This window comes from Drosophila ananassae, chromosome 2L (genome assembly GCF_017639315.1).
Source record: "Drosophila ananassae strain 14024-0371.13 chromosome 2L, ASM1763931v2, whole genome shotgun sequence".
NCBI classification, from domain to species: Eukaryota; Metazoa; Arthropoda; class Insecta; order Diptera; family Drosophilidae; genus Drosophila; species Drosophila ananassae.
Window position 1 is genome coordinate 4,490,411 of NC_057927.1, and position 60,948 is coordinate 4,551,358.

Consider the following 60,948-nt stretch of genomic DNA (forward strand, 5'->3'; position numbering starts at 1 on the left):
TAAAAATTTAAAATTTTTCCAGCCTAACTGGATTATTCCTTTAACAAACAAGTTTTTTGTTTATTAATTGGGATTGGTATTTTCCTAAATTTTTACAAAAATTTTTACAAAAATACAAAAGTTTTGTCTGGAAATTGCTGGAATTGCCATATTCAATAATATATTATCCCACAGCTAGGATCAATTTTTATATACATAATTCCGAATATTAAATATCATTTCTTGGCACCGATCTGAGGCCCGAAGCCACTGCGATTGCAGTTCTTCGGGTCGCTTCGGGGCCCGTCGCGAAGTCCAAGAAATGGGTCAGGCTATAAAAGCACAAGTTCAAGGCGATCGCCGTTTCAGACAACTTCAGCAGCAGTCGCAGCAACATCAAACTATCTGCTAACCAGCCTAAGAAACCAGCCCTGCCTGAGTGCCAAGTGAAATCCGAAGTCTCTCGAATTCCGATCCAAGTAAACGAAAGTTGCCATCGATCGACCATCAAAAAAAAGAGAGAGCAATTTTCCGGTGCAATTTTTGGGTGAATTTTTAAGTGATTTGTGTGCTTGACAATCGCGTGCTGAAATTTGCAATTTTTTCTAGTGCGACGAGCCAATCTAACTGAGCTGAGGGTGTAATTAAACTTCAGCTTAATTGCTTCGAACTCACCGAACTGAAAGACTGCGGATAAATAGACAGGTGAGAGAAATTGTTGAATTGAAAATGTCCAACAAGGGACATTAGATGGCTTTGATATGGGATTATAGGATAGAGTACTGAAAAGTGTTGCAGATCTGATAAAGTTTAATTCGAAAAGGTAGATTTAGTCACCCATTTGAAGTAAAAGTTGAAGATGACTAAAGGGTTTTTGGTGACTAAACGAAGGTTTCGTAATAATGTCATTAACAAATCTCTTCAGATAAAGATTATATGTAAGATATACGCAGTAGTATCCAACTACTGCTTTTAAATTTTAAATAGTAACACAGTTCTAAATATTGGAACTAGCCCGCAACACTAACTTGAGGCAATGCGTTCAGCTAGAATCGGGCATTAGAAAGTTATTGACAATTGATCGAATGCCACTATTTGGCCTCCCCCCATCTCACGTTTGTTTGTCCATCAAATTGGGGCTATATGGCAACAGCCAAATATTTGGGTCAGGCCAAAAGAAATAACAGAACTCGAGGCATAAATCCAGCAATAAAAACAACAAGCATAGCAGCAGCAGCAGCAACAGCAAAGCAAGCAACGGAAGAGGGGAGAATTTCTGTTAAACGAGTTAGCAACTTTGCATGAAAAAGCAAACAGAAACCCATCGACTGGACGTGAAGAGTGGAACATGTCAAAGCACCTGGAGCGGGGTAGGGATGGCGTGGCGTGGTGTGGCGTGGGGAGGCGTGGCTGACAAGGTGCGATGAGGTGTAAGGTGTGGCGGGACGACAGGCACGCACATATGGATGTGTGCATTGAGCCAAGTTCTTTTCAGGCCGAATGTGCAGCGATGATGGCCGCCCACTGACCCAAATGGGCGCCAAAGAATTTCGTTTTCAAGTGGGCTCACTCTTTGACATCCCCCACGGCCACCCCCCCTTGCTGGCGGAGGCCTTGTGGCTGTTTTGTCTGTGGCCTTGATTCGAAGTGGGTCTCTTTCTCTTCCTGCGTCTCGGAATCTCGTTCGCTTGGCCAATTAACGCCTGCCTTTTTGGCCAGGTCTTTTGGCCAAATTCCCGGAGCGAGTTTATTTATTTGATTGCCTGCCCAAAGGTCACGATTGCCAGCTATTTGTTTACCTAGTTGAGTTCCAGTCTTTTGCCCGCCTCGAAGCAAGTAGTTTTTTGTAACTTTCATTCATTGGTTGCTTTTGGCATTTTGCGGTTGACGTTGTTGCCGCCAGTGTAAGCGAGGTGAAAGTTTTTCTCTGTAGCTGTTAAGTCGTGTTTAATACATTTTATGTTTGGGCCGAGTTGCTCTGAATTTGTTTTTCTCGATTGTAGCCGAGAGAATGTAAATCATTTTCGCAAAACAACCAGCAGGCACTTGTAGATTAACCAAAGCGAATCTCGACTTTCGGCTCGGCTGCAGTGACAGTTGCATTTCGGCCAACAGGCTGCCTAATAACAATAATGGCTCTGGAAATTGCAAGTGCAATTTGTTCTGCTTTCTATGGCTTGTCTTCTGGCGACTGCATTTCGGGGTCAGTAAAAGTTTTCGGTAGGCTCATCTTTGTCAAAACAATAAGTGGATCACAGCCCTCAGATTGCATCACAGGCCATGCTGTTACCAAATAATCGATAAACCTATCCTCACTCTAGGCAAAGAGGCAGACATTAAAATGCAGCTCATTCGACGGCCGTTTTGGCCAAGTGACAGTTCGCCAGCGCTTTTTTTCTGCAGAGGTTGCTGACCACATGCCCAAACGAAAGACTTAAGAAACGAACTCGCCAGCTATCTAGAAAGCGGCCGTGCATTTCAATTGAGGCTAAGCACTTACCAAAACACTTCTATTAATTAAATTTTTTTTCAATTCATCTCGGGTTAAGTTCGAGTCAATAAACCTCGGCTTGATTCTGGCCAAAAAGAAAGTGAAACGTAAGTTTCTCTCGGCCTGGGCCCGGAAACCAGTCCGTGACTGTCCAGAAACCCGGCCCGGCCAAAGCTCTGACTCACGCCCTCGAAAATATTCCGCTCCCAGAAAGCCAAAACGAAGAATGGAGAAGTGGAGAAGCATCAGCACCAGCTGGCCTGCTCACTTACCGCAAATCACGAACATTTTACCGCTTTCCCATCTTTGACTTTGACCAGGGAGCGAACCAGTGGAGCGTGCTGCGGCACGAGACCGCAAACGAAACTGAAAATAAATATCATGATATGAGGGACCATCGCATAAATTACTGAAATGATATTTCTCGTTTACTGCCAAAGAACTCGGTTATTGTTACACCCCCGCCTTCGCGTCTCAAAAATTGTTATTATGTTTCTCTTTCGAGGCTGTGCGGTTTCTACACTTTCTAATTTGCGACTTTTGACCAACGGCAAGTGTAATTGCTGCTCACTTTATTGAAATACTTATATTGCCGTTGTTTGGTCCGAGATTTTTTTCTTAATTGCCATGAAAGTAAGAGTTGCGTGCAAAGTTTTCAGCTTTAGTTGCGTGTTTTCATTAAAACATAAACGGCGATCTCCTCAATGGCGCCTCACTACGGAGAACATAACGAGCCTCATTAACTAGCATGCCAAGGGAATTATGTCATTTCGATCTTGGGCATTATAGGAGAGGGCTTGTGCATCGCAGGCTTCTGGCTATTTCCCACTTTATTGGCTAGAAATCAATAAAATTTCTCTGCCATAGATTTCAGCTATTAGTTACCATTATCTTAACCACTAATAGCTGGATCACGCTTAACACGGCGCTTTCTAAATTTACATGCCAGCCGTAATTTCCCCGGGGAACTGGGTCAAATTGTGTCACAAACAATCAAAGCCCCATTGGCATAACCGTGTGGGGAGATGGGGACTCGCGCGGTAATGATTAATGACCCCACGATTTACACATCAATGCGTTGACCCATTCTGGAAAGCCTGTTCTGGAGCCGGCAATTATATGGGGATCGATGCAATCTCAGCCATTGGCATTCCACGATCGCCGCTCGACTCGTTGGCTTTATTAATTGTAACGGGAACCTGTTGCATGACATCTGAGCGAAAGAACCGCTAGCCACGGAACTGGTTCTGGGGCAGAATGATATTGTAGAACATAAAAAGACGAGATAAAACAGATATGAAGAGCCTCACCTAGAGCATTCACATTCCCATTCTAATTTTACCCAATTGAGAATGGTTGGCGATGCTAATATCGCAAATCCAGCAAAGCTCCGATGATCGCCGGGAGGAAGTTAGCGGCTAATTGCCGTACTTGCCACCTAACCGCCGCGGCGGCTGCTTTCTAACAATAACACACATCCAATGTGTGTGTGAGTTTCCCAACCTGCCACTGCCACTCGGTTAATTTCCCTGCTGCAAGTGCTCCTCTTCACCCAGGAACAGGTTATCGCTGACCGACACCTTAATTGGGAGCAGTTAGACTCGTTTCTGGATGTTTCGGAAGCGACAGCGCCTCGAATTTAATTACACGCCGCAACTTTCTTATCTGGTTTTCATGGAAATTGTAACATATTTAAAGCACCGCCAATGGGAAAAATTTGACAATTGTATTTTGGGAAATTCCACCCAGAAGAGTTTGTTATTCACGAAGAAAGTTAGAAAATGTTGAATCAATTACACTCGTTCATAAAAATTATTAAAAGGAATAATGGGAAATCTTCACATCTTTTTTATTTTATTAAACAATGAAAAGTTCATAAAACTATTGCCTATATATACCTACGTAATGACCCTAAATAGTCTCAACTTACGAATGGTAAAAGCATTACAAATATTGATATAATGGGTCTCAGCGTGTGCCCCACAAATGGGTCAAGCTGATTTCAATTCCCCACCTGTGTCGCAGTTCAGGAGCCTCGCTCGCACTCAGTTGGGCAATGTGAAAGTGTTGTTATGCGGAAGGCAGTGTCCGAATAGTTGGCCCTTGTTGAATTTCAAACAGCTTAACCGACTGCCATCTTCGCCTTCGTTTTGCAGAAGTCATGTGGAATCAACGGAAAGTGCACGCCTGCCTGCTGCTCTCCATCGTGGCGAGCAACTGCCTGCTGATGACCTTTGCCTTCCCCCAGCAGGAGGTCTATCAGCGACAGCACCAGGTGACCCAGTCACCTGTCTTCCGGGACGAGAGCAGTGCCAGGAAATTCGCTGTGAAGCCGAATGCCTCGAAGAAGGTGGCTTTGGACGACATCGAGGATGATCTGGAGACCAATCAGATCCAGGAGAGCGTGGGCGGACCCGGAGGATTCACCTGGTCCAACATGCTGTCCACGGTGATGACCATGTTCTTCAATAACGCCGTTAACGCACCCACCAAGTCCGACGACGTGGACAACTCCATCGGTCTGGGCGGCAGCCCCTGGGCTAATGTCATCTCCATGGGTGAGTTTATACTGTGGAATAGACCACTACTGCTGATCACTACTGATCAGCCTTTTCCGTAAAGTTAATTTCCCATGGTCATAACCCCGTAATTCGCATCTCCACAGGTCTTCGCATCATCAACACCTTGCTGGGCGGAGGAGCTCCGAGCGATGGCATCGATAAGGTCGACAACGGCGGATCTCCCATGCAGGTAATCGATCGATCCATTAGCCCATAACATGGTGTACACTCACTGATTGCTTTTGTGCCACTTTTGTTTTGTTTCGCTTTATCGTAATTCTGTATCGCTGCTGTTTGATTGTTACCGTTTTCGTTTTATGTCTATATTTTATATCCAATACTCGTACTGATACTCTGATACTGATACTCTGATACCGATTACTGAATACCGAATACTGATTACTGATTCTGGTGCCTGGCTCTTCTTATTCTCTTGATTATGTTGTTTCCCGCCTACCTCCTACTCTACCTCTACCTCGCTAATAATCGCACAGGGCATATTGGTGGCTGTGATGTCTGCCGTTTTAGGCACCAGAGACCCCGATCAAGTCAACTCGATGGCCAAGCAAGCTGGCGAGGTAAAACATCTTTATTGCTTTCACAACATTAAGAAAACCAAAGACACGAAGCAGCATCAGGCAGCAAGATGTGGTATTACATTTTTTAGAAGAAATAAATTAAATTATCTTATCTTGGTAAAATAAATAATATCTTAATACTACTAATCGCAGACATGATCCACATCTTGCTGTCCAATGCCTATGTAATTAGACAACCACACACACACACCGAACACACAGATACACACACGGACATACACCTCTAGAATTGGCACAAGCAATTGCAACTAATTGACTAATGCTTCCTCTACCTTGCACACACACACTCGCGCACACACACACACACACACACACTTTCCACTGAACAACGCTCCCCCTTCCGCATCCACAGTTCATACAGATCGTGATGAACCTGCTGGACGCCCTGAAGACCTCCTTCTCCCACCGCTCCCTGACCGCCCGCTCCCTGGGCAAGCGCGACTCCGTCAGCGACGCCGTCGTGGCGAGCATCTCCCTGATGAAGGGCTACGTCCGCACCTACCGCAACTCGGAGGACCGCTGCACCCAGAAGTACATGTGCGACGCCAACACGGAGTGCGTTCGCGAGATCGGCGGCAGCAGCATCTTCTGCCAACTAGGATCGTAAGTGAAACCATTTTTAATCCATAATATAACTATTCTAAATATTTAATGTTTTTATCTCTCCAGTTATGCCACCAGCTACGTCCTTGGACGCACCAGCGGCAGCAGCTTCGAGGATCTCTACGATGCTGGACGCAGGGGCCGATCGGGCTTCGACTGTCGCCAGATGTATCTGGAGTGCAACGAGGTCTAGACCCTCCCGACACCCACGACTGGACACTTTCTCTTTAAACTAATTTAAATTAATTTATGTACTTCCACCTAGGCATTAGCTATTTATATTATTTATTTAAAAAATGCTGTATTTATGTAGACGAGTTGCTTCTTTTAAGCGGACAAACAAAAGGAAATCTTTAAAAATAAAATGCATTCAATGAAAACATAATTTTTGGGAAAATTTCATTCCTTTCCACAAGTTTTTAAAGTTTATAAGTACTAGATGGGCTAATTGGATTAATTATAAAAAACTTCTTAAGAAAAACTAAAAAAAAGAGTATTTACCACGTTTCAACCAGCTTCTACCAGCTAGCAAACGACTGCCAAAAGCTGAAATCTACAGAACTAGCGCCATCTTGCGGCAAATATACTAACTTCACCACTAGATGGCGGCATGAAAAAACATGGCTTCCACAGTTATTTACATGACGGCCATGTTTAAAATTTTCAAAAAGAATGGCGGACAATTTTTCGAAATGGACATACGTTTTGTTTTTGCTATTGTTAAAGTAAAATAAAAAGGAAAAACATTTTGATTTTAGCATATTTTGTTTTATTTCAACATTGTCCATCCCCCAAATACTAAATACTTACCTCAAATAATATGCAATGCAATATGCTTTCGAGTTGAACCGTCCGGGTATTGCATGTATATATTCATTGGTATGAAAAGTATTTAATGATTTATATAAATAAATAATACTTGTTGAGAAAACGTAAAAGTAAACACCAATCAAAACAAATTCTTATCAAATCTTTAAAAAAGTTCAAACTTTAAAAGCATTGTCCACCAACACATAATTTCATGACGAGTTGAATACCTTTTCCTTTTTCTGTGTCCTAGATCCTAAACTAATCCAACAACTACGACAAAGCTGAAAGGTGTGTCCACCCAACTGTGCCGGCGCCGCCCCTGAAGCCCTGCTCCTTGGAGAATGCCTGTCAGCCGCCTGCCAGAAAAGTTGCCGCCTCTTCAGAGTTGCTTTGATTTTGATGCAACTACAGTCGCCTCGGTCGTTGTCTCCCCGATTCCAATTGCTTATCAACATTCAGCAGCAGGCTTTAGAGGACTTTGAGGCGCAGCCACCAAGGGTGGCCACGTGAGCAAGTCGTGAGTCTGTATAAGCTGGTGCAGTATGGGCTTGAGGACACCAAGGGTCCAAGGAGGCACGGCACGCTCGCAGGACTGGGGCTGGGAAACTTTCTGGCAGCCAATTTGGGCGAAAACAAACAGGAAAACTTGGCAGATCGGTGCCAGAGGCAGGGACTTGTCTCTTGTCTGCTCGTGCCACTGCGCAGCTGCAGCCGTTCGCAAAGTTTTTGCCATTTTGATAAATGCCACGACACAGCTGAAATTTATTGGACAGCCGGCAACGCCGACGCACAGAAAATTGCAGCATGCAAATGCAATGCTGCAGGGGAAACTTGACTCAACTCGGAGTGCATATCTGGGCAAGTGTGTGTACGGGAACCTAACCCACATTTAATGGGCGGAGATGGCAACATTTTGTCCAAGATGAAGGCAATGCTGCTGGTTCTGGTGCTGGTGCTGCATCTACAACTACAACTACTACTGCAGTGGATGCCTCCAAAGTTATGATTAATTTGTGCGGCCAAGTTTTTGCAACCGCCACCCTCCCGAAAAAAGTTTCTCTATCCACTGCCACAACCAGTGAGCTGTTTGTTTCCACTATCTGTAGGAGCCTCCTGCCAGTAATTAAAGGAGCTTTGGACCAACTGGCAGCCAGAAACTGGCGATGCATCGCTTAAAATTCCATTTAATTACGTTGAGTGTTGAATATCTTTAGTGCGCTAATTAGAACTGTGCGCAAAACTTTTCTCGGACACCCAATGCACTCGCAGGAAAGTGCAGGAGCGGCACGGAACAGAACACACCAGGACGGAAGCAGGCGAGAATTTCCTCTCCAAATGAAACAATCGAATTTGGACAACGATCTAATTTGCGCCAAAAGTTCCGCCCAGCAGATGCTGCCGGCTGTCTGGGCTTGACATTTTTGTCAGACTGCTTAAATTGTTTAACGCAGATTATAATTTACTTCTGGCTTGTTTGTGGGAATTAGATCAGCTTGTTGAAATCTTGAATGGATTCGATGAAAGTTTGAATTGCCAAATGAATTGTTGTTGAAAACTCAAATATAAGTGCTGCTTCGGGTGACTTTTAATTAAATTTAATGTATCTGTGAAGCTCATAAGCCTGCATCCTGGAATCAATAAAATGTACACATTTAATTAGTGCCATCGGCTGTTTATATTGGGAAATCATATTTTCACCCTTAATTGCAAAATTTACAAAAGCACACATGTGGTGAATCGATGACAGGATATTTCTTATTAAAATGCTATTTGAACCGATTAAATGTGTGTTTTTATACCCTTGCAGAGGGTATTATAATTTTGGTCAAAAGTGTGCAACGCAGTGAAGGAGACATCTCCGACCCTATAAAGTATATATATTCTTGATCAGGATCACCTCCTGAGTCGATATGAGCATGTCCGTCTGTCCGTCTGTCCGTCTGTCCGTCTGTCTGTCTGTCTGTCTGTCTGTCTGTTTCTACGCAAACTAGTCTCTCAGTTTTAAAGCTATCGAGTTGAAACTTTGCACACACCCTTCTTTCTGTTGCAGGCAGTACATAAGTCGGAACGGTCGGGATCGGTCGACTATATCATATAGCTGCCATATAACTGATTGATCGGAAATGCCATAACTTCGTTGTTTTTTAAGATAGAGGGTTGGGACTTTCCACACATGTTATATTTGATCAACATATCTTATGTACAAAATTTCATAAGGATCGGCCGACTATATCCTATAGCTGTCATACAACGATCGGAATTGGCATAACTTTGGTGTTTTTTAAGTTAGAAAGATGGGACTTGGTACAGATTCTATTTTGGATAAAATAATCTGATTTGCCAAATTTCATAAGGATCGGCCGCCTATATACGATCCGCTATATATCTAATAAAATAAAATGGGTGGCGCCACCTAGCGGACTGCGACTGAACTGCAAGGGTATATAAACTTCGGCTCCGCCCGAAGTTAGCTTTCCTTTCTTGTTATTAAATCCAATTGCAAACAGTCTAGCGCACTTTTACATGCTTCACTCATTCTAGAAATAAAGTGAAGAGAAAATATCTTCGAGCTGAATGAACTTCATTTAGCACTCGAATAAATCATGCTTAAATGATGACTTTTGGCCCACATTTTTTCTCTGGCATAAGCCGAAAACTATTTACGCAAATCCCAAAGGAAAACAAACCGCAAATCAACACGCACACTCTCTTTTCGCGCCAGGCTCACGTGTGGCCAGGTACATAAATGTCCATCAAAGTCACAGGCAATTATTTTGATATTTTCACAAGTATTTTTTGATTTGATTTCCTTTCTGGGTTTGCCCGAATCAATTTATTCGAATGGCCGAAAGTGGGAAAATCTGTTGGATAACCTGAATTTAAGGTCAAAAAAGGAAAAAAATAAAAAAAACAAAGCGACAAACTGTGAAATGGCTAACGAAAAAATGAAAAGGGAAAATATTGAATATGTTTTGCAAAAATATTTTCGCTATAGGCGCTGAACCAAAATTGACCTATTGAAAATTTTATGTTTGCATACAACAATTTCCTGCACAACAGAAATAACAACAACGGCACCAGCTACCACGTCAGCGACAACTACAATGACAACACGAAAGGGTACGTGAATGTTCTGCTGATGCTGACAACTACAACGAGCTGCGGGCTGAACATAAAATTAAAAAAAAAAAATACCTCCAAAAATAAGGGAGAACTGGAAAATGAAACCCAAAACAAACCACAGCGCCAGGACGACCGTAGGATCCGCCGGAGGAGGTCGCTCGACGGGAAGCCACGCGGGCAGTTAAATCGATACACTGAGCGTATAAACGAAACAAAACCAATACCAAGAGGCGACACACTGCCGAAATTTGCATTCGGCTTTCACCTTGCCCCCGTCATTGCCCCCGACATTGCCTCCACCCATACCAGTCGACGGATTCAGAACCGCTCCACCACCCACCAGAGCCTCCCCTCGGATGTCCTGTGGCAATGTGTGGGGCATGTCAGTGGGTGTCACCATCAGCATCACCATCAGAATCACCAAGCGCCGTCAGCCTCACGATATTGGCTTTTTTTTGTTTTGTTTTTTCTGTGGGAGGGGCGGAAGTCCTAGCTGGGTAGGGGCGTCACTCTGGAAAAATCAGAAGGCGCCCTGGCATCCAGTGAACGCATCCCGCCCCAGAGAAGGGTGCCCCCCGCCGACCTATTCCAATTTTTGAGTTGGCCTGGCAGCTCCTAAAGCTGGCGGCACTGTGTCTTGTGTTCTAAGAAAAAATTTGCTTTTTCGCAAAACATGTTTATGGTTTGTTTTATTATTTTATATGGCTTTAATGGACAAGCACTTGCAAGGGCCATTAAAAAAATAATGCCTGACAAACATTTAAATAATTTTTTTCAAATTTGAAACCAAAATCCAGGAAAGTTTTTTGTTCCATATTTTTTATTGAATCCATATTTCCGACATGATAATATAAATTTTTTTTTATAATATTTGGTTACAATTTATAAATAGTTTGTCTCACTGTTAATGCCGGGTTTTTGTCCATCAATTGACAAGCGATTTTCCGTTCAGTTTCAGACAAGTTGGAATTGCTAAAATTTGCAGAACATTTTTCAAAAAATTGAACAAACCACTATCGAGGGAATTGGTTCACTTTAGTTCTGACCATTTTCCGCCAACTTTGCGCATTCATTATTCAGGCTTTGAGGGCGTTTGAACTATACTAAATTATTAACACTGAAAAATAGTTTAAATATTTAATTGGTAAAACATACACATTTTTGGCAGTTTTCCAAATTAAAGTTGTACCTTTTTCCGGGCTGATTTTGTTGGTTTCCTGTTCAAGTTTGTTGGCCGGAAAGTATCTAAAAATCATTTGGCGATGGGCTACTTCCAGGCTGACCCTAGGGCGAGAAATTCGAGTATCCCAAAATAGAAGAAAAGAGTGGAAAAGGGGATTCTCTGCCTTATCGACTTTTATAATTTCCGTTGGCAACTGAAATAAACAAGCTGTTTGAAACAAATTTGACTAACGAACATATTTAAGCAACCAATTTTAAAGGCAATTCGTTTGTTGGAAATAATAAAAAGATTAAATATTTATAACTTCAAATTGTTTGTTTCAAACTGAGTGAAAATTAACTTTAGGAGTATTACTTTTGTTAAAACCTTAGTTCAATTACGGAGTAACACAAACAATTTAGCGTCTGCAGTTAAAGTTTTAATCCTCTTTTAGTTTCAAGTGCAGCCAGTTTAAAGTTGGCGAACTGAATTGGCTTAAAACGGGTTTCACGCCCAACTCGAGTGAAATTCGATTCGGCCACTTTAATTACGACCGCGTAGGGCATATAGAAACTTCCAATGGTCAGAGCCACATCCGCCGAGTGGCGATAAGTATTTCGCTTGTCCTATCTCCATTCCCGAATCACCCCATCCGCGGTCCTTCCGTTTTCTCTGGTTATTTTTTTCCCCAAAACAGTTGGAAATTTGGTAGTGATATATATAGTATACATAATTGTATTTGTATACACTTGGTTGTTGTATTTCTGTTGCCGGTTGCTCCCGACACAAATTGCTTAAAATGGAAATTGCTGGCGCTGCATTTGTGTGCTCCCCACAGGATGGGGATAAAATGGAACGGAGTGTATGTGTGTGGTCCCGGGCTCACGATTTCTCTCGGGCTGGGCCTGCATTTATCTTTTATTGGCTGCTTCTATCTCTTCCGCACTTTCAGCCAGCTCCGTGACTTCCTTCCCAATCAAATCAATATTCGATTGATGCCAGCACCATTATCTTTTTATTATGAACATTTATTTGCCGTCGCCTGCTCAATTTGCCAGCTAATTTTCATGTTGCGTCAGGCTGGCAAATTAGTGCGGCTCGGCTTTGATTAATTGATGAGGCGGCTCTGAGTCCTTGTCACCACAGCGATTTGCTATAATCTATCACACATCCCATCCCCCCGTCGGCCGAAGGTCAACCCTTTTTTTGGGCTTTTCTCGGCTCTTTTTTTTTAGCCATCAACCGATTTCTTTATCGCCATCGATATAAGCCAGAGATGTTTTATGCGAAATAAATGCTCGGCGTCCTGCCTGACAGCCGGTCTGCATCATCAGCAGTTGCTACAAAGTACGGATCGCAATCTCATAAAGCCAATTCGAATATTTGCTTAAGAATGTCATAAAAAAAGGAAACAGGGATAAGCCGTAAAACCAAGTCTAGGGCGAAGGACCTACTAAACGATAACCCCCGACATCCTCGACCGAAATAATAAATATGTTCGGGCCGTAAAAAAGTTGGCTCGAGTTCGTTAAGCCAATGCCCCAAGACGGATAGAAAGCCTGGCCTGTTCGACATTTTTAATTGTGCTCTTGGCCCGACGTGAAGAAAATTAAAACAATTGTCGGGGTCACCAGAATCCCTCCTGGGCGTCGTCAATAAGTTAGGCAAATAAAACGCGAAAGCGTACCACAAAATTGTAAACAACATATAATTTGATTGTTTCTGCGACGGGTCCGGCGAAGATTTTATAATTAAAATTTGTACTGCAATTGCTTTAATTAAAGCCGCAAGGTGAGTGCCAAACTTTACGACCAATACAAGTGGATGTGGAATGGTGTGAGGTGGTGTCTCTATAATTTGAAGTAACTTTCCTGCAGACAAAGTTTTCCTTCAAATTTATAGAGTTTTTCGGGTGAAAATACTAATTGGCACAAGGTGAGGAGCTCCTAGTCCTACTCTAACCTTCAAATGCCAACCAGAGCTTGTTTAACCAAATCACAGCCATAGACATGCGTAAAATTGTGCTCAACAAAAGGTTGAATGACACCTTGTCAAGTGAAAAATCTATTTATTTTTATGTTTTGAGCCCAGGTGTATAAAGAAATGAGGATGTCAACCAAACTAGATTGTGAAATGCTGAAAAATGCATGCTCTTTCGAAATATCTGTATCATTTATTGTTTTAAAAATTTATTATGTTATGAACTTGATTGTTGTTTTTGGGTTAACAGTGCGTATGAGTAATATTTTCGAGCCCCGAACTATGCTTAATATTAATTGAGTTGGCAATTTTAGCATCAGGAAGCATCTTTAAGTAAGAGCATGCTTCCAACGGATGGGAAAGTTTTCCAAATACTTTTCTCCCACTTCGACATGACGAAAGAAATTTGCTGTGAAGACAAACTTGTTGTTTGCTCCCGAACTTGGTGGGTTATCTCAAGTCGAACATCATCATCAGCAGCCCATCAGCGGCATAGCAGCGTCATCAGCATCATGGGTATCCCCAGCATCGCCGCCATCATCATAATTTTCTGGCTTCGCTTATCGAACTCAAAAAAGTTAAGAATAATGTACACTTCAACATTTGCGCCATAGTTTGAAAAGAAAAAATCTGCAGGAGATTGCGGAAGGCACTGGTCTGATGGCAGTGACAGTGGCTGGGTAAACAAAGGCTCCTCCAAAAATAGGGAACATAACATAACTTGGCCCAACAATTTCCTCTATAGTGAAATTTCCAAGCCCCTTTTTTGGGCTTCTTCTTCCCCAGGAAGGTACATTGCCCTTTTCCATATATTTCCTTGGTAATATTATTTAATATTCTGTGGAACTAGTCCTTAAAGTTTTTCTTTAAATTACTAAATTCGCATGCTCTTTTATTTTTGTATAGATGGATTATTGGGAAAGCAAATTAATTAGCCATTCGCCTATTTGTTTTAATTTTCAAATTGTTTTTTGTCCAACATTAGCCATTAGCTATTGTTCAAATTCGACCACTGTATTTTGGAGAGCGGGATACATGAGTAGCCTGTGTACTTGCTAGTGCTTTCGTAATGCAAATGAAATGAGTTTTTGTTGGGCAACGAGGTATTCATTAAAGCCCGCCGATTCGGAGCGCCGCAAATTGCACTTGCCGATAGGCAGGCATACTGCGAAATGTGCAAATATTTATAACTGCAAACTGCGAGCCGAATTCATCAGGCCTAATAGCCTGGCTGATGGCCATTCGGCCAGTTGGCCAAAAGCGGAAACAATGTGCGGTTGCTAGCCACCGATAGTAGACCCATTCAGAACCAGCTAGTCGCTATTCGCCTCCCCCTCACAGAACTCATTCTACGCGCTCTATGGAAATGTTGTTGATAATGATTTGCATTAACGCGCATTACAGCAAACCCATTTCAGGAATGAATGGCAGGGAGTGCAAGTAGATACGCTAATGCGAAATGATTGGAATTCTTCGGACAGATATTGCTGGCGAAAACGCAATTTATCTTCTTCAAATTGAACTGTTCCAGAGATGTATGTCCGATAAAGGCCATGACGTCTATCAGCGGCTGAAAGTTTCACAAAAAGTATTCGGATCACCCCAAACTTTCGCCAAAATCCAGGAAGACAGAGCCATACTTTTCCAGCAATTTGTTGACTCCGACAATTGCTTGGCTATTTGGCTGATTCAATACAATTATCTAAAGATTTTTACTGATTTATTTGCTTGGGATTTATTTATTTTTTGGACACAATTTGGGGACTTGGGCTTTCTACTTTCGCTGCGACTTGTTTACTGTTTACAGAAATATGATGCTCATCTCAAACAGAAAATAGAAAAAAACGTAAGCCAACAGAAAAATATACCGAGGAAAGTTAAGTGCTACAAGAACAAGAAGTGTAGCAGAAAAAATATTTTAAAGTTAGGGCAAAGAAGTTGAACCAAATTCCAACTGATGCAGGGCAAAGTAGAAGGCCAACTTCGGACATCAAAGGATCGTAAAACGCACTCGCACTTCCCCAGTGGAGAGCGAAGCAAAAAGGGGTCCTGTCTCGGAGCTAATACAATTATCTGGGCGAGGACCAGGAAAATTGTTACACGACAAATGGTCAGGTCTGGACCTGATGTCATTAGCTGCACTCGCTTCTGTTTTTCATGTAGTCCTCTACTGATTACACCTAAAAAGGGAGAAAAACAAAATTAAGTTTTTTAATAGAAAAGAAACAAGTCATAGACATGAAAATATTTTAATAAGACCTCAAGTCTAACTGTTTTTAAAAATATTTCTTTTTATAAACAGGAAACAGAGTCAATAAAAGAGACATTTAAATTTCCTAAAGTTATAATTGCATTATTTATTAAATCTTACATTATATTCCTAACGTTTCTTAAACACAGACATTAATCAAGTTTATCCTATTTCCAAGTGGGAGATGGCTTCTTAATCGAATGATGCAACGTTCAGAGACAAGATGGCTTATCGAATATTGAATATACATAGATATATATCGAGCAAAGAGAATATATGTATATTATATCTGCTGGATGAAACTGTCACTTGGAAAGTGTTCATTTTACTTTCACTTTCTCTTTATTTTTTGTAGCTTATCTTAAAGTTTTATTTTGCTTTTCGTTTCTTCTTGTTGGTGCCTTTCCGATTTTATTTTTCCTGGCTAGCTGGCGTCGTCGAGCAAGGACATTTCCAACTGGCTTCATCTTGTTTGACTTTTCCTGCCTTGACGCGGGTCCTGCTGAGTTGTTGGACTTAAGCCAGCGGGGATTCCCTCCGGTTGCCACCGAGCGCCTCCCAAGTTCCCGGCTGTCGTCAGGCGAGTCCGTCATCAGCATCAGTACGAACATAGTGAAAAATATTTACTGCTGCTCCTTCGTCCTTTCGCCGCAGTCGTCCTTTCCCCGTTCTGCTGCTTTGTGTTTCTTGTAAATTGCTTCGCTTACGTCCATCCCACTCGCTACGGCTTTTCCTACTTGACAGGACAACGACAAATTTTACGTGTTGTTTCTTATTTTTACTCCTTCTTTTACTCCGATTCCTCGCTGTTTGTTTTATCCCAGCCCTGCTCTGTTTTTTATTCGCCCGTTCTCTCGGAAGACGGAGATGTGATTTCCGCTGCAATAAAATAGACTGGCTACCTTAAAGGCTTTATGACCCTTGGAATTCGCCAGTTTATGGCTTGTGTTATTTTTATGCACTCTACTTGGCCATCCCTCCTCTCTGCCGGGCCATAAGTGTTCGAGCAATTTTTGTTTTCCTTTCGTCACTTTGATGTCCTCAAACGGGTCTGGGGCGGAGTTGAAGCCGGAGTCGGCGCTGGAGCCAAATTACCATAAAATATTAAATTATTTATGCATATCCCCATCGAGAAAATTTCTCTGCTGGTCCCCCTTTTTTTTATTGGCCGCACCGACAGAGGGTCAGCCAAGAATAAGTTCCCAAAATGCGGGTCTCAATTTGGCTTACTTCGGGTTACTTGGGGATAATGTAGTCAAAAGGCGACTTTCATTCAGCTCAGGGTCTATTAATGCCTAAGCCAGGTTAACGCCTTTAATTTAAATGGAAAAGGTTGCGAAAAAAAGGTGGGACACTAAGCCTTTGGATTCCTTTTCCAAACCACATTTGGCAGCTGGCAAAGGATAACCATATATCTATCAATTAAAACAATTTATTTGCGAAAATTATTCAAATATGATTTATGTTTCCCCCAAATGATTATTAATAATTTTTTGGCTTATTGGAAGTTTTAATCAGCGATGCGCCGGGGAATACTAATTCATGCAAACCAATTTGTTAAGCATGATAACTTTCATAAATGATTTACCATTCTGTTGAGCCAGACCAAAAATACAGAGAGCAGAGACGAATTTCCATAAATTTTCACATGATTTATTGAATGCCTTTTATTTATGATGAATTTTCAATGGCTGTATATTTTTATTTATTTCATAACTTGCTTGCGACAATAATCTAATTATTGATTCGATTTCACAACTTGAAATGGAGTGTATGTGTTAAATTGAATGTACATTAGATTGAATCAAGTATGGGGGAGTATGTGAGACACGCAGACATGAGAGTTATGGTAACGTTTAACCTAATTACGGAACCGTCAATCCGGTCTCCTGCCGCTATTTACAAGGCCGACTTTAATTAATCTCTAACCTAAGTTACGTAACTGCAGATGGCGCGAAAGCTTACAAATAATTGGAAGTCGGACGCGCGACCCAGGTCAGCGTTCAATAGGCCAGTCACGTCCGGGGCTGCATTGCCCGCAGGAGTCCGAGGACGCCCAGGAGTCCGAGCATCGCCAGGAACGTGCTCCCTTCGCCGGTCCTCGTCCTTGTCCTCGTCGCCGCCGACATGATGGCCGATGCGGAGTATTCACCTGTTGGCCATAGTAATTCGTCGACCGACGACAGTTGAGATTAATACGAATCATTCATTTCGCCTCACATAGATATAGAAATTGGATGCGACAGGCCGGAGGCCCTCAACTTACCGCTCAGCACGTGTAGGTCCACGGATACGGAAACACTGTTCGACGGCTGGCACGTATAATTGCCGGAGTCCTCTTTCCGCACGACCGGTATTATCAACGAGCCGATCTGCAATAACAGTCAACCATTACCCGTTTACTGTTTACTGTTTAGAGTTTACCGTTTATGTCCTATCCCCCATGGCAGTAAACACTTCACTTACCGTGTTTTGATTATCGCCCACAGTTCCAAAGATATTTCTATCCAGTTGGGTGTACCATCCAGTCCGCTCATCGCTCTCGCTGATCTTCTTCTGGCCTCGGAACCAGATGATGTACTTCGGCGGGTCCAGGGTGCCCCGGACGATGCAATGCAGTGCCACCTTGCTGCCCGCCTTAACGAAGCGGCTCTGATCCCCAATCAGTTCAGTCTTGGGTGCTAAAGTAAATTATTCAAACGAAATTATTTTGCCCATCGCGGCGTTTTTTTTTTGGGAAAAAGTAAATACTCACTGACTATTTGGAGGTGCACCTTAGCACTCAGCTTGGGCTCCGTGGCCATTTGGCACTCATACCAGCCGGCATCGCTCGGCTGGACATATTTGATTTGCAGGGACCAGGTGTAGTCGTGATCTTCCTGGAAAATCGACTGAAATCGTTCATCGGCAATGAATGTAGTTTCGTCGACACTGATGATGTGATTATCCCGGATTCGCACCCAAGAGACGGGTTTGTCGGACAAGCGGTGGATCTGAAAATGGGGCGAAGAAAAAATTAAATTAATTCACGACTCAGTGGAAATCAAAATTAAAGTCAGAGTACTTTATTATCTTCCCTTAGTTCACTACACTATAAAAGCATGAAAGCTCAAGCCACCAGCATTTACATAACTATTATTATGTAAATCTTTGGCAATCTGCTGCTAATGAGCTTTCACATTACACAGATTGCATTCGATGTTGGACTAATCCATACATGAATAATTACCCCGGAGCCGGGGAACTAAAATAATCCGGCCACGTTCTGCCTGTCGTTTCGGTGTTAAGTTGCAAAAAATCTGATGGCTCAAACGAGTCCACGGACGTAAAATCTTAGATCTCGACCAGGAAATGGAAATGAGATGATGGCGGATTCTGGGCCAACATAAAGCTAAAATATTCTCACAGTTCTCTTCGTTTTGCTTTGGCTTAGTTTCGTGTCCTGTCGGCTCCTGTTTTGGCCCTATTGTGGTCCAGTCCAGGCCCAGATCAGCATAATTTCATTTGCATATCAACAATTCGTTCTGTTTACGTTTATTTTTTATGACGTAAACAACCGCCTATGCTTCTATTCACAGTTTACAATTCCACACAATTTATACATATATATTTATGTATATATGTGGGTATGTATATTTTTTATCCGGCCCTTTCACGGTCTGCGCTTCCAGCGCCTTTGTCCAAGTCTATTTTACAGATATGGCCAAGAACACCTACGTACGCATGTAAATTTGATGTCTCTTGTAGCTGTATGTGGAATTCATTCTGCAATATGTATGCATGCAAATAAGTGTTTCGCTTCCTACCATCTGTAGCTATATCCTTATGTGTATCTGTATCTGTATCTGTGTCCCGACTGTGTATCTGTATCCATATCTGTGTCGGCGAATGTGTGAAAGCGTGTCTGTGTGCAATATGTAAATGCTAGTTTTATCTCCGGTCCGTTGAAATTAAAAAGGAATTCGGAAGCAAAAGTAGCACAAATGGGCACTGAGTCAGTCAGTCTTTCGCTTGCTTGTCTTCGTTTGGCTCAAGATTTGAGTTTTCTGGAATTTTCGTCAGGAGGTCCTTTGCTTAAGTGCGTGTGGCTTTAAAATTAAGCTAATCCCTTCCAGCCTGCCAGATAACTTTATTATTTTCATCTCTTGGTTATAACTAAAAGGCTTATTTACAGCAACAGCTTTCGGTTGAAAATCTAGTTTGTGGCACAAGAGCTTTAGTCATTCCGACAAACTCAATAATTTTGTTCATAATAAATTCCTGTTGAGACCCTTTATTAGGCTTACTCTTTTGCATTTTCTGACATCAGCCTGATTCATTTGCTTTTGTATGATTTACACTTTTTTCGCAAAGCCGCTTAACCGGATGGTAGCTATTTATGACACGTGACATTTAATTTAAATGTAATATTCGCAATTAAACGTAATCTCGTATTAAAAAGCAAACCTTAATGGCTTACCCCACCAAGGCCACCTCATTCAGGACAACAAGCCAATCGGGATACAAAGCCTGACAAGCAAACACTGACACTCAAAAAAATTATTTCTTATAAAAATTTAGCTATCCGATATAAAACTTGTATTTAAGATGTTAATATAGTAACAAAAGTATGCCATAACATGGTTTTGTAGCAAATATACTTCACAGTGCATTTTCACTCACCTGACATGGCATGTAGGCGTGGTTTCCCATCTGGGCGGTAAGGTTAAGCACCGGCATTGTCAGGTTGCGACGCAACCCCACACCCTCGGAACCAACCCCGCGGTTGGCTGCCAAGTACGATTTCTGCTCCGTATATGTTCGCCGGCGCTGCTCCTCCGGCGATATTGTAACCGCTTCGGAGGATGCGGCTGCTGCCTTGGCGGCCTCTGCCTCAGCCGCAGCTGCTGCCTCTGCTGCAGCATCGGCGGCGGCGCGGTAAGCAGGCAGATCCGCTGCCGCAAAAACGGGAAACGGCGGCAGGAAAGTGGGGATGGAGAAGCCCTTGGTCAGTGAATCGGCGACACCCGGATGCGGCTCCACCTCCGCCTCCGCAGGCAGTCTTGCAATGGAGTTGTGCGCATCCGTTTCCGCCGATGGCGGATAAATTGTTGATATGAGCATCTCTGATGTTGCTGCTGCTAGCTGTGCTGCTGTTGCGGCATGTGTTGCTGCCGTTGGAGCTTCTGTTTGCCTCACTGTGGACTCAGTAGTTAGCCCAATTTGTGCTGACTGGGTCGTTGCTATCGTTGTCCCAGCCATATCTGCTGATGGCATGCCCCGGGCTGCGGCAGTGCTCCACAGACTCGATGTTGCTCCTGCCTCAGTTGTTGCTGGTTGCTGTGGCAGCTTTTTTGCTGTCGTCAAGCTGCCGGCTGTCGTAATTAGATCGTTTTGTGTTGTCAGTGGCCTATCTGGCAAAGTGGATCTTGTGGCTGTCGTAGGCCTGTGTCCTTCAGTTGTCTCCGGCTCCAGTCCTCGTATTAGTTCCGCTGCCAAGGGAGGTTGCGACGTCTGGGGACTGCAGGTGACTACTTCTGTGGGCGTGATCGAAAAAAAGTAGAATGCGGTTGTTTACTGACTATTTTCTGTGGTCACTTATTAAAGGTGAGCATTTGGACTTTAAAGGAGTAAAAATTGAGGAAAAATACATCAAAACAACATAACTTTTGGAGAAATATGCCTCTACTCAAACGATTCTCTGCTAATGATATTTTTGGTTTAATATCAACCAACGAATCCTAAATAAATAAATTTAATAAATGCTTGTGGTGCACATCAAAGCGTTTGAAAATTAAGAAAAATTATTGCAATCGGCTTATGCAAGGCGAATGAATTAAAATACCAGGGAAACAAATGAGATTTCCCCCACGTTTTCCCCCAGAGCGAGTGTGGGGCCGTCACACACACTCGCACTCAGAGGCGTATGTATTTCGTTTCAGTTAATTTTTAATTACGCTTTTATGCTAATTAAAATCATAAAAATTTGCCGCTTAATGTGACTGCCTGTGGTGGCTTTCATTGCGTTTTGTTCGCTCCTTCCTTTTTCAGTTTCAATTTTTCTGCGAGTACGCTTTCTACTGCTAAAAGTTGTTTGTTTTTTTTGTAGCCTTGGCTGGCTTTTCCTTTTTGCCACTGCCGGTTTGTGTTTCCCTTTACAACTTTTCCTTTTTATGTTTGCGACTTTGTGCCCTAGAGGAGAGAACTCAGCATAAAAAATAAATGTTAACTTCGGCCTCATAATCATTGCGTATACACGTGTACCCAACGTCCTGGGATTCTCGGACGGGGAAAATCAAAACCAGAACCCACTCACTCGCCACCACACCTGTCCTCGCACTGCGTTCTAATTAATCAAATGAAATCCAGCCAGAGCAAATAAATATATTTTTATTTAAACTCCAGATTTTTCAGTGGCATGCAATCGCATTTTATGTATTTGCTGAACGCAAATGTGTCATATATCACAAATATCGCGTAAATATAATATTTGGTCAGTTGATAGCAACAAAAATAGTATTATTTATCCTGAACAAATAAAGTTTCATCAATTTGTGCAAAACTTTATTAAAAGATTACAAAGCTAATAACTTTGGGCAATAAATTTATAAAAAATGAAATGAAAGGCCATCCGAAAGACTAGGCGAAATGCCGCAACATTGATTAGCTCAACACCCCAACCAAAAAAAAACTTGTTTGAACAACTTTCTTTCCCAAACACTCTGAAAAGGACATGCTGGCCTCGGGGCTAAGCACCAACTAAATTGAGGGGGCGGGGTCGAGGTCGGGGAAGTACAAGGCGGAGGCGTGAACTTGGCAGTCGAAGTCATTCAAGGGAAAAGTTTTGAGCAAACCGCAAAAACGGGAAGGAACAAAATGAACATGTTGGTGTGCACTTGAAATTGTTTGATTTCAATATTTCTGGGAAATTTAAGTTTTTAGCTAGAATAAAATATTAAAAAACTTTAGGAACATTTTTTTCTGTTTTTCCATGAAATCTGTTTAATTATTTGCTCCAAGAAACCAATGAACTGGTCTTATGACCTTTTCGTCGTAAGCCAACTTAAATTTTCTTATTCTACATTAAGAGATGAGCAATCATTGTTTAAAAGTAAACTCAGATTAATCAACCATCCATACACTTTATGGAAATTATACATTTCAATGGAAATGTATATTCGTGAGAGGAAAACAAACTCATTTGTGGCAAGTTTTCCAGCAACAGCCAGTCAGTTCAATGCTCAACAAAAATGGTCCAGAAGAAGAAACCTGGAATTGAGCACTGATTTTCAGGGCCAAGATCTCACCGGGCTGATAACAGAGAATTTGCATTTTTAAATTATTTCATTTCACGTGCTTGTCAGGGCCTTGATTTAGGTAGAGCAAGAAATTTCAGCCGTTCTCGTTACCTTTCAGCTGCCCCAAAAACTCTACGTGTCTCGAGGCTCACCCACAAAAAAAAAGAATGGATAAAAAAAGTATAGGCAAGTGAAAAAAGAGAATCCACAGGGCAACCGCATAAATTTCCCCACGAAATCATTTCGAACGAATGCGTGTGATTTGGCCGTGTTGATAAGGTCCACCCCAAAGGTCGAACCCCGGCCGGCAAAAAAGGTTGCAAGCCATTTCTTCTTTTTTTTTTTTTGTTAAAATGCAAATTGAAAATTTCACTCACAGAAAAATAGTAAATTTAAACCGCACTGCAGAGTAGAATATTTTTCCCCCCGATTCGTTTTCGCTTTGTTTGGAATGTCAAGATGGAAATCCCCAAGAGGAGGAGTGGTGTTGTGGAGAAAAAAGCAAATCCAGAACATGTTGCTTAAGGCAGAGTTTGCATTTTCAATTAAAACCGATTTAGCCGACAATCAAATCGGGTTTGATTTCCCTCCACAAAGAAAAATGCTTGCTTAAACAAAAAGCCGGAAAAAACGAAATTTATTTCTGTGGTACATTCAGTATTTGTAATTGGAACAGGCTTTTAGTTTGGAAGAAAGCGAATTGTTAAAGGCCCAAAACGGTCCAAAAACTATTCCCCCAAATCCGATTAGGTTTCTGTATTTCTGCCGTGTCTCTTGGCCTTTTTATTTTCGGGTTAGCCAGGAGGAAGTGTGATCCGGCCATTTAGAGCACTTGACGACAGTCAGACACACACAACAAACACCCATCATATACCCACAGTCACACACTCGAGAGGGAAAAGAGTGAAACGTGCAATAAGACTCAAATTGTTTTCTTGTTTTCCTTCCCCAGAATTGGCCGCAGTCTATGGCTATGGCCTTCATTCTCTCATCCGCACCCTAGATCCGGGTCCCAGATCCGGAGTCCGGACTGAAGTTCATATTTTAAGCCGGCTCTGGCCGGAATGCCTGCGGAATAGTAATGCTCACAAATTAGGCAAACGGCTGACGCAAAAATTACTCAAATTGGCATTCACTCGACCGGTGCCAGACAGAAACAGCCAACAAACTGGGGCTAATGAAAATGTAGGAATTGGCCCACTACAAAATGAGACATCGTATCAGAGACAGGGGCTCATCTACATTGATATCATTATTCTGTTGAAAAATATCCCTCAAAACAAACTAGGGGCTTCAATATCTCAGCAGTAATTCGATATATACATATTATTTTTTTATTTACTCCGAAGTCTTTTCAAGCCATCGTTAACTGGAAAATTTCTCAGAAAAAGCTTATATTAGTGCAAGAGACAACTGGAACTACCCGGAATAATACAAAGAGATACCCTCGGGCGCTGAGTAATTAAGAGAATATCTTGGACAACGTGAAATACCCATGGAGAAGCAATTTTAAATATCAAAAATGCTTAGGATGAGCCGTAGAAATCTGTTTTGAAAACTATTCTGTTCTAATGCCCTGAAAAGTGCCTAAGCCCCCCATTGTGTAAGAGCCTGCCATGTGGCATGCTTTATTTTGTATTCTGTAGCCCTGGGCACCAATGACGCAGTCACCTGAGTGGAGGCTAAAGTGGGGATTGGGGCGGTGGCTCGTGTCCAGACTGGCCCATATGGTGTACTTGTCCTGGCACTTTGACCCCTTAGTTAATATTTCATGGAGTTTGCCTTTTATGATGTTGCACAAAATCGTGAGAGAAAGTGAGGCACAGAAATTACCAGCAAAAAGAAAAATGTGTTCGGATTTAGTTGTATGTATATTTTTTGTGGAACATAAAAAATTGGAATTTAATTCGAGTTAATATGTTTAAAAAAATGAAAAAAAATATGTATTGAAAAAAATGCGTATTGCATCAAAATAATTTCATTAGCATTAATCAATTAAGCATAATTAAAATATATATAATTGTTTATTTTTAGACAAATGAAATACAAATTGAATTTTTCTTTCAATAATACATGTAAGGAATTTATAAAAACATAAACAGACTAATTTTTTGCTACAACCTCTCTGCTTTAGTGTACAAATAATCAAGTTTCCGACCCACCAAAGCTGAAGAGGTCTTAATTCGCGCAATCTTCGTGGTACGTGCATCATTAGCGTGGCATCAGAGCACTCGCATCAGCTTTGCCCAAATGCGGCAACTTTTCTGTTCTTCATTTTCCATATAATTATAAAAAATATGCGTGGGCCCTCAAGCCCAAAAAAAAAACACGCAATAATTACATGTCCAATAAAAAGTCATGGCTGTTTTGCAAGGACAAAGTGACGGCGATGGCATCGCGGCCGTAATTAAAACGTCGAGCGCTTGTGGCCAAAAGAAGACAGAGGGCCACTTGACTCGTGGCCATCCGCAGCTCCATCCGCACCTGTAACCTAAACCGAAGCTCCACCCGTATCCGACCCGCATCCGCCAGTTTGCCAGTTTTCCGGCGTTGGTGTTTATGAGGAGGGCATGGGCATGCAAAGGAGCAGCCGACACATATACTCACTCGCATAAAACCAGAAAACTTTTCACCGGGGAGCACTTTGGATTATAGCAGCCTCGAGTGCACATAAAACACGAGTCCGAGGACTCGGATTGCTGCATCTATCTAAGTTGGCCCGAAAGGGGGAAGAGGGAGGCAGGCTCAGAGGCTGATAGTTGTGTCGCCGGATTTGAGTTCCTCTGGCTGCTGGTTGGCAATCTTAATGAGTCCCCTTTGGGAACCGCCGGAGCAATTAAAGTTCAAATGGGCTAAATTACTTGTTGGGAATCCCATCAAATGCAGAGTCTTGGGGCCAAATATAAACAGATATTAGATGTAGAACGAGATCTAAAAGGGACTACACAAAAATTTAGAAAACCTTCAAAAATGTATTCTTTGTAAGAAATATAATTGCTATTTTTTTGATAAAAGTATATAATATATAGGACAGTGTAGTGAGAATTGGTACTAATATTTATTGAGTAACTAATATTTTGCGAAAGGAGCCCACACAATCCTATTTTAGAAATTAAAGTTGCCAAAATATAGCTTAAATAAAAACACAAAAACCAGTCGCCCCAACACGCCCATTAACAAGTTTACTTTAGCTCAAGGTTCGCAGCACTTACCGCACAACAGACAACTGGATACCAACTATACAACATTGCGTATACGCAACGCTGGGCAATGCTCCAATTTCAATTTACTGCGAAACTGAAACTGAAATGAACCTCAAAGGGGGAACTGCAAAGGAAGGAATGAAAGAGTGGAGCTGCTGTTTCACTTTTGCCGCCTGTTTGTTGGAAACACGTAGACCGAAGAACACGATGCCATAAAAATAAATTGAGCCCGTGCACAGTCACCGACAAAAGTGGGTGTACCGACAAAGGGCCTAGTGAGCAGAAAGACGACTCTGGGGCAGCAGAGCAGGGTAACCCACATTGAATGCCCATGCCCATGCCCGTGCCCATCGCATTCGGCCCGAACATGGCGTGTATAATTTTCACAGTGACACCCAACATATGTTTCAGTTTTTGAATGAATCCTTGGATAATGGCAGCAGAAAGCAATTTCACACTAAACACAAGCATCTCCTTTCGGCGGAAGCCACTCGAACGAGTGGGTGCCGGGAGCGGGCTATCACCCACTCAAACACCCCCACATCCTACAGGCACAAGCACATGCAAATGTATCTTTAATGCGTAGACATCGCTGCGTGTTTGCCCCAAAAACACACAATGATACTAGGATGGTGTGCACATATTGGTACAATTTCTATAAGATTTCATGGCTATACTCTGTGCGAGAGCTATTTATTTATTTATTTTGCAAGAATTCGCCTCCGTATTCGCCATCGCCTTAGCTTTCGGTAATTGTTTATTGATCGATTTGATAAATGCCACTTTAAATACAATTCTTCCCCTCCTTTTTTTGATTTTTTACTCAAATATTTATGGGAATTCCAAGCACTTGTGATCAAATGTCATCACAATGTGCATAAACATAAATAATTTATGATACGAAAGGTTCAAGTTGATGAAGATGAATCCGTTTGCCGGGGATGGGCATGATAAGTGAACTGTGCTCGAACCAAAATCTAGAGGGAAATTAAATGCCAAAAAATGGTAAAGTCTAAATTTAAATGGATTTCAGAATGGATGGCACGATGGTCTCAATGTCGAGATAAAAAGTTGTTTATAAATGGGAAATTCTTATTATCTGAACGAAAAACTTAATAACCAAAGTCAAAATTTTACTTTCTTTATGTTTCTGTTTTAAGAATAAATGATGACTGAATAATTTTTTGACCTGAGAATTTAAGTACTTAGTATTGCTTTGGGCCAATTTTTTTAAGGCGCTTCTATTGCCTCTAATTTTATATTTCTTCTAGACTTGGGGACAAATTCATAAAATTATCTCAAATGAAAATATATTACGTCGCCTGCGTTCCATATATTTTGCTTTCATTAAAGCCTCGCTCCTTTACCGGCTCCCCAAAATATAAATCAACCGAAATAATTATGCGAAATCTCAACGCTATGCGAATATCTCTCATGACTCGTCTGTTATCTTGATTTTTATGGCTTCCAGGGAAAATATTTAGCTAGCCAACTAGAGGAGATTCCTGGCCGAGTTGAGGAGAAGAAGGCTTGCCGGCAGTCATAAATAAGTAGGCAAACGTTGACCAGAAATAAAACAATTTTTCATGGGGTCTCCTGCCTGGAAGGAGTGTGTTCGGCATCCCTTTTTTCCCACCCCAACCCCCCTGCGGCGATTCATAAATTTCCGCATTTTTGGCCAAGAGGCTCTTTTTTTTTGTATCTTTGTTTTTGGTTATTTTTTTTTGGGCGGTTTGTCTTGTTCTTTTCACACTTCGGCAAGAAATGAAGACAAGGCTCGTTGACTGTCGCTGCACTTTGTCATTTGTGGGTCATTTCGAGCTCTGTGTTCTGTCTCCCCCCGGCTGCCCTCTCCGGATATTTCTCCTCCATTCGAGGTCCTGTATCCTGTGGGCCATTCTCTGCGCAATTAAATGCCCCATACACTTACTCACTTGTTGTCGTCTTTGATTGCCCAAAGCGCCGAGGCTGCAGCTCTCGCCTCTGACCCTCTGAATAATTTCAGCTCACATTTTGCGAGCCAAAAGCGCATCAAGGCCATTCCGCTCACATTGTAAGCGTGATTGTGTGTATGGTAACAGGAAATTGTTAGATGCATGGGGAATGTGGGACAGTGGGCGAGTATTGTATATAAAAATCAGTTACCCAACACGTGGTACCATGAAATGGCTACAAAAGTGAAGGTACCACAAAGCTCTTCTTGGGATTCTTATTTTCAAAAGATAAAAAAAAAAAATTTAAAAGAAGATCCTGAAGGTCCAGAGCAAAAATTAAATGCTAGTTTTGAATTTAAAACCAATTTTCACACACTAAACTTGTAGCTCATAAATTTGGGGAGAGGTTTTCTAACAAAAATGTCCTCGATTTTTTCGAGTCCTCTAAAGTGATCAAATTTGTTCGGTTTGTAGTAAACACATCAGTTACAATATGTCCCACCGTAGGTTACTATGTTGACCTGTGGCACTGTCATGTGCTGGGGGTTCGGCCCAGGCAGCTTCCAACCCATTGCCAACTTTGTTTGTGTTACAATATTTTCCGTCATCACAGGACATGCCAGGCTGGGGTCAACTGACAACGTGTGCTGGTGTGTGTCGCACACTCTGGCCGCCTTAGGGTCGCTGTTGTTGTCGTGGTTGTGCTGTTGTTTTGGTCTCTCCGCAAACCCATTTATAATTTATGAAGGTAAGCAAACACTTTTGGCCCTGGCACACACGACAGGACGTCAGGACATCACGACCCCAGCTGAGCTGAGCCTTAAAGGATTCCGGTCATTTGGCCAGGTGTAATGAGTCGGGGTGTGAGAGGTCAGGCCAAGTCAATCTGTAGGCCGCTTTGATTGGAACACAATAACTTTGTCGACACATTCCCGAAATTAGCAGGAATCCGACAGAATGCAGGCCCACATAAACCTTTCCTTCGCAAATCCCCGACCGAAATTTTCCAAAATTTCAGAATGAGTTTTTTGACCGAACAATAGAAGCAACAGCAAGCCAAACTTTGGCCGTATTATATATTTTTGACTGTTCTGTGGAGGAGCTTACAAATAGTTGGAAAGGGCTGGAAAAGTTGGCTTGCATCTGCTTTGTTTGGACCATTCTGTATTTTGGCATAACGAGTTGCACTCAAACTTTCCGAAAGCGCATTTGGCTACGGAACGGGGAGAGAAACACGTTTAGGGGTTTTTGGTAAATGGGAAGATGCCTTCTGGCCATCACACCCCAAAGCGCCACTGAAAATGTGTTTATTAAACATTTTTTGGCAAGTTTTCAATTTCGTTAATGCCTTGCCCCCAGCTATTGTTCAACAGAGAAAGGGTGACTCAAAGGTTTGTTCTCGCTTGGCCAAGAAACAGAAATTTATTGTTTTATTTTCGCCTTGATTATGGGGCAGTTGAATAGCAGCAGAGCAGCTGCTACCTCTGGCAAAAGGAGCATTGGGGTTAAGGACCCTGCGCAAACTATTTTTCATCCTCATACTTTTCGGAAGCAGCCGAGTAGCCCAGTCAAACTTTTCAGCTTAGTAGTGCGGATAATTGTTCATAAATTGGAAAAAGTTCCTTAACATTCCGATATACTTTTATTTGTAGGGAGCCAATTAAAGCAATGTTGTATTTTAAAGATGTTAAATAGATGTTTCTGGTTGTGGATTGTAATTTTTAATTAAACCACCTTACTTACTGCGGCTACTTGGATTCAGTGGTTCTTTGAATTAATACTATGAAGCCTTAACCAAATATTTTGTTTCATTTCCATTATATTTGCAATCTTTCATTTGTCTAATTAAAATAAATTACCCCCAAAGCTGTTGTCAGTGTCTAATTTCTTGGTAACTTAAACCACTTCACGCCAAACTGGAAAGCATCGAAATTTACGCGAAACTAATGCCTCTCAATTGAGATTGGCTTTGCCAGAGACCGAGACTTTTCAAAATGTATACGGAAAAATTTAACGAAAGGAAAGTTGGGTTGTGTTCGCAGATTATTATAGTCTGAAATGTAATTAAATACAAATTTTATAAGGTAGCGGTAATGGGGCTCAAGTTTTCGCTTTAAATGCCACATTTTATCAATTCTTGTCGACCACTGTTTTCTTATTTTAGTGACCCCGTGGCTTCTTCTAATCTAATTTCGGCAAATCAAATGAAACAAAAGGACCCACACAATTGCCAAGGACAAGTTTCGGAAAAGACAATTGGCTTTGGGCCCTCATCCCCTGCTGATCCAGAATCACTAAAATAATTTGCCAGCAGCCATGTCGCGTCTTCTGGGACACGCTTACGAGTGCTATTATCCTAGAGTGTGTGTGCACTAAGAGAAAAACTTGATAAACTCTTAAAGGATAATGGAAAACTCTTACAATGTCTTGTCTTTTGTCCAATGTTCAATGTTTGATTTAAATGAAAAATCAGTTTCTTAACGTGGGATGTAAATTTAAATAAAATAATGACGTGTATGGTCGCTTTTCAGTGTGCGACATGAATGCGTTAAATTAAATCAAAAATGTATGAAAGTCACCCAAGGAGAATGGGTGGGAAACCCCCGAGCTGTACTTACGCATCCCACAGCCAAGTGCTGCCGCCAAGAGTAGAAGGAGCCAGGACGCTGGTCTGGAAGTAAGGAGCAAGTGGCGACACCCACGCTGCCCCGCTGCTTCCCTTCTTCCGATTGCTAATGTTACTCCTGTCATCTCTGCAGTTGTCAACGTGGCTGGTCCTGATTCTACAGCTCCTTCCGCGTGTTGCTAGTTCTAGTCCTGCGTGGAAGTCCCAGTGGCCCAGTTCCTGGCTGCAATGACACTTACAGCGCCTTTTGTGCGCTCATTGTCCGCCTGGCTCCAATTGGGACTCGTTTGCGGCATCGAATCTGGCTGCTCTGACTCCTCGGAATCGGATTGGGATCCAGGACCTGCTGATTGCACTGCGCCGTCTTGGCTGGCAAACTTTGTCGCATCCTTCGTTCCGCTCTGCTCCTCCCCAGAAATCCCAGTCCGAGTCACAGATAAATAGGTTTATTGAATTAATACGCTGGAGGCTGGCTGTTTGGCTTTCTCCTCGTTTGGGGATGCTCTTACCTCCTCGATTTTATTTCATTCGATTTGATTTCTATTTTATTTCTATTTTCCACAGAAAGAGATTGCAACTCTTCTTTATGGGTCTGCGACAAGTTTTTCGTTGCGTTTTCGTTTGCTCAACCGATTTTCTTTCAGTTTCATTGTTTAGTCCCCAGCTCTTGTGGCCTCTTGGCTTGCACTATTTTTACTTTGCTTGATTTATATATTTATTTAAGTGTTTTCGCCTTTGTTGAGTGGTAAACTTTTATTGGCGCTGCAGTGGCTTCAAAAATAAACAAATAAACTGGCTTCACAGCTCGACTTGAGTATATTTCCTGTGGAAAACCAATTTAAATTGTTGGCTTTTAATTTATTCACAAAAATCGACCAGTTCAACAAATCCTTTTCAAACAATCGTTCAGATTAAATGCAAGAAGTGCATTTGCTAAAGTCTTTACTTTGACTTACGCAATTGTTATTTAAGAATCAAATAGTATCGATTTTAATTGAATTGAAAGAATAAAGACGAAAGTTTGGTTTTAAAATCCCACACAAAAAAGCCTTAACTTTTAAGAAAAATAAATCAAAATGACCAACTTCTTTCCACTTACATCCTCATAATCGTTTGCCAATTAATAAAATTTTCCTTTATGCGTTCACTTCTCACTTTTTCAAGCCCTGGGCCAAAACTTAATAAATAGAACAGTTTTCAGGCAAAACTACTATAGCACCCGATCACCCAATGTTCTCAATGACTAATGGGCCAAAGTTTTTACATGGCACGAAAAACTTGAAGAACTTTCACCATTTATAGTGTTTAAGAACTTTTACGTAGCAGTTTCTTGAAATTTAACAGTTCTTGGTAATAAGTTACAATAACCTTATGGCCAAGCCTCCGAACAATTGCGGTTATTAAACTTTCAGCTGGGCCAGCTTATATTTAACGATTTAACACGTGAGAAAACATTTACACTTCAGTAACAATTTATCGCATAATCCGACTTGAGAATATTTCCTCCGTCGCCCTTATCCCTGTTGTTATTTTATTCTTTTTTTTATATTATTTTTTTGTTACCCGAAATGATGCACAATAATCCCTTTTTACGTTACGGCGGACGCTTACGCATCCTTGGAGAAATCCTCTTCTGTTTGTTTCTGTTTGTCCTGTTTTTGCTTCTTGGGTTTCTTATATTTTTTTGTTTTTTCTTAAACGTGGCATTCTAATATCCATTTGAATGCGACGAAAGCAAACAAATTTTAAAAGTGATTTCGGCAAAAAGACACTCGACCAGCGGCAATGCAGGACACAGGACACAGGACACAGTACACAGCACACCCAAGGGGACATCAAGTGGTTTAACTTTGTCTTAATTTTTCCTTTCTCCCTGTTTTTTCCCACTTTGCATATTTTTTTCCGTCTTTATTTTCACTGTTTATCGTTTCGCCATAATGTCCTGAGCGGACATCGCGGAAAATTGGCTTTTTATCGTGTTATCCCTTCTTCCATCCGAGTCACGTCCGCGCGAACAGGATGCAAATTTTCTACTGAAACGCGTGCAGGCAACGTCAGTGACCATACCACCAAAGTCCTTACATTCCGGAGGACTTCGTTCCCAACCAGCCGAACGTTCTACGGACCTGTTTCCCCCTGTTTCATTCCGTCTTGGAATGTTCGGACTACGGTTCGTTCCTGCTTTCCCCAGTCGGAATTTTGGTCCTCGGAACACCCAAGCCCCTCATATTTTGCCGGCTGTTTGTTTGCGGCTGCGCTCTGTTTTGGTTTGCTAAGATTTGAAATTTGTTTGTTTATGAGTCGGATGCTATTTGTAGCTGAACAACAATACGTATGTTTCCGGGGATCAATCCTACGCTTTTGTCGCATATGAATAGCAATATTTGAGAGGAAAACAATATTTGTAAACTCAAATAGTAGACATTAATTAGCTTTGAAATGTATATCGATGTGTATATTAAACAGGGCTTTGAAATTAAACCCTCTCCAAACCCATTCATATCAGATACAGGTCTGTTCAATTCAAAATATTTAATAATGCAGTAAACTTTATTTTAACATATGAATATTACCAATCATTGACATCCTGGAAGCGTTATTCCCTTGAACCTGCATTGTTTATTAGGTGTTAAAGTATACCATATTAAAATATTAAAAACAACAGAACCATTCAACATGCTTTCAACACGGCTTAACCAGTTGCTCCTTTATTAAAATGGTTTAGATTAATGTTTAACACATCAGAAATCAGGATTTTTAAAATACAGAATACGAAAATGGCCCGTCATTTGGCTTTGCCTTAATCATTTTTAAATTTCAGTTCGGTCATCCAGTTCGAGTGGGTTAAGTTAAGATTAACTTATTGCCGTCCATTTTATTTATTTTCCTTGAGGTTAAAGTCACACAACTTAGTGGCGGGTAATTGGCATCCTGGAAATGGTGACCCAGTAAATCACGGTGGGGACCGCGTTGGCATTCGGTCACTAAATTAGCTTTTTGGTGTCTTTTGAAAAATCATCGCCTTTAGTGGCCGAAATTTACTGCCAAACGAAGAGTCTCGGCTATTGTGTGACAATGTGCCATTATGTAAGAGGTCCTTGGAATTTTTCCGGGGACCAATATGCGAGGCTTGATAAACGGCGGCCTAGAACTGAGTGTAATCTTGTGTGCTTTGTTGTCAAAGAGCAAGTAACAAATAAATATTATTGAACTTTTTAGTCCCCAGAGGGTGGCCAACATGCAATTGACGCCCCAGCGCGATAAAAGGCGGTTTTTAGGGATGGTGGGCGTAGGACGTAGGACGTAGGACGTAGGGCGGTGGGTAGCGGTAGATAAGGGGCAGGGCATCCTCTCAAAGTGCCAACATAAATTCTTGCACAGTTCAATTTATTGTGTATTGACACAGCTTACGGAGAAACAAATAAAAATGTTTACTAAAGTGCGGGTGCCAGGCGAGAGTCCTGCCCCATGTCGAACCGCTCTCAAAGCGGCTCCAGGAATGCGGACAAGTCCTGCCCTCCTCTGGCTCCCCACTTACTTTCTCACGGAGTCAAGGACCTTGTTGGCATCCAGGCAGCCATTGTTATTACCTCTTTGTTGTGTTTACACGCCATTTGTGGTATTTCACTCACTTCCATGTGGCTCACCTCGCCCGCGGATTCGAAGGAAGATCCTGCAGGATGCGGGAGGTGTCGGTCGGCATGCGGGCGGCTGGCAAAAGACTGTCGTAAAAGTATATTTGAAATGCAAATGCCAGGGGCCTTAAAATGCTCAACTTTGAGCTCACGAAATAATCAAAATATACTTTATGTCGTTTTTTGAGCCAGAGAAAACAGTTAGTCGAGTTATCGCCGCCAAAAGCCAGACTACAAAAACAGAAAGAAACCTAAGCCATCGAAAGCCATGAATCAGGCTGAAAAATAAAACAAAAGATCAACATGTTAATGTGCAGTAAAGTGACTGCAAAACACTTGAAAAATAAAGTGATTTCATGCAGTACTTATACTTTTACTTCAACAAATAAAATAAATAGTAGCTGAAGTATAAATTTCTTTTTCAAAATCAAAAAGGAGCTTGACTATTAAAAATTCAATTCTTGGTAACAGATCAAAAGTTTTTAATTGAAATTAAATTATAGACTTACACCAACATTTAACTTTATTTCCTTGAACTGTAAATAATATTTTTGGTTATCTATACGCACTATTATTTGTGTGAATATTGAAACAATCAAACTTTTAAACCGGGGCTAGAGGTTAAAGGAAGGAATTGGCTGGCACATTTCGACAAGCAAACACTGAAGTTGGTGCTCCCAGTATTTCAATATACGTACATATACTTCATGATTGCTTTTCCCAATTTTGCCGGATTTCTTCAGCCTTCAATTTTTCTACACGAATATGTATTTATATAGAAATATTTTTTCAGTTGTACCCCTCTTCGTGTTCGTTTTGGCAGAATGCCCTCGTCTTCGCTCTGAATACGCGAATTTCCATTGACAAGCTAGACAAATTTCTGATAGATTTACTTGCAATCACATATGAGAAAAGCTGGTTCGATTTTTTTTGCAGCGGCAAAAGCAACAACAGCTTAAATGCATCTTCGATATTAAATATTTGCTAAGGCGTCTGAGAGAGCTGGAAGATGACCGGAAAAATGCCAATAATCCCAATGTTGCAACAATTTATGAAGCTTTTGCTCAATCGGGTTGGGCAATAAATTTTAAAATTATTGCGCAGAAAAATTCAAAGTGATAAATTAAAGATTTTACCCGAAAAATATATATACCTAACTTTAGATTCTAAACAATTTAAGAGGCTTAAAAAATAAAATCTGAAAAAGATTACTATTTTATTTTAGCCAACAAATAATGATATATGATCTAAAAGGTAGATATATTGAAGGTGAAAAGTCTGTAAATCAATGATTGAAACTCCCTATTCAGGCAATTTAAAGCCCCTTTTAAGCCAGATATTCCATGGTGGCACTTTAGTGGCCTACTTTTAGGAGCAGCCGTCTAATTCACTAAGCGCATTTCAGGACTAGGGCTTTGAGGCTATTAGGCTCTGAGAAAAGTGAAGCTGTGGCAGCCGCATTGTGCACTTTTCCTTTGCATTTCCGACTAGAAGCGCGACAACAATTTATGCTGCTGTGGTGCGACCAGCTCTAGCCGTGTTCATTTGCTCAGCCAACCAGTAAAAGTTCGAGAATCAATTGGTTTCGAGTGCCGCAGCACTCGGTCTCTGTGTTCGAGCCATCAAACCCAAACACACTTTACGCTTCACGCTTTTCATTTCGAATGCTAAAGCAGGGCGGAAAACGGTGAAGGGAGGCTGGGGGGGCTTGTAGAGTGGAGAGGCGATTGCAACAAAATACAAACTGCTAAGTAAAACGGATGAGTGTTGCAATTAAAGGCAAACAAAACGCGTAATCGAATGCTATGTAAATGCGTACCATGCAGAGGTGGGACAAGAGCCGGCAATCGAGTTAAGGATAGGGACGGTTTTAGGAATGGGTTTGGTTCCGGCTTGATGGGGAGGACGGTTAATGGAATCCACCGTAACCTCGTTTTAACACCAACCACTGCCGATCCACTGACGCTCTTTGTTGCAACTTTTTTCTTTTTTTTTTTGCCCTCTTCTGTTAGTCGCTTCCCTTTTGTGGCGAATCAGGATTAACGGTAAATATAATTACTGCACCCTTTGCCAGTGGAGGGACAAATGAAGGGTTAACTGCGGAAAGGTGGAGGGGTCCAAGGGACAAAGCGACGTGACGTTAATGATATTGTCGGTTGGGGTTTTGGAACCCTCGGAGTGCGACCCCTTGGCTAATTTGTTCTATGTTCGACTTGTGTCTAATTAATGAAGATTGTCTCGCATAATCGTAACGGTTAAATTTATATTAATTGTTTGCGGGTTGTCTCGACTTCTCAAGTAGAAACCCTACTTTTCCTTCATGCCCCCCAAGCGTATTATCACAATGAATTTTTACTAATAGGCTTATGAATAATTACAATTTTGTAATTACTTACCATATTGGTGTTATTATCTTTGCGAATAATCATTCGATTCCTGGGAGGACTAAATGAAACACATCGAGGGCCATATCTTTCATACTAATTATCCAATTCTTGAGCGAAATACATCAAACGAACGAGTAGATAAATTCTCCATTAATCTGCATCAAAACCTAGGAACCAAAATATTTTTAAATTTTTTGTTAATTTTCCTAGGCGTCACCCTTCAAAATGTAGGACTTGCATGGGGAGCACTATATGGTCCCCTGCGAAGTCTATATCTATGCGAATTATTTTCCGATTCTTGAGCGGAATACCTTAAACGATTTTTAGATCGATTCTCCATCAATCTGCATCAAAATCTGGGAACAAAAATATTTTAAGATTTTAAGTCAAATTTTCTAGGGGACCACCTTCAAAATGTGGAACATCCATGGGGAGCACTATATGGCCACCTGCGAAGGCTATATCTTTGCGAATTATTTTTCGATTCTTGAGCGGAATACCTTAAACGATTTGTAGATCAATTCTCCATTAATCTGCATCAAAATCTGGGAACAAAAATATTTTAAGATTTTAAGTCAAATTTTCTAGGGGACCACCTGCAAAATGTGGAACATCCATGGGGAGCACTATATGGCCCCCTGCGAAGGCTATATCTTTGCGAATTATTTTCCGATTCTTGAGCGGAATACCTTAAACGAATTGTAGACAGATTCTCCATTAATCTGCATCAAAATCTAGAAACAAAAATATTTTAAGATTTTAAGTCAAATTTTCTAGGGGACCACCTGCAAAATGTGGAACATCCATGGGGAGCACTATATGGCCACCTGCGAAGGCTATATCTTTGCGAATTATTTTTCGATTCTTGAGGGGAATACCTTAAACGATTTGTAGATCGATTCTCCATCAATCTGCATCAAAATCTAGAAACAACAATATTTTAAGATTTTAAGTCAAATTTTCTAGGGGACCACCTTCAAAATGTGGAACATCCATGGGGAGCACTGTATGGCCACCTGCGAAGGCTATATCTTTGCGAATTATTTTCCGATTCTTGAGGGGAATACCTTAAACGATTTGTAGATCGATTCTCCATCAATCTGAATCAAAATCTAGAAACAAAAATATGTTAAGATTTTAAGTCAAATTTTCTAGGGGATCACCTTCAAAATGTGGAACATCCATGGGGAGCACTATATGGCCACCTGCGAAAGCTATATCTTTGCGAATTATTTTCCGATTCTTGAGCGAAATACCTTAAACGATTTGTAGATCGATTCTCCATCAATCTGCATCAAAATCTGGGAACAAAAATATTTTAAGATTTTAAGTCAAATTTTCTAGGAGAGCTACCTTCAAAATGTGGAACATCCATGGGGTGCACTATGTGGCCACCAGCGAAGGCTATAACTTTGCGAATTATTGTACGATTCGTTAATGAATATAAGATATTCGATCAAAACAGGTGAGTTAATTTCCATCGAATACTACAGAAAATAATAACCGTTTCCAGTCATGGGGAATTCCCCATGGGAGCTTCCAAGTTTGGAACCAATATTAGGTTTACGTGAACCATAGTTACCTGGCTATAGCTTTTCTACCTTTAGCTTTTTCCCACGACCCCCAAAAGTTGGCAACAAGCGTTGGCAACACAACTAACTGCTTATCAGTGGTAACAAGAGTATAAAGCTCTCCGGCTTTTGGGGCGAGTGGAGAACGTAAGACTCGGGTTTTCCCTCATTCGCTTAAAAACATACAATTAGAGATTCTCAGTTGGTATTACGCCGCCGACAACTCGCCGCAGTTGAAATCGAGGTTTTAGACGGAGCGGTCGTGTGCTCGGCGATACAAAAAAACAAAAATATATCAAAAACCCATTAAGTCGGCCGGGAATATCACAGTTCTTCGGAATCGAGCGGGTCCAATTCCAGAGTTTCATTTAGTTTTTAGTTTGGTTAATTTTTTTCGGTTTGCTCCCCGGCTTGTGTTTCACTCAAATATTTCCGCAATCACGTCGCCGAAGTTTCCTCGAGTGCAACAAAGTAAACACGGAGCACATGCAACAGCTGCAGAATTAGTAGCGCCAACAATACAAAAACAAAAAAATCCGTCAAGCAAACGGCGGCAATTCAAAAGCTTTGCATTTGCCGGGTAGCATTTGAGCCCCAAGCTCGGCTTCAACGCCCGCCAACTCCGTCAACCTCTCGCCCAAAAAGTTCTGTCGGGTGAGTTGCCGTCGATTATTTTGAGTGACTTATATACAGCTGGCGCAATATGCACAATCTTCTCGAAACCCCTCATTATTCCCCCTTGTCCCATGCTGAAAAACAGCCATCTACAAAGTTCGTTTTCTTGGAAAATTTGCAAACTTGGTTCCATTCGCGGAGATCGAGCTAATCGGTTGCAATCTCTGTTTCTATCTATGCTAAGTTCTATAAGCAAGTGTCATATCCACCGGATAAATTTATGGGGTGCATATCGTACTTTGGGGGCTTGAGTTTTAGCCAGTCATGCAGCTAGTCGTGGTCATAGTTTCTGACATTATCTCCAGATTTTGGTCATTGACTTTGACCAGGCGCCGGGCAATGGTCGGGATTAAGGCAAAGGTAAGGATTTGACTTTAAAAATACAATGTAACCAGCTTAGCTTGACTCATTTTTGTTACCTACAATACAGTCATTTTTGAAGACATTCTTAATAAAGATAAAAGCTAAAAATACCACCAAAAACCAAAATGAGATGTAAAGCAAGAGCCACGACGTCATAGCCTAGGGACGGGTTCAAAAGTCATTAGGGGACCGGTGCTTCCCATTCAAGCCAATCTCGAGCTCGGTCTATAGTTTGATTTTTCTGTAGTTGGCCCGCTTTAAGCCAACTTGGAGTGTGGGTAATACATAGGAATGATATATGGGGCCAGCCAAAAAAATAGTGGGGAGTGTAAAATAGAAATTCCATGCTGCGAAAAGGCAGACACGTGTGTACTGTCTGTTTCACTCTCTGATCTTTTGGCGGCGTCGTTTTCTGTAGTGATGTCATCCCCATGACTCGAATCAGCACTCGAAATAAACATTTGGAGTTGAAAGAAGTCGCCAAAAACAAAACGAAACAAGAATTAATTTGAAGCATTTCCTCCTAAGCTTGCTTCCCTTTTCATTCAAAAGCGGTGTTTCTAATTGTTTTTATCAGCTCTTTTTGACTCTTCTTACCGGCAGTTAACCCCCGACATCTAATAATAATTACTAAAGAAACTTTTTGTTGCAAAACTGTTTAACTTATGAGAGCCCAGATTTTCTGGTCGTCGGCTGGTCCATGAAATTTGTTTTTCTTTGTCATGTGGTGATAAGAGGAGCAAAAAACCTTAGAGATAAACAAAGTCTAGTTCCCTGGAACGACATCATTTCAATTATATATCCAACTATTTGTTAAAATAAGAGAAAGTTTGCAAGACAAAGGATTTTTTAACCGAGTTATTCAATTTGGAATGAAGCCTAAATAGGTAGTAGTCTTAGTTCTTAGATACCATACTTAGTTGAAGCAATATTTGTACTCTTTTTTTAAACGAAGAGTTCGCTGTCTTGACTCATTCGAACTGTGGAAATATTTGGTGTGGAGCCCCCACAACATCCGAGACAAAGATAAGGCATTGAGAGATACAGATTTGTTGTGCCCACAGTTGAGATAAGTGCAGAGAACAATGAATACAAAGCTGGCCAAGGTAAACAAATTACACGGATAGTTAAGACACGCATTGAGAAACGAAAACAAATACCAAACTTGAAAATAAGTCGAATTTTAAATATGAAATACTAAGTGAGATTTGTGGCTTTACTTTAAAAAAACTTTAAATCTTAAATAATTAAAATGAAAAACCTATTGACACTGATTTTCTGTTTCACCCTCATAAGTACAAGGCAGTGACTCTCCTACGACCTTGTATGTACTTCTGCCAGTGCTATCTTACCCGATATCGATACACATTGGAGACACTTGTGGCACTTTTGATTGACACACTTGGCACTACAACTCAATTTTTGAGAGAGCTTTGCGGTACAGCAGACCACGGTTATCTATTTTTCAAAGTGGGTACAGCGACGGTCAAGCCGGGGCAGGACCGTGGTTGTTTGTGTCCCACAAGCCGCCAGCAATCCCTGGGTGTTCCCTTCACTCTCGCCTCGCCTGGGGCTTACAGTGGACAATCGGTCAGTCAGCCATAAGTGCACGCCACACGCCAACGCAGTCCTCAGTACAGGCAACCAGCGACGAGGACGACGACCACGACGACGGTCACTGTCAAAGGCAATAGACGAACACGCAAAAGGACGTCGACGAGGACGAAGCACAGGTGAAAGTGGGCTGAAAGAGGGAGTTGTAGTGGACACAAACAAAAACAATATAATCGGTGTGGTCGATTTTTTTCAATAACATACTTCAGATTTTTTGCTACCCTAAGACCTTCTCTCAAAGAAGGCTTGATACCTCAAATAAAACGGAAACTCAGAAACCACAAGTTTTTAATGTATATAGTATAGAAAATATAAAAAAAATCCTTGGAAATAATTGAAACCTAACTAAAGTTTCAGTTATAAAATATTAATATTAATCCATCTGTCAAAAATACAACACTTTCCATTCCCCAAGGGGCAGCTTACAAACTAATCTTAAAATCATAAACATTGAACTCTTTTAAAATCAGAAAGAATGACCAAAAGATTCTACCGCGAATACTCCCCTAGGGGATATAGATATGGAAATCGGCTTTGAAAGTTTTCCACTCATCAATCAATTTGCCAGGGATGAAAGTAGAAAAATTGCATGCCAGAATTTTCAATAGGTTTCGGACACTGTACACTGTTAGCCCCACCAAATTATAGTCGCTATAAGCCCGATAGAAACACAAATACGGAGCATATATACGTATGTAATGTATATGTCCGGAGAATGTGGCAAATATTGTGAGGGAAATGGTTAAGCATTGAATTGATTTACCTCAACTCCAACTGCATGCCGTGTTTTGGGTCTCCCCAAAGGCTCGACTGTGTTGGCAAGCTGAAAAAGCAAGAGGGTAAAGTGAGTGAGAGTGAAAGTAACAGATAGAAGTGGAGATACAGTGGTGGAAAGGTAGTACCAATACGCCCACATGGGCACGCCGACCCATTAACATTGCTGCAAATTGGCTGGACAAGGTCTCCATCACGACTCCGTGGGGCATAAATGAGGGGAAAAAACCGATATGGTCGAGGAAAGAGCTCCTCCTAACACGTTTACAATCAGCATTGTCCGATGTCGCTAATGGATTGTTTTGAGTTATATTTACAGCAAAGTTGATCTGATAAGCCGGAGAAAAATAAATAAAACTTTAAACAAGGTTTGTTTTTGAAATTGACAATATTTTGAGTGACGGTATCAGGACAAAGCTACTAAATGATAAATATTCTTGTTAGGTACAACCTAAAATTAAACATTTAACTACCTTATGATAACGGGGGTGCCCAAAATAGACTAGATTATTTCATTTTTCCTCCTAACTCTTTAGAATACCAACACCCGCATTTAATTTTGCATTTCTAGCAGCAATTTAACATGAGGCATTGCTATGGGCCCTACAGTTTTCCCACCTCACTTGTTTTGGGATAAATAATTCCGCTATCTGTCGATGAGAATCGTGCGAAGGTAAATTGGGGAAGGTGTTCCCATCACGCAATGGCTCTTACACGCACAGTGCAGCTGGAGTAACCCAAATTCTCCGATTGCCACTCCGACTCCGGTGGTGACAACTGGCTTTCAAGGCAAGCTGAGTGATCTTGAATCGACAGCCAGATGTTCCCACATGGAAGGTTTTTGGGTTCAACAAGTCGGGAGGGATTCGAGAAGGTTCCAAACTCAAAGGAGGGGGATAGTGGGCCACGTGTCACCGGGACCTGGTTTTTCACTAGGCCATCAATTTTTAATGTAGCACAGAGAGCACGCACTCCCACGCTTTGTCAGGATTAGTGGCCACTGCATGGTAATTATCTGCGATGAGTCCTTTCTCAGACCCCACGGGGAGAAGGTCCCAGGAGGTCGCCGGCAAAGACGTCTAAATTATTGATTGTTAATCTAGGTTGACGGAATGTGCTAGACATATAATAGCTAAGCCAAAGATGATAAGGTGCAAGGTTTCTTGTTAATGGATTTCATGATTATTTATGGATATGAATCAATGCTCCATTTATTCGAATAATGGATAGAATAATGGAAAGAAATAGTAGCACATGGTTTTTCTCTATCAAAAGTTCGAATCAAATTTTCATTTCAATTAAAGAAAATAAAGTTTCTCGCAAGATTGGGATGAAAACCCCTAGAGAACTGATCACCCTTATAAAATTCCTATTAAGTATTCGATTATTCAAAATAAATTGTCCCAAATGATTAGCGCAGAACCTAATAGGTTACGTGTGCCAGCCGGTTGGTCAATCTGAATATTTAACTCAACTTTAAATTGCCGAACTTGCAATTGGCCCGCAACTCTTATCGCGAGTTTAGCTTAGCTGAAAGTTTTTTTCATTACCGGTAATGGAAGTAGGGGCTCTCGAAAGAACTAATGGAGACCTATGCGTTGGGGTCGGTGATTGGGGGTAGAAAACATTGACCTTGATTGCACGTTTTCATTCAGAAACGCTCGCATTCTCAGCGGACGGGTCGTGCCCTTTAGAGAGTATGAATGCATGTTAAATTATTTATGCATCTTTTATGGAACAAACCAGGCTGAACCTCCTCCTATGAGTCTGTCCCAGTCTTTATTTAATTTACACGTGGGTGTTTCCTCTTCTCTGGCTATGCTTTTAGAGTCCGAGCAAGTGTTATAACGGCGCCAAATCAATTGAAATTGATGCTCCCCCATTCAATTGCATTGATTGCCTTTCATTTGCAGTACTCGAATGAACGAACAAGTATTCAAACGATTTTGTATTTATACAATGGCAGGCATTCTATCCCACAGATATTCTGCATTTGGTCATATATATCACATATGCTTTTGACTGACATGTATTTATCTGGCTCGGCATGCCAAATTAATTATTCTGAAATGATAAATTTGATATTAATTGATCTGAGATAACACAAATTTATTCGATTACAGCCAACTGTGAAATTTTCCGAGCACATTCAACTATTTAGTTATTTTATGTTAATGGCGTCATGAAAAGCCCATAAGCCTAATAATTTTGTCACACATTCATAATTGATTTTAACAATTGTCTAAGGAATGTCTTGAAGGTCCTTTACTGCCTAAATAGCTCAAGGCTTCGTAACTTAAAAGTTTCCGATGTGTTACTAATCCAATTTTAGATAATAATAAAGAAATGATCCATAAATAGACAAAAAACTAATGGTGGGTAATCTATATTTTTAGAATAGGAGGAATATACTATAGAGATGATTATAATTACACATAATTTATGTATCGTCCATCCATAATGACTTCTGTGGGTACTCGGTCATCGGGGTTTACATATTTAGGGGCGTTTTGAGTTATTTTCACCTGTTTTTCGTTACTTTGGGGGTTTGAGAGCGCGCTGGTACACTTTGTGATTATGGTTCCGTGAGCTTGTTGATTATAATCGCATAATGGTTGAACTTTGAGGCTATGGAAATGGTAAAGCACTATAAGTGAAAAGTTACCCTTTTCTGCACAGTCCAAGCATTCCTCTTTTGCGATTTTATAAAGTCTCTATTAAATGAAAAAAAGTTTTTAAATGGTTCCGCTTTTAACTGCTTTTTCGCAACTGTTGGCCATTTGTGTCCTGACCAGCTGCAGTTGAAATCACATGCACGCATATTTCTATAAACATTGCTGTTGGGTTTTTGCCACTTAGTCACCTTAAAGCTGGCTGGAAAGAGGAAAAAATGCGAAAAGCAAACGATCAGAAACGCTTCCAATGGTATGACCTATAGGTGCCGTCCGATCAGTACACAAATCAGTCGTTTGTTTATTATTCATGAATGGACTCTTATTATTCGCAATTAGCATATGGTCAATATTTGCAATCGGGTATATCAAAGAGTATATATTTTTAATTTATATTTCTTTTATTTAATTTATTTCATTTATATTTCAAAAGGCCTCTTTTTTTATAGACCCTATTTTTAGAAAATGCCTCAAACTTTCTTTGTCAGAAAACAACCATTTTCTAGGGCATTGCAGATTCGGTTCGATCTTGGTTTGTTTGTCTGCCGGGTACATTCGCACTCGCACCGCTTCCATCTGCCTTTTGGGTTTCATTTTCCGCTTTGTTTACGAGCAAGCTGCAAGCTCCTCGTTTCTCCCTGTTTCCAAGTGACTCACATTAGCTAAATCGTTTTTTCTATGGTCGTATTTATTTTGGTTCTGTTTTGTTTGTCCAGCTCTGTAATTGCTTTTATTAATTTTCGATCAGTACTTTGTCGCTGTTGTAGTGCATCCGGTTGCCAATGAATTATGAAATAATACGCGAGCACTTAGAGGAAACTCCACCCACATGCAATTTATTCGGACAAATTACGTACCCGCCGTGTTGCACTCCTTGCGAGTCCTTCGACTACTTATTCTCAAGGCTAATATCCTGAAACACGGAGGGGCGTATTTAACTTAAAAAACTATTACATGCTGGTGACAGCTGCTAATGGACACATCGCCCCACCCCAACCACCAAAAGCAACCGCAAATCAGCTCCATCGTGTGACAATTAGCATGTGAACGCATCAAATTTTTAATAGTCCGGCGAAGACCGTGCCCAAGTTCGTTTGTTTTGAAAACTTTCCTTCCAGCTGGGCGACCGGCAATCCTTTCCCACATCCAGGGCCCCACTGATTGGGTCCGACCTTCTGCGGCACCAGCTGACAGCATTTAAAAAAGCTTTACGAGCCCCATTAAAAATTCAACAATGAAATCTAGAATAACGCAAAACTTTCCCCGATGACGAATCTTTTGAATGCTTACTGACTTCAGCTATCCTCTCTCGTCCCCCACAGCCATCGGCGGCGCGCCAAGGCCGACACATGGCGGCGGTTTGCGTCCGCCCAGCGCCAGCCGAGACGTCAACAGAACCGCAAGTCCTCCAGCCGGAGTCCCAATCACATTCTCAGCCACAGTCGCATTCACATACGGAGCCGGAACCGGAACCGCGCTCGGAGACGGAGTCAGGCAGCCTCGGATGCCGCCATCAGATCGCAGTCACCTGCTAAGGACTCACATGCCCGAGTGGCTCCATCATAATGGGCACAAAAACACAACCGCAATTGGCCAAAGGTGAGTTGCAATAGAAAGATATAAAATTGTGTCTTAAATAAATAATGTAAGCTAATGATATAAGTTAATAATAATATAAAAATAAAAGTAAAACCTAAAATATTGTTATCAGTTAAAGTGCATTAAATAACTATTTTAAGAGAAAAATTTTCCTTTATGGAGTGTTATTAAGTGTTTGTTAAGTTATTAAGTGAGTTGTTAACCCTTAAATGTGAATTGGTTTAATTAGATTAAAGAAAAGATTTGGTTCAAAATACAAATCCGATACAATATCAAGCATTAAAGGGAACTGCCACCAGAAAGTGGTGCCCTGATATTTCCGATTTGGATATCTAGTGATACAATACACCCCCTTTCTATTGGGGTGGCAGAAAGTTTAACCCAGTTTTGGCGTCACTGAACCAATTGCAGCGAAAACTAATGCCAAACTTTAACAAAAAGCCATTCGTCGTTTGTTTTTGGCCATGACACTATTTCCGCTAAGGCACCATTAACCAATTGCAGCTGTGTGTGTGTGTGTGCGGGGGAGTCAAAGTCCACTGTTAAGTGCCTTAGTGTGCGTGAGCGCCTTGAGCTTGGCCAGAGCGCCACTTCGATTTATTACGCGCTTCGTTTGGCTGCTCAATGAATGAAATGAATGAATGCGACTCGTGAACATGCGAGCTCTGTTTTTTGTACACAAGAACAGTTTAGGTCCTTTAAGGAGAATTTATCGACAAATTTACCTCCTTTCCCTACAAGATATAATTTAATATACTCCTGACTATTAAATTTCTTTGCAAATATTTTTTTTAATTTATTTGTTTGTTTTTTTTTTCATGAATTGCTCAAAAAGTTATATTCCTAATTTTGTTCACATACTGAAGTCGCTCTGTACTTTAGGGTGACCCAATCTACATACGAAAGTAAACAAAAACAGACTTTTGGTTTCGTGGAATACTTTCCTTTATGTGCACTTTCCTATATCATGATTTCGGAATATTTTTTGTTAGTACTTAATTACATTGCTTTCCGTTAATTGCAGTTTTGTTTGCCAGATTCATAGGTAAAAATACTATATGTACACCTGTTGAAATCTTCAAAGGAATTCCCGGAATGCAATTTTGCTTGTTGCCACAAAAACCGCAGAATATCTATATAATTCTCTATCTATATATTGTATCTTTGTTTTTGAAAATTTGTGTTATGCTTTATTTGCTTTGCTGATTGATTTTATTCTTGTTTTTACTTTATTTGTTAACAATAGAACGAAATCAATGCTATGGGTGCGATTTCTTCGCCTCTGCGTTCCCCGGCCCTTTGCGAGCAATCATTCATTAACCCATATGCGCCACTTCTTCAAATGCCGACAAAAAAAAAATAATTCTATTCAGTCTGACATTGACATTGCTTATTTGAATGAAAGGAGATGGGGCGGTTGGGGGCGAGTGCAACTGTGAGTGTGAGTGCCACACATTCTCCCTCGTTCTCTCTTGTTTGTTTAATTCACGTGCACTGGCCGCTGAAAAGACTAGGGAGCAAGAGCGCCTCACATTTGTTTGCCGCCGCTGTTCTCTTCGTTTTTTCCTTCTTGGGGTGGCTTTCGAAATTTTCTCATTTTTATGCTTGACATGCTGAGAATTTCTGGCCAACTTTCGACCCAGTCGAATTGGGAAATGCACTACCAATATTTGTATACCTTACTGTATATGTATAAAAGGGCACTGTGGCTTATACTTGATTTTACATACATAAGATTTAAGGGCTTGCGATGGCAGTCTTGAGACAATTAAAAAATAAAATTATTAAGTTTTGAAAAGAGTTTGTGGAGTAGCTCCACCAGCTATTTTAACAAAAATCTCATTAAAAACATTTATTTGAAAGATTAACTAATTATAAATAATAAATAATTGTTTTAATAATTATTAAAAATAATTAAAAGTACCTATTGTAATGCTCTATATTTCAAGGTCAAGTATTCAGCTAGCTATAACTTTAAAGTTTAAACAGCATATGGAATATAAATGTATTCTTGCGTATACGTAATTTTTGCATCTTTATTACGTATACGCAGTGTTGACCTTGGAGTGCTGCATTTGCATATTGCATTACTTGGTTTTTGTGCGTAGGAACATAAAAGATCATTAAGAAATATTAATCGTTAAATAACAGTCAATATAGAACTAATTATATTTATTAAAATATAAATAAATTATATTTATTATCTAAAATATATGCAGGATGTTATTTTGTGCGTTTAGAATCTTACTTATAGAACCTTATTTGCTTTGGTGGCCCTTGAATAATGTATTAATTCGATTCTAAAACCCCTGTTTGCTTGTCCCACCCACTGCCCTTTGACCCACTGATCACAGCTCTCAGCCGCAAAAAATTCTCATACACTTCATACATTGTCCACTTGAACCTATAACCGGTTGTGGCTTTTCCGATTGCTCTCTTTCGGGCCAGGCTCTCTTTTTTTGTTTGTTGTTTAAGCCAAATAACCGTTTCAGTTTTGTTTCAATTACGTTGCTAGGCCGTCACCCGGTTGCCTTGGCAGCCGATTTGTTGTTGTCTGCGTCGCAGCGCTGCCAGCGATGGGGGCTGCTCGCCATGCGCTCATTTTTTCGCAACGCTGACGCCACTTCTCTGCCGCCGCCTCTGCCACGGCCGTTGGCGCTCATTTCGGCCGCAGTTCGCTCGGAAGTTGGACGTTTTCCGCTGCATTTGGGGCCGTGTATCGCGTAGCGCCTCGGAAATCGCCCCAAAAATCGCTGCTTCTCGAGAAACTCTGTTTACTGTTTGCGGGGAAAGTGCAAAGTGAATTGTCCTTGTGTGTCCCGGAAAGATTCTGAGCGGATAGATCTGCGAAATATTGTCAAGAGTCTGGCCAGAACAACGCAACGCAATCGGGTGCAAAGACAACAAGACAACAACAAAAAAAGAAATGTGCTAAAAATGTACGAAACTGGGCGCGAGAGGGAGCAGGGAAGTGCAGATGATGATGCATTTGGCACCTGGCACTGAAACATCTACCCCCAGCCGACCCAGTCGTCCCAGCCGCCCCTGTTCGCCGCTATCCCTTCGGTCTTTTCCGGGGTCTCAGCATAATTATTGAGCCTTCATCGATTCTTTCGCCGTGCCATGGCCTTTTCTTGTAGTTAATTTCTTTCACCGCCCATTTGCCCCTCGTTTAGCCCCTGTGGGGTGACGCATGCGAGCGAAATGGAATGAAGGCACTGGCAATACCAGAAGCCAAAAGCAGCAACAAAAACCCAAGAAAACTGAATTAAAATGAGAGCAAGGAGCGTATTTACATTCACATGCATGACTCATATTCGCAGCAGGATACCGTGAGAGAGGGAGCTTAGCCGGCTTTGTTGTTGCCACAATTGGGAGAGCCAGTTCGGGAGAGAACGGGTGTCGGAGAGAAAGCGTGCCAATCAGCTGTGCCTTCCGAGTCCTTGACTGACTAAAAAAAAGTGGCTTGAGAACAAATTGGAATCGTGGGAATATGCGGCTTAACTTTTTCCGCTTTCCTTTGTACCTTTCCAAACAGACAAACTTTCGTCTTAACTTCCGGCTTCGGTTCTCCGTTTACAGTCGGAGGCCCTCTCATATTTTTCGCTGCAGCCATCGTGTCCTTGACAACAGTTTTGACATTGACACCCTCTCTCTCTTGCTCCCTTTCTCCCACCCCCACACTCAATCACTGGCAGTGCAAAAGACAGAGAAGAAGAGAGGAAGTTACTTTGGTGCAGCTTCCTTGCCATTGTTGGCTCTGACACCTGTTGAGTGTTGACTGTTTACACTGGACTTTAGTTCTTAAAACAGATTTACAAAATCGAGCATGAGGTATTACGGTAAACAATGCGAGCTACACACACATGGGTAATGGGGTGTGACTATTTAGGCCATAAATTCGGATGGAAATTTCTAAATAGCTTGTGTATAATAAAGACAAATAACAAAGTAATTAATTTCCCGAGTCAATTGTACATTTTTCATTTAAAGTTTTTCCAAAACTACCTCAAATGCTTGATTTTTACTCTTATTTTTTTGTAGTTGAATAAAACTTAAACTCCACCTAAACACGAGAAGATGTTCATAAATCTTGCCCATTTCGAATAATAAATATGCGGAGTTTTTAAGGTTTTCTGGAAGCTCAACGGAAATAAATTATTTATTTTACTAATTTCCCTTTTAATTATTTGTAAGCTTTTTACCTCATTTTTAAATTCCACGTTTATGTCAATCATAAATACTCCCGAGACACACCCATCCCAGCAATATACCCGCAGGCCTCAACCCACCTACTGGGTGTTCAAAATCAAAGCAAAATTTGTTTATTTATTTATGGCCCAGACGAATGCGTACAAACATTCGCACTTTGATGGGAATCGTTTCCAGCTGTCGGGGGCTTTTCAGGCCCAAATAAGGGGTCTGCTGGGGGCCAGGTCTATAAAAGTGATGGATGATACAGTTTCATGAGGCTGACACGCCCAGCAAAGTTTTGCCCGGTGCCAATGGGTTTTCAATTGCATTTTAATCTCCCGGGAGTTGGCAACACATTCTATTTTTACCTCCCCACCTGCACAGCACAGAATGAAGGGTTGTGAAGAGCCGGGATAGCAGTACCTAAGCTGGTCATGATTGGGGGCCGGAGATGCAGCGAGGCCGCTCGAAGGCTGCGCCAGCGTCCGGACCACCTGGAGCTGGCCGTGATGGAGCGACAGGAGGACGAAGAGGTGGACTATCGGATAGCCACGGATGAAGCTGTAACCGCAGATAGAGCTGCTGTATCAGAATCAGCATCCGGTCGGAGAACCCGTTGGTTCCACTTTGCCAGGAGCTCTAAAAATCGAAGAAAACGACTGCACTGCGAGGATGACGGGGAGGAAGGCGATAAGAATTCCGCAGAGGAGACTGGTCGAAGGGCGCGCCTGGCCCAGCCGGAGGGTATGAATATTGGCAGCTCCACGCAGACCATTGCCACGCCGCTGATGACGGGGGACAGCTTCTATAGCCTGGCCACTGGCGCAGCCAATCCCTCAGTTGCCAAGTCTGAGGACCTGGAACAGTATAAGCAGAGGGATCCGTCCGTGGTTTCGGAAACCAAGTCGGCGCGCAGTATGAGGCGTCTTTCCCAGATGAGGAGGCGGCGCAGTTCGTACTACTTTTCGGGTATTTAAGTCCTTCCTAATTTTAGATATTGTGTTGGATTAAAATAGCTTAAAATTGTTTATAATAATTAAGATAATAATAGAGTCTATTTGGATACAACTATTAAAAAGTTGAAATTAACTCACAATTTAAAATGCATTCCCCTTAGACAACGAACGAAGGATCCGCGCCAACGACAAGGAATTCAATTCGCAATTTAAATATCACGTAAGTTTAATACTCCTCGAGGCCACCACTCCTTTATATTTCTTTAATGCATCTTAAATTTCAGAACAACTACATAAAAACCTCAAAGTATTCCATATTTACCTTTCTGCCCTTCAATCTGCTGGAGCAGTTCCAGCGATTGGCCAACTTCTATTTCCTATGCCTCTTGGTCCTGCAGCTCATACCCGCTATCTCCTCCCTTACGCCAGTGACCACAGCCATTCCCCTGATAGGAGTACTCACACTGACAGCCGTGAAGGACGCCTACGATGACATAGTAATATATAGAATCATGCTATTTTCTTGGTTTAAGCTAACATTTGTTCCATCCTTCCAGCAACGCCATCTGTCCGACTCCCAGGTTAACAATCGCAAGTCGAAAACGCTGCGCAATGGCAAGCTGGTGGAGGCCAAGTGGTCGGAGGTGCAGGTGGGCGATGTCATCCGGCTGGACAACAACCAATTTGTGGCCGCCGACATCCTTTTACTGTCCACCTCGGAGCCAAATGGTCTGTGCTTTATCGAGACCGCTGAGCTGGACGGTGAGACGAATCTCAAGGCTAAGCAGTGCCTCACGGAGACCATCGAACTGGGCGACCGCAACGATTCTCTTTGGAATTTCAACGGGGAGATTATATGCGAGCGACCAAACAATTTGCTGAACAAGTTTGATGGCACTCTGATGTGGCGGGGACAGAGATTCGCTCTGGACAATGAGAAGATCCTGCTGCGAGGATGTGTGCTTCGGAACACACAGTGGTGCTATGGGGTGGTGGTCTTCGCCGGAGTGGACACCAAGCTGATGCAGAACTCCGGAAAAACACAATTCAAGAGTACTGGCGTGGATCGCCTGCTCAACTTTATTATTATTGGGGTGGGTCTTACATTCCGTTGGTATTTTATAAAAGCTTACATTATTTCTTCAACTGTAGATTGTTCTCTTTCTGGTGTCCATTTGCGCATTCTTTGCAATTGGTTGCTCCGTTTGGGAGGGCTTCATTGGCCAGCACTTTCAAGCGTACCTGCCCTGGGAGCGCATCATTCCCAAGGATTACATACCCACGGGAGCCACCGTCATTGGTTTGCTGGTGTTCTTCTCGTATGCCATAGTCTTAAACACAGTTGTGCCAATCTCACTCTACGTTTCAGTAGAGGTAGGTATTAGCCCACTGCAAACTCAATACCCGATGCTAATGATTTCCCCAGGTCATCCGCTTTGTACAATCGTTCCTCATTAACTGGGATGAGGAGATGTACTATGCGACCACCAATACCTATGCCAAAGCCCGCACCACCACGCTGAACGAGGAGCTGGGCCAGATTCAGTACATCTTCTCGGACAAGACGGGCACCCTGACGCAGAACATTATGACGTTTAACAAGTGCAGCATTAATGGTCGGACCTATGGAGATGTCATCGACCTGCGAACTGGCGAGCTCATCGAAATAACCGAGGTAAGTACTGGGTTTGGCTGGGTTTTCGGTGTCTGGGTCTGCTAGGCTAATATAGTTTAACCTCTAACATGGTTGTGGGAGTGTTGTGTTGTGAGTATCGGTGTCCGTTTTTTTTGCACACTCTGCCAAATCAGATTTCCAGCCATCTCAAACTTGAGTGGGACACTGTGTGTTTGTTTACTTAATTGTGCCTAGCGTCTAGCAAAAAAAAAAAATAGAAAACAAAAACTCACATTACTCGTTATAGCAGCAAACAATTTTCCAAAATAGCAACACCGGCCCCCCAGTAGGTGGAGCAGCAGCCACAGCTGCGTCAGCACAGTCCCCACCCATCATCCTGGTGCACAAGGCCGAGGTGCACGCCAAGAAGAGTTCCGTAGTGGTCACGGTCTCGGGTGAAACACAGCCTGTCCCCGCCAGATCGGAGCTTTCACGGAAACAAGTGCGTTACTCCGCGCCCAGTCGCAGCCAAGAGGATAACCCCGATGGTTTGGCGCCCAAAGCAAGCGGTGGCCTTTCCCCAGCCAGCTGTCATGAGGACCAGAGACGGAGCAGCCTGGGAGCAGGATTGGGGGGCTGCTTCAAGCGCAGCGGTCCCGTTCGCCAATTGTCCCGCACAAGCAGTTGCGACAAAGTAAAGATCTTGCATGCCTCCGAAACAGAAACCACAGAAATTGTCACAGAAACACAAGATACAACCCACCCACAAAAGCACCCAGCACAAGCACAGCACCATCGCAAAAAGCTGCTCAAGCTCCGGTTCAAGAAAGCCCCCTCGGCAGCCGATGAAGGCGACTGCAGTACCACCAACCACAACCAGCACCACAGTCACCAAATCCTCCACCACCACCAGAATGCATTCGCCACCAATTGGAGTTCGTCGCCTCAGAGAGTGCACGTATGCATGTTGCATGACCTTTCATAACCAAAATTCTATCGTATCGCTATGTGAATTACTAACATTTTTTTCATGTATATATATTTTTGTATATATGGTCATCCATCCATCAAATCGCGTAAACTCCCTTCACAATAGTTTATTTCGTATTTGTTATCAAGCTCTATTTGTTATAGATTCCTTTAATAAGTTTTATTTTATTTATTGATCTGTTATTGAACCTCACATGTACAAAATGTTGATGAAATAAAATAGCAATAGAGCAATAGAAGACAGTAATATTATATTTTACACCCTAAACTAATAAATGTCACATATTACTGGGCTCATCCCAATGTTTGAAGAGTTTTAAACAAGTAGATTACATTGAATTCAGAATATATACATATATGTTCCACCTTAAAAAAATGTTGGACACTTTGTTACTAACAAATACACAAATATGAATATCTCAAGAAGCTGTTACTTTTATAACTACAATTAACTTTGGGACTAATATTGTTTTAATACTACGCCTCTCGCTTAATATCGTATACAGGCTACGCTTTATACTTACCGTAAACAACAGAGTTACTTACAGTATTGTTTTTGAATTTTTGTATAATTCTTTTTTTGAGAAATATTTAACTGAAGTCTATTCCACAGGCCGTACAAAGCGTCGACTTCTCGGCGAATCCCCACCATGAAAGCGATTTCCGGTGGTATGATCGCACGCTGCTGGATGCCGTTCGCTCAGACGAAGAGCACTCGCATGTGTTTTTCCGCCTGCTGGCCCTTTGCCATACAGTCATGGCCGAGACTGTGGACGGAAAACTGGAGTACCAGGCCCAAAGTCCCGATGAGGCAGCCCTCGTTTCTGCGGCCCGCAACTTTGGCTTTGTTTTTCGCACACGGACACCGAATAGTATTACCATCGAGGTGATGGGTCGCACGGAGGTAAGTGTGAAGTCTTTGGTAATGTCATTAGTATTTAATGTTTCGTTTTTAGGAATATGAGCTCCTAAACATCCTAGATTTTAACAATGTCCGCAAGCGTATGTCTGTGATCCTCCGCCGCGGCGATTCCGTCGTCCTTTATTGCAAAGGAGCGGACAATGTGATATACGATCGCCTGCATGGAGGCCAGGAAGACCTAAAGGCGCGAACTCAAGATCACCTCAATGTGAGTTTTTTCACTAAATTGTAGATATTTATACTAATGATTTTGTATATTTTACAGAAATTCGCTGGTGAGGGTCTTCGAACTTTGGTTCTGGCCGAGAGGCGCCTGACCGAACAGTACTACAATGATTGGCGAATGCGTCAACAGGAAGCTGCCCTCTCCCTGGACTCCCGGGAACAGAAACTAAATGCCATTTACGAGGAGATCGAAAGCGAAATGCAGTTGGTGGGCGTGACGGCCATCGAAGATAAGTTACAAGATGGTGTTCCGAAATCCATAGCCAACTTGCAGAATGCTGGCATCAAGATCTGGGTCTTAACTGGGGATAAGCAAGGTGAGTCCAAAGTTTATAGATATATAATATCATTTAATAATATATATACTCAAACCATAGAAACGGCCATCAACATCGGTTACTCCTGCCAACTTCTAACGGATGAGCTGGCTGATGTCTTCATAGTGGATGGAAATTCTGTCGAAGAGGTGGAAAAACAACTCAGGCAATTTAAAGAATCAATCAAAATATACAACCGATTTCGACCAGGAGGTGAGAGTAATTTTTAGACACAGATTCCTTCCACAAGATTTTAATAAAATATTTTTTAATATTTCCAGGATCTGAGGGACTAGAAAGATTAAATAGTGAGAGCACTATTGATCCGATGAGTGCGGCCATCACTCAGACCTCAGCTTTCATGCAAGAAACAAATCTCCCGCCCACGCCGCCACCACCGCCTGCCATATCCGTGGTTACGTTTAGGTGGGATGACAAAATTAAGGATAATAAGGGCGGACCGGACAGGTAGAGGGAAATCCTAAAAACCAACCTCAATAGTCTTAGTTCTATAAAATGAAACAATTTTCAACAAATTTCTAGCAAAAGTTGAATTTCCAATACTTATAACCCGTTTAGAAAAGCTAGAAAATCTACTTTACTGTCCTAAACTTATCTGTTCTTTGTTGTATCTAAAATATGCTATTATCTTATTATTTTGTTAAGTTTTAGAAATTTTAATTTAATTGTACTTAAAAGTAATCTAACTATCTTAGACAACTTTTCCTTTATTTCTACAATAGATTTTTGTTTTTTTGATTCCAAGAACAACCTTGAGCTGTGAGCATAGAGTGAATATTTTATAATTTTAATTTTGTTGTTAAAATTCGTTTGTGATTTTAACGGAATAGAAAAAGGTAACCCTAAGTTCTACCCACCAAAGGATGTAACCCTCTATTGGTGCTTGTTCCGCCCGTCAAGTAAACTATATACTATATTTTTGTAAATCCAAAAACCCAATAATGTCGTTCCTCAATTAAAACACCTAGCATTTGTTTGAGTTCTGTTCTGTTCCTCATGTCTTGAACAAAAACGAAACTACAGATTCCAATTCAAAAAAAAAAAAGATCAAACCATAAATAAACAAACAGTCATAGTCCTCTGGCTCATTATTTAAAAGGCTTTTCCGTTCTTTTCTTCGTTTTTCATTAAAAGTAGTGGCTTGTCTAAATCTCTGTACATATAACTCATTAACTTGTGCCTACCAACCTTTAACTTTGCCCCACCTCATTTCCACACTTGATGTTAAAAAGCCACCCAAGACTTGTATGTTAACAAAGATTCTTGTGTATTTACGCAGTGCTGAGTGCAATGACCTGTTTGGCGACGAAAAGAAGAGCGTAGGTGGAGGCACTGCCTCCATAATGATTGATGAAAACACAGGCTTCGCCCTGGTAGTAAATGGTCATTCCCTGGTGCATTGTCTCTCGCCGGAGCTGGAAAACAAGTGAGTAGGCCACAACCGAGTTGCAGAGTTCAGTTTTAACTTTATTATTTTCTTTGAAGGTTCTTGGACATAGCATCGCAATGCAAGGCTGTGATTTGCTGCCGGGTCACGCCTCTACAAAAGGCGCTGGTCGTCGAGCTAATCAAACGTGCCAAAAATGCTGTTACCTTGGCCATTGGCGATGGAGCCAATGATGTGTCTATGATCAAGGGTAAGTAGACAAATAAAAGCAAACTATTGCAGGAAAATAACTCCAAACTAACTTTTTTTCCAGCTGCCCACATTGGCGTAGGCATTTCCGGCCAAGAGGGCCTTCAAGCTGTCCTGTCCAGCGACTATGCCATCGCCCAGTTCCGGTATTTGGAACGTCTTCTACTGGTCCACGGCCGGTGGTCGTACTACCGAATGTGCAAGTTCCTGAGATACTTTTTCTACAAGAACTTTGCTTTTACCTTGTGCCACTGCTGGTATTCGCTCTTTTGCGGCTTCAGCGCTCAGGTGGGTTTTTGTTTTTTCAGGAATTCTTTTAAAATAATTTAACTCTTTTTACCTACAGACGGTGTTTGACCCTATGTTTATTTCGGTGTATAATCTGTTCTACACATCCCTGCCTGTGCTGGCGCTGGGCGTCTTCGAGCAGGATGTTTCGGACAAGAACAGTCTGGAGTTTCCGCGGCTCTATACCCCGGGTCTGAAAAGCGAGCTCTTTAATATACGAGAGTTTATCTACAGTGTACTGCATGGAGCCTTTACATCGCTGATCCTGTTCCTTATTCCTTATGGGGTCTACAAGGACGGTGTCTCACAGCACGGCTTCATCGTGAGCGATCACATGACTTTGGGAGCTGTGGTGGCAACAATTCTGATAGTGGATAACACGGCACAGGTGAGTGGCTTAAGAATGGGTCCTTGACTTTAATTTTAATAATTAATTTTCCCTGCCAGATATCTTTGTATACTTCTTATTGGACCGTGGTGAATCATGTAACCATTTGGGGAAGTTTGGTTTGGTATTTTGTACTGGATTACTTCTACAACTATGTGATTGGAGGCCCCTATGTGGGCTCTTTGACCCAGGCCATGAAGGACATGACATTTTGGTTTACCATGCTGATCACTGTGATGATGTTGGTCTCTCCAGTTTTAGCCTACAAGTTCTACTTGCTAGATGTGCACCCCAGCCTATCAGATAAGGTGACTTTTTTTAGCTTTAGTAATTGAATATTTAATAAGCTTTAAGTTATATTTTCAGATCCGACAAAAATCCCTGAAGAAGATTCATTCGAGGGCATCTAGCAATGTCAGACGCACGGCATCTTCACGTCGTGGTCGTCGATCTGTGCGTTCAGGCTACGCCTTTGCTCATCAGGTAAATAATTCATTCATTTCAGGAAGGTATAGTTTAACAATTTCTAATTAAATCCATTTCCAGGAGGGATTTGGTCGCCTGATCACCTCTGGCAAGATAATGCACAAGCTGCCCCAGGACTTTGCCTTCCCTCTAGGATTGGGGACCAAGAAAACGCAGGCGCTTCACAATAATCTGACCTCTGCAGACGGTACCACTGAAAAGACCAACCATTCGGGCCAGGACATGGCCAACAATAACAATACGAATCTGAGACACAACCAGAACCAAAATCACTCTTCGATGGCTGATATAACCGGGGACGGGCGTAGCAGTGGAGGTGAAGGTGGGCGTGGTAGCGGCGGCTCAGAAGACATGAGTCCTCGGGCGCCTTGCCAGGACCTCGATACGATTAATCTTTAAGCTTTAGACGCAGGTGCTGGATTGGAAGAGGGTTCCGCAACAAACACCAAAAACTGTAAAGAATTTAAGTCAACGAAGTTAGGGTTAAGTTAGGACTTTTCGTCAGAAAAGAGTTCTAGTATTTAGAAAAGAGTGAGCTGAGTGAATGTGAATCCCAGAAAACACAAAATAAGAGAAAGTATTAGTCCAAATTTAATTTCCATCTAATATTTAGAGCTTAGTTTTACTCTGTCTTTTAAAATTAAAAGTATTTTCAAATCGCATACCATCGTACTTCCCATCTTTCAAAAGCACCCAAACATTTATTTTACAAATTATTTATTTCATTGTTGGCTGCATTTAAAAACGTGATCCTCTCCTGAGTGAATGATGGATTTTAGGCTACTTTTAAGGTTAGCGTATGATAGATTTAGGCAAAAACTTGAAAAACTGAAAGTGTACTTAATTGCTTAATGTCGTGCTGTGTGCTTAGCCAATAATAGCCTATCTATCTTTAGCATAACGAAATCTCGTCTCAAAGTCCATAGCAATATTCTTTGTACTCCCCCAAAACAGACATACACACACCAATACACACTTCTGTGTTCCTAACTAGCGTTTTAGAATGAAAGCCTGCGTATGCCTTAGAGAGTCCTTAAATTTAAGTCAATTTAGTCGCTGGTTCTCGACCGCTTTAGCCAGTTTTGAGTTTTTCGAGATTGGGATTATTTGTAGTAGAATTAGTGGGCTGTGGGTTTGAACAGTAACAAAGGTCTAAAGTGATTTATCAAATAGCTTAAAAATAGCTTTTTATATTTAATCTAGGAACATGTTTTTGTGAATAAAAACATAGAATACACAAAATTTTGTGTACATTTTTGCATGACAAGTAACCTTACTGAATGTAAATTGTTGGCATAAACTTTTACATTAGTCTGCAAATTGTTGGCATACAAGACGAAAAATGGGAAAACACAATTGAACCAAATAAGAAGTAAATAGTTTATTTTTATCTACATTTAGTCAAAGAAACAAAAGTTTGCAACAAGTACACTTTTGAATGAATAAATAAAGGCGAAATATTTTCATTAAAAATTTTTAATTGTTTTTGTAAATTGTAAAAATTCTTTAATTGTATTTTTATTTCATTCGAAATAAGTTTGCTTTGTTCAATAAGCCTTTGTCGATTTAATTAGTAAAAAAAAAAGATTTTATTCATAAATCGATTTCATCTCATCGCCCCAATAAACAAGATTGGGATTGTGCTCAATTTGCGTAACAAATTACATTTAATTTATTAAAAGAAAAGTTGAAAGCACGCCCCAACCCGAAACCGTGACTTTGTTACGCCTCATTAGCTGGGCATTAAGATTATGCATTTTTATGAACTTTTTGGTCAGATTTAACAGGCGACTTGGCCGGAACTTTGTAATTAAATCTGTTAAAATCAAATTGCTTGCCCTTTGTCGGCCCAAACACTTTTTTGTTTCGCTTTATCTTTAAAAGTAAGTTCAGCATCCAAGACGTTGGAATTAAGTCAACTTAATGTCGCCTAAATATCCACTTCGGTGAGTGGGATGCGAATAAAAGAGATGGAGCACGACGGAAAAAATTTGATGCCATTTATTTTAATTTGCGAGTCAAAATGTCGAGACTACGAGGGAACCAAGAACGTGGCAGAACCACACGGAAACAGAGAGAAGTGGCTAAAAGTTCACTCAATGACGCAACTGCCTTCAAGTTTAAGGGTCAGGCAATTTAATTGACTGACTTACAGTCAATCGGAAATGCGTAGAAAATCATCCTAAAATAGCCAATTTTATTTAGGTAAAAAGAAGTTGGCTTAACTTAATCAAGGAAAATCGGTTCTCAAAGCTGTTCAAAATCTTAACATGCAGATAAATAACTGGGAATGCCAAAAAAGGATCACGGCAAATGGCTCCCTGGGGGCAAGTAGACTGCACAAGATATGGCCATAAAACTAAATTGATGTGTATTCAAGTAGCCAAAGCAAAAGGTCGAAAAAATAAAGAAATCCAATAATCATACAAGTAATTTATAGACCTTTGGATTTATTATTCAAATGTTTACAGTATTCAAAAGGTAAATATAAATGGTAATTTTAAAACTTCTTAAAGTCTGGTTGGTTGAAAAACAAATAGTCCACCTAAAGAATAAATCTCATTAAAAAAATATACTTTGCACCCTAGGTTGTGGAGTAATCGGGGTATGGGTAGTAATCCGTCTGAAAGTTCTCGTTGGGCTACTTTCTGTATGTTGAGTAATGTGAGTGCTTCCGCTTCCGCCTGTCTGTGGCGGCATGCATGTATATGTGTGTATGTGTGCACCACTTCCTGCTGCCTTCGTTTTCCCTTTTCAGCTGCGTTTTTCTTTTATTTTACAAAAAAATTGCAAAATACTTAATACTCAATTTGGCCCACAGATCCACTACGGAATGCTATAGCAGACGAGGGCCAGAACATTTGAAGAGTGGGGTTTCGGGTGGAGTACATGTGTGTTGTGTTAACTGCTCACCACTTGGCCGCATTTCCTTCTCGAAAGAGTAGTCTGTGTGGCAACTGCGAGATAAAAGCGTCTTTAACAAGTTGAATAACTTGTTGGTTCTTCGTCCCAGCACAGAAA

The 60,948-nt window shown here is 41.4% G+C and overlaps 3 protein-coding genes across 17 annotated transcripts; 2 read left to right on the forward strand and 1 right to left on the reverse strand.

Moving 5' to 3' along the window:
- Positions 1-328: 328 nt before the first annotated feature.
- Positions 329-6,618, forward strand: LOC6500528. Of its 2 annotated transcripts, XM_014911112.3 has the most exons (7): positions 329-526; positions 589-684; positions 4,627-5,028; positions 5,136-5,221; positions 5,526-5,609; positions 5,983-6,233; positions 6,300-6,618. In XM_014911112.3, exons 3-7 carry the CDS (start codon positions 4,632-4,634, stop codon positions 6,424-6,426), a joined length of 945 nt encoding a protein of 314 aa, XP_014766598.1. In that variant the 5' UTR covers positions 329-526; positions 589-684; positions 4,627-4,631; the 3' UTR covers positions 6,427-6,618. The 2 variants fall into 2 exon arrangements, with proteins under 2 accessions (XP_014766598.1, XP_032305650.1); XM_032449759.2 differs by lacking the exon at positions 5,526-5,609.
- A 10,581-nt stretch (positions 6,619-17,199) lies between these two features.
- LOC6500016 lies at positions 17,200-32,696 on the reverse strand. Of its 3 annotated transcripts, none has more exons than XM_044715768.1 (7): positions 31,699-32,696; positions 30,592-31,422; positions 20,222-21,072; positions 18,315-18,552; positions 18,026-18,240; positions 17,826-17,931; positions 17,200-17,711 (listed from the first exon to the last, which is right to left on the reverse strand). In XM_044715768.1, the coding sequence occupies exons 2-7, from the start codon at positions 30,722-30,724 to the stop codon at positions 17,575-17,577; spliced, it is 1,680 nt and encodes a 559-aa protein (XP_044571703.1). In that variant the 5' UTR covers positions 30,725-31,422; positions 31,699-32,696; the 3' UTR covers positions 17,200-17,574. The 3 variants fall into 3 exon arrangements, with proteins under 3 accessions (XP_044571703.1, XP_032305356.1, XP_001953397.1); XM_032449465.2 differs by having other exon boundaries at positions 20,222-21,075; positions 32,163-32,694; XM_001953362.4 differs by having other exon boundaries at positions 20,222-21,075; positions 31,699-32,694.
- A 5,705-nt stretch (positions 32,697-38,401) lies between these two features.
- LOC6500529 (probable phospholipid-transporting ATPase IM) lies at positions 38,402-60,360 on the forward strand. Of its 12 annotated transcripts, none has more exons than XM_032450576.2 (20): positions 38,402-38,846; positions 45,613-45,889; positions 51,201-51,259; positions 51,324-51,536; positions 51,597-52,133; positions 52,192-52,413; positions 52,466-52,714; positions 52,962-53,612; positions 54,258-54,548; positions 54,601-54,774; positions 54,832-55,108; positions 55,169-55,321; positions 55,390-55,576; positions 56,409-56,555; positions 56,615-56,766; positions 56,830-57,053; positions 57,112-57,441; positions 57,501-57,749; positions 57,808-57,924; positions 57,988-60,360. In XM_032450576.2, the coding sequence occupies exons 2-20, from the start codon at positions 45,856-45,858 to the stop codon at positions 58,324-58,326; spliced, it is 4,605 nt and encodes a 1,534-aa protein (XP_032306467.1). In that variant the 5' UTR covers positions 38,402-38,846; positions 45,613-45,855; the 3' UTR covers positions 58,327-60,360. The 12 variants fall into 12 exon arrangements, with proteins under 12 accessions (XP_032306467.1, XP_032306472.1, XP_032306477.1 ...); XM_032450581.2 differs by having other exon boundaries at positions 55,390-55,534; XM_032450586.2 differs by having other exon boundaries at positions 52,962-53,348.
- The last annotated feature ends 588 nt before the right edge of the window (positions 60,361-60,948 follow it).

What these genes read in the sequence shown, in the direction of transcription:
- LOC6500016 (XM_032449465.2), bottom strand. Translation starts at nt 30,724, where the DNA reads ATGACAGGAGTAACATTAGCAATCGGAAGAAGGGAAGCAGCGGGGCAG. An exon ending in TGGGCGATAATCAAAACACG is followed by an intron (nt 17,932 to 18,025) that starts GTAAGTGAAGTG and finishes CTGTTATTGCAG; the next exon opens with ATCGGCTCGTTGATAATACC. An exon ending in GGACCTACACGTGCTGAGCG is followed by an intron (nt 17,712 to 17,825) that starts GTAAGTTGAGGG and finishes TATGGCCAACAG; the next exon opens with GTGAATACTCCGCATCGGCC.
- LOC6500528 (XM_014911112.3), top strand. Translation starts at nt 4,632, where the DNA reads ATGTGGAATCAACGGAAAGTGCACGCCTGCCTGCTGCTCTCCATCGTG. An exon ending in GGCTAATGTCATCTCCATGG is followed by an intron (nt 5,029 to 5,135) that starts GTGAGTTTATAC and finishes GCATCTCCACAG; the next exon opens with GTCTTCGCATCATCAACACC. An exon ending in TGGCCAAGCAAGCTGGCGAG is followed by an intron (nt 5,610 to 5,982) that starts GTAAAACATCTT and finishes CCGCATCCACAG; the next exon opens with TTCATACAGATCGTGATGAA.
- LOC6500529 (XM_032450560.2), top strand. Translation starts at nt 50,518, where the DNA reads ATGATTGGGGGCCGGAGATGCAGCGAGGCCGCTCGAAGGCTGCGCCAG. An exon ending in ATTCGCAATTTAAATATCAC is followed by an intron (nt 51,260 to 51,323) that starts GTAAGTTTAATA and finishes CTTAAATTTCAG; the next exon opens with AACAACTACATAAAAACCTC. An exon ending in CACTCTACGTTTCAGTAGAG is followed by an intron (nt 52,414 to 52,465) that starts GTAGGTATTAGC and finishes TGATTTCCCCAG; the next exon opens with GTCATCCGCTTTGTACAATC.